The sequence below is a fragment of the Clinocottus analis genome, unplaced genomic scaffold (genome assembly GCF_023055335.1).
Source record: "Clinocottus analis isolate CAN_PGR_092001 unplaced genomic scaffold, fCliAna1.0.p SCAF_5, whole genome shotgun sequence".
Classification (NCBI taxonomy): Eukaryota; Metazoa; Chordata; class Actinopteri; order Perciformes; family Cottidae; genus Clinocottus; species Clinocottus analis.
Genome location: NW_027176207.1, coordinates 17835766 through 17907069, shown reverse-complemented (window position 1 = coordinate 17907069; position 71304 = coordinate 17835766). Strand labels below are relative to the sequence as shown.

Sequence of the window (71304 nt, the reverse complement as noted above, 5' to 3'; positions counted from 1 at the left end):
TCTCAATAAACTAAATATTTTGTTTTGAATCAAATTAAATTAAAAGTCTGCCTCAAAATGGCTTAAAAAACCTTTGTTATTGCATTTCTAAGTGGATTTCCTGCAGTTGCTAAACAGTGAAAGAGTGTTCGACAGCAGAGATTAGATGCAAAGCCTAAACATACAGAAACCAGTGTGATTGTGAAACCAGTAGACCAGTGTGATTGTGAGTCGAGTAGACCAGTCGAGCAGGAGTTTTCAGATGCAGTCGACCATATTCTGACACGGGGCTGTAATGTGTGATCTTTTATATTACTTTATTTCTAATATAATTTTTTTTTAAATCTGCCATCTTGTGGGATATTTTTTTGTGTTTCTAATTTAGATTGTCCGTGTGTAACTTTTGGCCTCTTGAAAAATTTTTTTTATCCCAACGGGTCAATTCTGGTCAAATGAAAAGGTGGAAAATAAATGTCTTATCCGACATGCGGATGAACTGAACCGGCCAACTTTACTTTTAATTTCTCCAAAGTCAAGAGCACCTTTTTCAAGAGACAAAGAACCGAATACAGAAGGAAAGGACAGGAATGAAAAATAAGCTGAACAAAAAGAGAAAAAGTACAGAAAAGAAAAAGAAAGAACAGAAGTAAAAAAGAGAGAAATAAACAAAGGAAATAAATGAGAAACAGAAAGACAATATGAAAGAAAAGAAATACAAAAATAAAGGGCAGAAAAAGAGAGAAAGAAAGACTGAAAAGATAGAAGGAAACAGAAAAGACTTGAGACTCACTCTTCTTGAAGCCGAGGTTGGGGACTTTGTGGATGGGTGAGCCGAGGCGCTCCATGAAGGCTAAGAGCTGATCCAGGAACAGCTGCTCTTCAGGGTCGGGGAGCCAGCTGCCCTCACAGCCGACCTCCACACTGCCCATCACGTTCTCCTGAGAGGAGAGAGGAGCGTTACAACCAAGACAACCACTAAACTAGTTAACAGAACACACGTAAAAAAAAAAGAAGGCATTTTCTGTTTCCTGTTCGGGAGCAGCCTGTGGCAGGTCGGTCCTCTTTGTATTTGGTAATGGTCATTATCAGTTTCCTTTATCATGTTAAATACGCCTTTACTTTTCATATCCAAATGAACGAGACTAACAATCTACATAGTGGCTGTACTTTGACACGGCAGTGCTTTGGGCTAAATGCAAACATGAGCACAATGACAAAAATGTAGCATTTGCTAATAGCACTAAACAAAGTACAGCTGCGGCTGACTTTATTGTGAATTATTTATTTATTTCTCCTAACTGAAAGGTGCTTTCTTCATGTTGCAACTTGTTTTACTTCATAACACTGGCTCGAGGGCATGTAATTAGCAGTTTTAGGGCTGCGGTTATGTCTGTTTTTTTTTCTTTCTTTTTTTTTGTTTGATTAGTTGACGAACCCTGTTGGGCCTCCAAGAAGAGATTCTACAGAGAAGCTGGTAAAAACTTGGTAGTTGTCGCATTTAAACGTCTCCTTTATATAAAAAAAAATGTTTCTTAAATAAATGAAGAAGATACAGCTATGAAAAAAAAAATTTAAGCCACACAGATGTGGAAAATTACAAAAATAAGAACAAACCTTCATCCTCTCAATCCAGGACTCCGACTGGCTGGGGTTTGGGGAGTCACCCTCGTCTCGGGCTTTCCTCTTGCGAGGTCGCCCTCGAAGACTGAAAGACGGACATCCTGGACCAATAAAGAAAACGGCTCTTAATTCAAAGTGCTTTCCAATTAGTTCAGAGAGCTACATTGAAGATCGACAAATGATTAAATATACTTTCCAGAAAATACTTACACACGACAGACACAACATGAATAAGGTAATATAACAACTTGCATTTAATATGAATGCAGTCAAACGTTCCTGATGTTCACACTAACCACATGTGCATTGTATGTGAAATTTAATTTCCTAAATTAATACTCTCTGCTGTCTATCTATCTATCTATCCATCTATCTATCATAGCGTATGTGTTATGCGTTACATAATCTGGAAAAACTGTAATAATTATATTTGTGAGGTCCTAATCACTCAATGACATTTTATGATGTCTGCTAAAGAAGTCTGAAACTTTCCAGGCCTTGGAAACAAAAGTCTTGATGCCTTTTCATCTCCGAATTATCAACTCAATGCTCTTTTTGGTCAGTTGTTGAAAATTTTCGGGGGAATAAAAGATTTTTATGATCATTAAGTATCTGCCTCAATGACCCAGTATGGTTCATACTCTGGTCTCATCCCTCAGTGGAGTGGTTTCACTGAAAACACTCACTGAACTGCCAGGCGAAGCTAGCGCTCTCCAGCGTCGGGTGGTTGAAAGTGTCCCTGCAGTACAACAGCCGGGTGTTGGGCAGCGCCTTGACGCCTCCCATGGCCAGCAGGTGGAGGTCCTGCAGCACCGGCCCTCTGGCGCCGGCCTGGATGCGTCTCTGCAGGGAGCGAAAGCGGCAGTACTGCGGGTAGCTGAGCACTTTGATGCCGTGCCGCTCCACCGGGTCGCCTGAGAGGAGAAGACATGAGACCAGCTTGAACCAGACGTACTTCTGTTGCTGCGTTTGGCATGACGTCCATCAGTACGGCACTCACCACTGCTCAGAGTTTCACTTTTTGACTATTTATTTTTCATCTTTGTACTTGTGTTTTTCACAATAAAAGCCAACCAAAGCCTCAAAGGACATAATCCTTCCCGTATCTGGTGGACTTTTTTTGTAAAACATCTACAAGAAGTGTAGAAAGGGGTTTCTGTGCTGGTAGTATAAGAAATGATTAGAAAAATAAAAGCTGTGCACTGAGCACAATATTTCTGTACTTCATTCACCAACTTTAAGTTATTGACAAGCTGCTCCCACACATATTAGCCAATCACTGTGGGGTCTCTCGGGGTGTGTTTCAGTAATTTTCTTACTCTGAGTTTTGTCTTTGGGCGGCTCGCTGCGCTTGTTGTTGTTTTTGCTGCCGTCAGCGTCGCCGCTGCCGTTATTGTTGCTGTTGCTGCTGCTGCTGCTGTTATAGTCGTTGCTGCTGCCGTTAGTGTCACCACCACTGTTGTTGCTGTTGTTGTTGTTGTTGATGCTGCTGCTGCTGCTGCTGCTGCTGCTGTTATTGCCACCGCTGCTGTTACCACTGTCGCTGCAGTTACCGTCACTGCTGCCGATACCGCTGTCACTGCTGCCGTCACCACCGCTGCTGCCGCCGTTACCATCATTGCTGTCGTCACCACCGCTGCTGCTCTGTAGAGGCTTGTGGCGGCCGTTGGTCCCGCAGGGCGGCGGCTTCAGGCTGCTGCTCCAACCTCCCGACTCCGCACACGCCCACTGCACCAGGTCCTCCACCCGCACCACCATCTTCCTGGACACCGCCAGAACCTCATCCTAAAAAACAAAGAAGAGGTTCATTCCATAGTTAAACTTGTGATTTAGTTTTTTTGAGACGTGAAAAAAAACCCACAAAATTTCAAAAATATTATGCATCAAATTCTAAGGCTATAAAAACAAAATCACATGACCAACTAAATTAAACACATGCATTAATAATTAAAGTCTTCACCATCTACTTGAAATCTGATCAATCACTTGTCGGCTGTGTGGAAAGCAGTCATCTTCTGGTAAATAGTATGATTTTAGCCAACCTCACCAGATTGATACTGCTTAACGTGTGAAAAAACAATGCCTGTTCACATATTTACTGAAGTTTCAGGTGTTGCCCGAATGTTTTTCATTTTTTTCTAAAGCTATTGTTTATACCAACACAAAGACTCCTGAGATTGTTTCAGAGGTCGATACAGCAGGTAAAGACAAAGCCTCTCTTTTCCACTTCCAGGTTGATTTTTTAAAATAAAATTATGGGTATGGATTTACAGAAAAGTTTGGCTGACTGACAGCAGAGATTTACTGAACTAAAATAGTTTCCATGTCTGCTCCATGGGAAGAAATCAACAGTGTTTATATGTATTTATTCATTGATTTTATTTCCTCGTCTACTCTTGCGAGTGAGTGGAATCTACCTCTAGCGGAAGGAGAGCTCAAAGTCAGACTGGGAGCCTCAATCAATCAATAGATGCAGTTAATAGGTTTCCAAATTCATTTATTCCTGTGATTTAAACAGATTTGCATGCAGATTCCAATTTGAATTTCCTCTCGGAGAAACTAAACATGATTTAAGTAGTAAGAGCAATCGCAATACACCTAGTTTTCCCCCATTTATATTTAGCCATACATTTCACTCGTCACTTGGCAAAGTTGATCTTGAATTAAGATTTGCACATCCCCCAGCACGCCTTGCAGAGAACACGGTTTGAAACACTGCGAGGATTGTTATCACAACTCTCGACAAAGCATGAGGAAGGAGAACAGGCCAAAAAACAAACAATGAGGACTGACAACAATTGACTAACTTTTAACTTGAGCAGGAATGAGTAAATCAGGTTTTGGCTTGTTGGCAAATAGAAGGAGAAGACCATCCATATGCATGTGAAGGGGTGAGATGTTGGGCAGAAGAAATTCAATACATGATTCTTAGACTCTTGTCTGAGGAAGCAGCACTTCGTCCCTCTGCTCCTCCTGCTCAACTTTCACCTGCTCGTTAATATTCAGTCATGTGAAAGAGAAGCATCAGAGCTGAACATGTGCCAACTCTCTAGAAAAGAAAGTCTTGATTGGTTTGCTGGCGAAGTCTCAACATTTATGGGAGGTGTGCAGAGAGAGAGAGAGAGAGAGAGAGAGAGAGAGAGAGAGAGAGAGAGAGAGAGAGAGAGAGAGAGAGAGAGAGAGAGAGAGAGAAAAAGAGAGAGAGAGAGAGAGAGAGAGAAAAAGAGAGAAAAAGAGAGAAAAAGAGAGAAAGAGAGAGAGAGAGAGAGAGAGAGAGAGAGAGAGATAAGGTGGAACCTGCCCAAATAAGGATTTAATATAAAAAAGTAAACAGCTGTGTGGCTGAAAAGAGAGAATGAGCTTGAACTAATCCTTCCACTTTCACCACCAGAGAAAAAGGAAAAGAAAAAAGAACAGTTATTTAACATCTAGACTTTTAAACAACTGACGATAATATTTAAACATTAGAGCCCTTTGGAAAAGGAGAAATTGTGACCATGATTACATTCTATTTTAATATGCAAAATAGCTTTTGGGGGATAAAAGCCACCTGACAAAGTAGCACTCTGCCTCACTACGTAACATGAATGTCTTTTTTTAATTCATTTTCTTTTTGATTGTCATATACATTATGTTCATTATGTATTATGTATTATTATATACTCCTGCAGTATGATGTAAAATGAGCTCCAATAAATATTGATTGTGGATTGAACACACCAATATTATGAATAATGAAGAGTACTTTTACTTTTACTACTTAAAGTCCATTTTGATTCCAATCCTCTATACATCAGATTTTGAACACAAGACTTGTATTTGTAATGGAGTATTTTTATAGTGTCGTTTTGCTACTTAAACATCAATAAATGATAGGAGTACTTGTTCCACGACTGCATGTGATGCATCCTTTAAAAATAAAAGAGGAAGTTTACGAGACAGAAATGCATATTGGACTCATCGCTATTTACTCATCGGTCAATAATTGGCCAAGAAACACAGGTTTCCTCTCTTCTTACCTCCTTTCTGTCTTTGTTTTTGTTTGTGTCAAATGAAATCTGAGCTCAAGTACAAACCAAACAAGTCAGCGAGGGATATTTACCAAGGATTTAAACACTAATATGAAAGAAAAACAACTTTGCAAAAACAAGTATAACTGGATTATACTCACTGATGCCATAATGTTGCAGCCGGAAACCGTGACGCTCATTTTAATTACTTTATATAGTGATTCATCTATATTGTTTACTTGATTATGTATTATATTCATGATCTAGTGAAGGTATAATGTTTCTCTATGAGAAGTGCTGGTGTAGTAGTAGTAGTAGTACATAGTAGCATGATATGGAAATACTCACGTAAAGGACAAGTACATCAAACTTGTACTGAAGCACAGTGCACATCCAAGTAAACTTGGATTTTTACTTTCAACAGTATTTCTACACTGTGGTATTGCTCTTCATTTTATTTTTACTTTTTAAAGCTATGACTACTTCTCCCACCACTGCAGGTCTGTTTAGTTATTTTATCTAGTTCAAGGAGGTAAAATGTGTTACACGTGGTTTTACATAACTGATTCCATCTTCTTTTTTGTTCAGCTCACAATGCGCGCCTGTTTAGATCAAATTGGCACAAACCAAATATATTGCAGCTCATTCACGTCTGCGGTCTAAAGTGGAGTTGGAGCAGCTGACGTCTCCTCCCAGAGCCCTCCCCCACAAAAAAAACAAAGGCCTCAACCTTCTTTGTGCCAGATGTGAGCTCATTAACATGTTAACAAAGTTTTTACATGACTCGGCTCTGCAGGAGTCATGAATAAACATTTTCTAAAGCTCAAACATTCTAACTAAGGCTACATCCACATGGCTATGTTTTCGTTTCGAAAAGCATATCTTTTGCTATATTTACACTCACCGTCCACACTGCTCAGTAGTTTTAGAAGCTTGAACACGGAGCGGTTTGAAAAACATACTGACGCCGTGTTAGTTTGAGAAGTCCGGGGTTCGTAGTTTGGAAGTTAATGTAGAAGTGCCAGAAGGTTTTTTTCAGCAGTCAGTTAGCTTAGCATAAAGGCTGGAAAGAGAGGGAAACAGCTAGCCGGGTTCTCTGTGTTCCTCTTCTTTGTTATAAGTAAGTAAACAATAAATCGAGAGGAAAAAAAAGATGTATTTTATATAATAGACAAAAAAAGACAAGTAAATAAGTCTTAATATAAAAGAAACTACTCAAGGCTAAATTGTTCACTAGGAAAATATATTTAAAAAAATACATAAAGAGATGTCAAGCGTGGAAATATCTGAGTTTGAAATGTGGAAAATTGCTTTCAAACTGGTCATTATCAAAGCTTTACATTTGGGTAATACATTAGTCTCATTCCCAAAGGGGTTCATGTGAAAGCTGAGCCTGTGAACCTTGTTAATCAAAAACTGTCAGCAGCAGAAGCATTCACATCTGATACTTCTTACTCTGTTCATGTTTTGTTTAAAGTCATTTTACTGTTTTTATCTATAATTTATAGAAATATCATTGAATAATATCAGACCACAGAGAGCTGAGATGACAACTAATGTTTGTTCTTTACTGATCATTAATGATTTTTGCATGAGGATAAAAGGAAAAGACCAGATTTTGATGAACAAGAAATCTTTGACTTAACCTGTTTCGAGACGTTTAGACAAAATTAAAAAAAAAAAGACGAGGCAGAGCTCCCGTGACAAGATTATTAATAGATGTTCTTAAAGCATTCCACAGATTATATTAGGGAGACGTTCACTCCCATTAGGAAACCGCAGGAATTGCAGAATGACATCACTCTTAAATGGCATGCTTCATCTGTATAAATGCTCATAATGTAGGTAGTACTCTAAATTTTGAGGTTAATATGAATATTAATCCTCTGATTTTACTGGTGGGCAGTACATTTACTCAAGATGTATTATTAAAAGTGAAGATGATACTTTGACCCTCAAGGGGAAATTCACAAGCTAACAAGAGATGTGTTTTTATATGTTAGTTTATTCACCCTCATTGATATATATGGCACGGACAAAAGGAACTTTTATTTTGTCTCTAGTTAGTCATATCCTGTGAGGGATATTGCCTTATATAGAAGTTTTTCTATGTGGGTGGTTTATTTTTGGTGTAGTTGAAGGAAAATGAAATCCAGACTGTGTAATACAAACATAAACAGTGCACTATAGAATTATTTATCTAAATAAATGGAAGAATAAACATGTGCCTGAAATATCATTGCATCGAGAGAGACTTGGAGCAAAAAGCCCCGTGACCTTTGACCCACCTCTCCGTGCTCTCTGGTCCGCCCCTTCGGCGTGTCCTCAGGCAGGAAGTAGAGTCTGGCGCTGGCCAGCAGGTGGTGACTTGTCTGGTCCTCCCACAGTAAGGTCACCTGCACATTAGTAGTAGTAGTAGTAGTAGTATTAGTAGTAGTAGTAGTAGTAGTAGTAGTAGTAGTAGTAGTAGTAGTAGAAGAAGAAGAAGAAGAAGAAGAAGAAGAAGAAGAAGAAGAAGAAGAAGAAGAAGAAGAAGAAGAAGAAGAAGAAGAAGGTCATTTAAACATAGTTGTCTGATAATCTTTGATTACTGGAGTCTTCCAAAAAAAATGCATTAAACTAAAAACAAATTGCATAATAAGTACTTTTAAAATGTTATTGTAATTACTGAAAACACCCTGAAACCGTCGGGCTAATAAAACACAACTAAGCTGGACAGAAAACTTTTGTCAAAAGATAAGAGTTTCACAGGAACATAATTATAGCTGCTAAAACTCTAGTTAAGCTGCATCACTGTTAAAGCGAGGTGAAACTGGGAAAGACTCGTGTACTCATGTACAATTTGTGACACCCAGAGATATCCTCAAGCAATATTATGGGTCTAATATATTATTCTATTATAATATCTTGTAACCTTGAACAAGATGTCAAAGGGCGCTGCTGGCGAGGTCAGGGAGGCAGATATGCACCGTTGACATACACTGCTTCAAGAATCAAAGATAAAAACCAGACTGAGAGTCTGAAAGACTACATAGATGCATATATTGTTGTGGTTTTAGTGCAGACCTGGATACAGAGATGAGGACACGGGGGGAAAACAGGAGAATATTCAGCCTACAAAACTACTTCTGATGGTACAGAAGCTGGACTTGGGCTCATGGGGTCGGGAGTTAAAGAGGTCATTGTGTCAACTGACCTGGTCCAGATTGCGCAGGCCTGTAGGTCAAATGTGGTTTTGGGCCGAATCACAAGAAGATGTTTTGGGAGAGTTTGTTTGGATTCATTCATTCAATTCAGATAAATTGACACACAAAATACATAATGATTAAAATAGCTGCAGTTTAATTGTGCCGTAATTGTGCAATTCTGCATTTAATATTAATTTAACATTAATATTCGGCCAATTTGAATTTGCCACGTCAGGTGTTTCTAGGTGGCACGTCCAGCAAACAACCGACGTTAACAGCTGGTGCCATCGATTTACATTACGATGCGTTGAGGCTCTATTCAGTAAAAACGAGTATTGGGTGAGGGTGAATTACAACATTATTAAATGTTAAAATATAATTAAAGTTCAATAAAATACAGCCGTATAAAATAGGAAGAACATTTAGAACTTATAAACTTATTTTGGACTTGTTTTATTTTACCACGGTTTCAAATTGGTATTGAGAATCCCCATCGCGGATCTACCACCACAAATATGCACTTCCTGAGTGGGAACCACTGTGCCTTGTGTTGATGCTGCGGTCTGTATGTTAATCAGACGGCATTCAGTGTTGAAAGTGTTTCAGGTCTTTTATATCAAAGTGACCACGGTGTTTGTTCACACACCAGACCGCTGGTCGGGGCACCATTTGTTGCCGTCTGTTCCCATATGTCAATTTATTCTTGACTGATTTTTTATTGATTTTGTAAAGAAGAAAAATTTTGTTTTAAACCTTTTGTTTCTCTTCTTTCCACGTTTGTCATTAAACCTAAAGACTCACCCTCCGTCAATACAATTGTTTACTGTCAATACAAAACTGTCAAACTAAGAGCAGTCTCATTAACGCTTCTTTAACGCTTCATTAACAGGAGCAACCCCTTTTAACATTATATAGGCGTGTGAGCCGCTGTTGTTGTGAGAAAACAGATTCTAGCGACTTTAATATGAGCAGGTAATCTCACCTCTGCGATGCATACAGGATCCTGTGGTCCACAGCGGATGAAGTAAAACTCGCCAAGCTTCCACACCTGGACGGGCCCGCCGGGGTGAGCTCTGCTGCCCACCGACTTATAGAAGGCGTAGCTGCCCCGCTGGCAGGAGGGGGCACCCAACCACTGGAAGAGAGACAAGACAGCACTGGTGAGGAAGAGTTAATGGCCCCGTGAGGCTCAACAGGCGACGGTGGCACCCATGGCATTTTCACAATTTGAGTTTGGCGTTAAACGATCACCAGAGTGTTACTCGCATGAACACCAGAGACAGAAAAACAATCTACAGTTAAGTGAGATCTTGATGGAGTGACATTAGACTGAAAAATAGAAATAAGTTGAAGATGAGGTTTAAATATTATACACATTTTAAACCTAGGACTACGGGTCGGATTCTAAAACCTCAGCTTTAATACATTCTCAATTTGTATTCTCGATGTTGTAAAATTATGCTGATTTTCTTGTGACAAGTGGAAAATGCCAGAGATAAATTGTTTGAAATTAAAGTTGAAATGCCTGTGTGTTACATGAGCCTACAGTGTCCTTTTCTAGGGTGTGTTCGAGCCATAGTCATGCAGAAACCAACTCCGGCATCAACCCCACTGACAATAAAGTTGCATCATCCTGCAGCGAGGCAGTATATTAAGATGTATGAACAGCAAGTCAGAGCAGGATATTGTAATACAGTCTATCAAAACACTGGGAGAGGAAATGTTAAAAATTAACTCTTCCGACTGTTGAGCGTGGCAGAGACGTATCGGCAACCCCTGATAGTGACCCAAATTATGTTCTGACATCACTGGAGCTGAAGAAAGTGATGCAGCTTTTTATTCAAAATGAAGTGACACCATGATGTGAAGTTACAACCAATAATCCAATACATGATGGTGGAAAAAAGAAACGCCTGAAGATTAGGACACATATAAACTTGTTGGATCTGTATGTTGCAATTCCTTCCAAGATATCATCTGTTTAACTTCTTCACATGAGAATAAAATAAAATATAAACACATCCAACTTCCTGTAATCGGTAGTTACACAACAACATAGTGGTCACACTTCCTGTTAAATTGATCTGAAATGCCTGTGTACAATTGTGTGTTAGATAAACAAACAATTATAATGTTACATTTAATTAATTCAACCTTTTAGCTTTTACTTCCACCCGGATGCACAGTATGAAGGCCACATGCGTCCCAGAAAGCAGTCAATCATCAGCTATAGTTAATCATTCAGTATGTGTAAAGTATTATAGAGGATCTAACCACAGTACAATTGTGGTTTTCCTGCCGCTTTTAGTCAAGACCTAAATCTCACAGGCCTGAGACCTTTTCGCAGGTCTGAATTTGGAGGGATTATGCAGCTCTGCACTCTTTTTTTAATGATTAAATATGCTTTAAACAAAAAGGTCAAATATGAAATTGCTGAGCTAAGCTGGGTAATGTGCACACTATGGGAGGAAGTTATGTGAACTTTCCTCTCAGGTCAGATCTCATTGGAGCTCCGTTTTCCCCTCGTGACAAATTTAAGTGACCATTCTTATCCCTGCTTTCCTTTCACACATCAATGTCATTCTTCATTACTGGAAGAAGCTACACTCCTCATCACTGTAGCCTTTATATAAATCTAAAGAAGAATATAAACTGGGTATGAAACTACACGCTTCCCGTTTTTTAATCTATGAAACGTTGAAAGTAAGTGTCGTCCTATTTTAGAATTTGCAGAGAATTACAAAATATTACCACAAAGCAGTATATGGATGTTTCAACTGCCATCTTTGTTGTCATTTATTTATCATATTTAAATTATGTACGGCAAAAAAGTTTGCGTATCCCAGGGTACTCCTCCAAATGAGAGTTAACCCTGTATACATTGCAGCTGGATGTCAGCTAATATGAACCCAGTGACACAGCTAACCACTTCCCGCAGGTGGTTCAAAGTAAAAGCCATAATCCTCTGATCTTTAAAAGAAGGCTTTTGTTTTGAAACAGCTACAGGAAGCGTTGAGTTTGCATCAACAGCACCAACTTTACAACAACTGTTGTCTGCTTCTCAGTGTCATGATGATGTTTTGGGCTCAGATTGAGGCAGCTAAACATGCTTTAGGTATTTTCTGTACATTGATGATATGCATGCATCATTTATGAGGTTCAAATGTTATTTTTATTAACCTATTGATTATTTTCAGAATTAGTTTCTTTTCCTTTTAATCTTTTTGTCAATAAAACACCAGAAAATACTGAGAAATGCTGCCACAAGATGACAATGAAGTTTTTTTGTTTTGCTTGATCAACAGTCCGAAACCGAAGGATATTTAATGTACAAAAATACACACACATGTTTGTGTTCTTGCTTAACAAATGATTGCAGCTTGATTTTCTCTCAATTTATTGTTTCAGCATTGGGCCAGAAGGTGGCTTACTTTCCTGACTTCTTCCTAAAAACCTCCTTTTATTTACATTACTAATTAATTACATTATATTTTGTAAAATATATTGTAAAAAATGATTCTTCCACTTCTACAAAACTTTTTTCCCCTGCTATAGCTGACACGTGCAGTTGTTGTAATGTAGAGAATGCATTCAATGTTTTAGATTCTGTAAGCGCCGCGTGACAGGGAGTGTTCAGCTGCTGTGACTAAACCTCCATTCTTATGATACCTTCATTTCATGTGGCTCAGGAAAAGGTGGATGTTTTGACGCTGTGTGTTATTTTCTCCGGCAACGAGGGAAAAAGGTCGAGAGCAGAAAATTGTAAATATTGAGCTGCATGCAGCTTAATAATGTGTTCACAAGCACACCTTCATCACGTGTCACTTCAGCAGAGGCTCAGTGTTGAATCTTAAATTGGGCATGGCACTGTGCACGTTATTCATCTCACAGCTCCCCTCGGGGAAACTGAGGGAAATTTCACATTACGTATTCAGAGAGATTAAAATACAAGAGCTGAAAACAATTGGTTGATTGACAGAAAGTGAGACGTCAATAATTCCTGGACCCAAAGTCGACCTTGTCCAACACCAAAACAGTTTCCAGAAAAATATAGCATAAAAATGTTTTTATTTAAAAAAAATTAAATCACATAATGATTGATATTCTGGTTCAAGCTTCTTTCTAAGGTTGTATATCTTTGTAAACTGAATATGTGAAAACTATTAAAATAAACGCCCTGACATTCCTTCACAGATTGATCACATGACTGAACGGGATCATTAGAAGTAGCCCTGACAAAATCCACATTGTTTATTTTATGTTTAGAAAGTAGATTAAACTATGTTAGAGCTGAAACAACAAGTCATGTTCCCGATTAGTCCAACAGAACATTTATTTTTAGAATCAATTGATACATTTCAGCCATTTTGTAAAAGCAAAAATACAAAATGTTCCAGCTTCTCAACTTTGAATATTTTCTCTGTTTTGGTCTTGTAAACCTGTCGGTGGTGACACATCCACCATTTTGTCTTACAGGTTCAACAAGTCTCACAGAAGCAGAAACCTGTTATTAATTAAACCTGTTAATACATCTGCTCTATGTCACATGATAAATAGACAATACATTCAATTTTTAGCTGAAAAATTAATCCATTAAGAAAATAACTCATATAAATGGATGATAAAAATAAATGTTGGTTGCAGCACCAAAATATAAGACCTATATTAGGAACAGGTCTACTGAGTATCGATAAACTGTTAGTAACCTAAATTAGGTTTTCTTGCAGTCACTCTGTGGGAGCAAGTTTCCCTTTGTGTCCCCAAAATGATGTGCTATTTGGCTCAAATTAATCTCATGTGTAGTTTGTCTTTGTTTAATCTACAGCTCCGTTTACGTGGCGCTCCCTGTGTGTTTACACTCTGTCAGGGATGAGGAGCACTCGATGCGTCTTACCTCACAAGCAGATAATGCCCCACCGTTTGTGGGCGTTTACGCGGCTTGAACAATAAATCGAGCGCACCTCGAGTGGGTTCATGCATCTGAAAGCCAATACTGCCTCTGGTGCTGCTGGCTGAATAAACCTGCAGTTTTGATTTCACTGTTTTGTAAGAGGAAGGTGAGGAGCCCCCGGGCCTGTGACGACCAGAGCGGTTTGTGGAAAAGAGCTAAAACATAAAACCAAAACACACCTTAAAGAAATGGAGGCAGTTTGTCTTGATGCCAAAGCTGTTTTGGCGCTTCGTGGTGTGATGGCGTGTCATTAAACTGGTTGCCTTTGTTTCGCTCATCACCAACAGACCTTTAAAACAGAAAATACTCTCTCCTCAATGATAATCTCTGTGTCTGTCAGGGAGGACAGAGAGCTGCCATTTTGGATTCTGGCGAAGCGTCAGTGAGCAGTGTTTTTATTTTTATTTATTTAAGGTTAGGATTCATTCAAAAGCTTTTTACTCTGCAAATAATAGGTCACATCTGATGAATTTATGACTGTTTTATTGGGAACGTTAGTGTGAGATTTAGCAAAAACATGCCATTTGTTTTTGTATAAACATATACAAATAAAGGTTGGAAAGTACCAAACTATATTTCAGAATACAATATCGGCCTTCATGATTAATCCAGTGGTCGGTTTGATCATCTTTAGGAATACTCATTACTCAATGATTAAATCATTAAGGACTGGAGGGTGTTTGATGGAGTCAAAGTTTAGTAAACCTAAGTGAACAGATTAACATACAAGATTAGATTTAAGTCTGTTATGCATAAATATTTAAAATGATTGACAAATATACTTTCATTTTTCTAAAAGGTTCAATAATTCAAGAAATAGTAAGTATGTATTTTGTTGGGGACTATTTTCACAAACAGTTGGTGCTCTTGAGTATTTAGGGGAGCAGGACGCTGTATGTGTAAATAATAAATAAACTGTTAATGTGGGTATGTGTGTGTTTGTAATGGATTCTACCCAGCACAACAATGTGGCTCATTGATGTGTTTTTAAGAGTTTCTAGACAACAACGGCGCTGTATGGCACAGAGGGAGATGATATATTACGCTTTGATACACGCACAATAATGCACATTTTAGTCTATTGATGGATTTGTGGAGCGAGAGTGAGAAAGATTGACGATGTCACCAGACTTCTCCTTGAATGCAACGTGCAGAATATCACATTTTAAAGATTTATCAGGCCTCCTTTCTTCACGAAAATATCAAAATGGATTTGAGATGATCAAATCAAACGAGAGCAAACAAGCTGTTTCATGTACAAGGTAGCAGACAGGATGCTCCTGTTTTTACAGCCCTAAAAGATGACATCGATGAGATGAAAACACTGCTGTTTTTCTTCAAATGAACCCAACCTCTGCGCCTCTGTAATCCCCTGTTTGGAGTTAGAGGCGAGAAAAGACTGAATTACCGCAGCTTTTACGTGAAACATAATATCCAACCCCACAGCTGCAACATTCAAACTGCAAGTGACCTGAAAAAATCAAACAAATATTTCATAGTGACTTGCTGAAACACTTTGGGCTGCAATCAACGATTATTTTCACTATTGAATTATCCGCTGATTAATCATTTGACTTTTCACTTCCTAGAGTCTAAGGTGGCATCTTCAAATGTCTCGTTTGTTTAACGAGAAGTCCAAAATACAAAACTATAATATTGGATTAATCAACTAATCCTCATAGGGAATATTTGGCATTTGGAATTTTTTTAAATAATAAAACGGATTATCTGAATACGTATATTAGTCGACGAATTGCTTAAGCTATAGTCTTATCTAAATGTTAAGTAAGCAAAAATCTAATGTTTGCTTAACTAACAAAAGGAATATCACAGAAGTTTGCTGTAACTGTTTAGGTCGGCAACTCACTGAGTCGTGATACATTTCTCCATAATGTTCATCTGAAGTCATAAAGTGACATCTTTAAATATGTTTTTTTTTGTCTGTTTCCAACACAACAATATTCAGCTCAGAAAAATGCAGCAAATTCTCACTATTGAGAAGCCTTTAGCTACGAATATTTTGAATTTTGGCTACAAAAATGACGGAATAAATTATGAATTGATAATTCAAATGAAGGCTTTCTTTCACTTTTCACTCCCACAAATGTCTTAGCAGTTTTACATGTTATTTTCATATTAAGTAAATTAAAGCAGGCAGAGATCACATTCATCTCATCTACATGATATAGAAGCCAGAGCACACAGTATATGGCAGTATGCGGCTGTGCAGCTGCTATTCATTTACTTCAATAGACGGGACATAAAGATTCACAACATTAAAAAAAATAATTAAAAAACGACTGTATTTCCTCTTTGATTGGTTTTAAAAACCAGCCAGTCATCCAGCTCCCCTGCCTGCTGCCTAAATGCAGAATCTCCTCAAATTCTCACTCCTGTGTTGATCATCCACAATCCCCACCCCACCCAGCACACCCTCCCCCACCCAACACTCATAGCCCACCACAGGCAGAACCTCCTCCTCCTCCCCCACCCCGCTGGAGCTCTGCAGACCAGCTGCAGCAGGCCCAGGATCAATTTTTAGAAAAGATACTGAATAAATGTCACAGCAGAAATATACATAAGCCACACAACAAGGATATTAATACCCCTGCAATATATTTAAAACGTCACCATATGCAGTCATGATGTTTGATTACATCACTGCAGAGTATAACAGACAATGTTTCCCTGTGGGAAAACTGCAGGATACCTAATAAACAAACAGCAAACAACGTCGAGCGAGACAAGCTCACCATCACATGGATGGTCTTTGTACGAACTAGATATTTTTTATTTAAATGAATAATGCGGCGATAAACCTGAAGAGAGATTACGACTGCAACAGACAAGGTCATTGTTGAATGTCAAACTTACTCTATATCCTGCTACATGAAGTGAAACTAAAAGAATAACAGCAGGATGAAATAAAACAGAGGTCTTGTGGACTATTGTAATGATACAACAAGAGCACATTTGAGCTCACTGCAGGACACCTTAGATACAATACAAAGCCCATGTAGCAAGATTATAACCAGGCATTATGAGATAAAGTCAATGACGTGGCTATAGGAAGATCATTAGGGCACGACAGGATTAAATAATTGTTAAATATTCACTGTACACCCAACACCAAGTCCCACAGGTACATTTTATGTCCGTATAAAGATATTAACGATGTGCACTTTGATGACACATGAGTGATTAAATAAAATTAACTACAGAGCAACACAGACACAATATCAGGCTCTAAAAAGTCTATATTGAGTCATGAAGTCAAAATAGCTGTTCAAATTATGAACATTAGGTTTGTTAAAGTACCCCAGAGGCAGTTTTAGATGCTATAAAAACTATTTAGGGAATATCATTCGTAATGGTTCTAGGTGTGCGGCTGCAGTAAACTCACTTTTGACTTTATTGACTATTTATTTGTATAGCGTTTCGTAAACACATTTACATGAACATAATTCAACATCAAATACCAGGAATTGGTCAAAACACAAATTTGATTGGGGACCTATTTAAAATGACCACCTGTGGGTCCACTGTGAATACATTAAGAGAGAAGAATCTGCTGTGAGCACATAATATTATATAAATATAATGTTTTTAAGGATTTCTATACCGAGACGACGCATTAGCTAGTATAATCAAGTAAGATTGGACAGTGTTATTTTTTTTATCAAGAACAGTATTATTTGACAAGAAATGTTAAAATAAAAGTTAGATAAAATGTGAACTGAGCTCTATAGATTCAATATTATCTGCTATGTGAATATTTTAGCCATGTGTTCAAGGAATATTATCGTAATACAGGTATTTTATTATGATACAAGGGAGAATACAAGACACAACAGAGTACGATCGACAGTATTAGCCTTTTCACGAGTACTGCAGGATTATTTACCAGGAATTTAATGGACCAAAAGGAGACTGCTGAATAACATTGAGAAAGGTAAAAAAGATCACTATTTAGCTCCACAGGTAGAATATTAGCAACCATTATTCAGACACCATCAAGTCTGATAAGGTGTCCAGTGTCACCTATGAGACTCTAGAGATAAGTATAGGTTTATTTCTGAGCCATCCCACTTGATACAATATGAGGAGGAATATAATTGAGTAATAATTAGATAGACAGGGTATTAGACATTAGAGGAACAATAAAAATAAACGATAAACTATATTCTTGGACAAAGAAGGATAGTTATTGGAGAATTATAGATCAACATATTAATATCCTTTAGTTAGCACTATGAATACTATAAAGACAGATAAAGCCTCCAAACACAATAATACTCCATAAATGAGTATTATATGAATTTCAAACCACTCAACAGACTACTTTAAAACCTCAAATTTCTTCGAAGGATTATTTTTCGCTCAATATGATAAGTAAAAAAGTATAATCATGTGTGATCAGGACAATATGAAGTACTATTAGAGAAATAGTAATCAGTTACTTATCAGAATTTGTGTAGCAACAAGAAAAGGAAAGAATAAGATACGATAAAATCATGAGTGTGCTAGTTTTTTGAGATTTTCAAAGTTTTTAATATATATATACTTTGAAAATTGGAGATAAAGACAGAAAAAGTCTCTACGGATAAGTAGGAACCCGTCCAAGTAAGTATTATTATACTAGCAGAAGAAATTAAGATTATAAAAAAATACAATTTATATATATATATATATATATATATATATATATATATATATATATATATATATATATATATATATATATATATATATAAGAGGACAAACGAGGAAAGAGACAACAATCAGTTCATATAAATACAATACACAAATTAGCTCATATTTGATATTTGAGGTGCTGCTAGTAGGGATTTTTGCTTAAAAAATGATTTTTTTTTATAGGTTAATGCTTTGGACAACACACACCCACACACCCACACAAGCAGGAAGAGCCAGGAAGCATACAACAAAGTGAGATCAAAGACTAGCTATCAAAGATTAGCTTTTAGCCTCAGAATGAATATTGAACGTGCATTTAACTTAAATTATAGTGAGACCATATGATAAGTACTACCATCAAGTGAGTATACAGTAGCATAAACATAGTATTACATAGTATAGGAGTGTTATATGAATCTTTTTTTTCTTTTTTTCTGTGGCCCTGGGGGAGGGCCAGCTGACACAGTGCTCCAGCCTAGCGGTGGAAACGAGGCAGGGCTGAGCAGGCAGGAAAATAAAAGCCACATAATATAATCTGAGCACTGAGAGGCAGCCCTCTGTTTAAAATGTGAATACACACACACTCACACACACACTCACTCACTCACACAGAAGAATTTAAGATGGAAACCCTTAATCTGCACCCTGCATACGTCAGTTCTCGTGATATTTGTGTAATAATGCAGTGAGGATTTTTTTTTTTTTTACACAGTTTTCAGTTCGGGAAGGAAGAGAGAAGGAGGGGGGGGGGGGGCGAATATTAATAATAAAATGTCTCCTGCTTTAGTCTGTAAATAAAGAAATACAATCTAAACACACACACACACAGCACTGACCTTGGGTGTATCCTGTTATTCAAAAAGCTCACAAGTTCACCACAGAGAAAAACTAAACTCTCAATACTGCAATAAATTAATATTTAAAGCAGAGATATTCTTATATTAATAATAATACTAATAATAAAAAATACACACAACCACCGCTGGAATATCAAATACAACCCCCACGCCACACATGAAGGATTCCTGTCAAAATAAATGACTTTAGTTCGTTGTTATTTCGAGTGAAAACACCACATTGCTCAAGCTGTGTCCTCTGAATGTTTCCTGGGTTTTTTTAGGCAGCACTAATCTTCGCTATTTCAAGTACAACAACTCCGCATTTCCCCTTCTTCACTGACACACAATATTAACATTCCTCCTTAAACTGTGGTAATTACACTGGAGACAAAATGTCGGGGGGCGGGTGGGGGGGGGGATTTGATAATAATATCAATATGCTTCCTATTATAACCAACATTGCTGCTGCTCCACCTAGTCCCTGTCGACCAAAAAAAATAAAAAAATAAAAATAAAATCTTTAATATCAACGTCGGTGTGGGAGTTATATTTTAGGACTCAACGTTCAGATATGTAAAAAAAAAAAAAAAAAAAATGTCGATGCAACGACTCGCTGTTAGCTGGGTTTTTTGTTGAGGAAAAAAAAAAAAAAAAAAAAAAAAAAGGTGGACTAGCTTAAAAGTTTCCTAATATTTTCAGCCAGGCAACCGGCCAGAAAATTTAAATGTTATTTCGCTAATGTGTCGTTATTGTGAGTGGGGGTTGGTAAGCAGAGGAGAAGCGGAGACTGTCGACACGACACACAAAGAAATTAATCATTAACGCGGAGAAAATATCAGAAATATTACACCGGAATTTAACGGCTGGCTCTCCGATATGAAAACGAGGCGACAGCTCGGTGTCACAGACGGTTGTTTCCCCGTAAAAAAACACACATATCGGCGGTTCTCTTTCTACATCTGGAGGCAACAAAAAAAAAGTTGAGCCCTGGTTGAATAAAGTTGTAATTGCAGTCAGACCAACTCTCGGTGCTTTCGGGGTTTGGTTGATATGGGAAAACAATCAATACGACATGGTCAAACTAAATGAAATAAAAAACACCACATTGGACCTGAATTCAAAGCGACACTCGGTGGAAATATTCCCCGTGTCGTCGGGTCGGAAAACCCGCCGGTTAGATGTGACAAAAAAATCGACATTTATTCGGAAATGATATCGGCTTTACCTGTATTGCATTGTGCTCCATTGCAGTCCTGCATTCCCTCTCTGAGGCCCCTCTCCGGTTACACCGCCGGGACTCGCCGTCACACAAACAAACGCACCAGAAAGAAGAAGAAGAAGAAGAAAAAAAAAAGAGCCTGTTTTTTTGTGTTATTTTTTTTTTTTTTTTTTTGTGGAAATGGGACAGGATCTAGGTGTGGCCAAAGTTTGCCACAGAGTACATTACAACTTAATGTTAAAGTCACAGTGAAACGGCAGTTGAAGCATCTTTAGCAGTGTGACGTATTTCCGCGTGACGCGGCACGTGTGGGCTGGGTTTAGATGCGAGAAGGGGTTTAAATCAAATCCGACAAAATATCAATACATTGAGGGGAAAAAAACAACCGTCATTTGGCGCGTGGTGTTGAGAATAAACCATGCAGAGACATTAAGCTGTTCGTCCATGATTGACAATTATTTTTGGGTCACATGAAATTAAAATAAAATTGTTATTCCTGACTGAGCAGTGGAGTAGAGGTAGTATGTTGCCCGCAAAGACAAAACTCTAAGACTTTACATTTGTACTAAGTTCATAATGTTGCCTGATCAAATGTAGGCTGTACCACTTGGCTAAATTTATTATTCATAACTGCACATTTAACTAAGTTCTAAGTTCAAACGATAGACACTTTCTGCTCTACTCAGTATTACATATTGGATATGTAATACTGAGTTAACTAGCAAATTATTATGATTGAGAAGCTGGAGAAGCTATTTTTGCTCTATGGAATTATTAATTAATAGTCAAAGTCTGCTGTCAATTTACTAATCAATCTACTAATAAATCATTACATCTTGAATAAAAGGCAGCTGCCAGCTAGAAGAAGCAGCGCTTACAAAACACTTCCTTGTTGCACTTGTTGCTGAAATCAACTGAAGTTTAACCCCAAAATGAAACGTTTTCTGATTTATGCTGCAGATTTTAAAATAACTTTTCTCTACAGGCTTATCTTTTGCCAGCTGTTGGCTCCGCCCATCACAGGTTTTAAGATCATTGATTGGATGTTTCTTGCCTAAATGGACCTTGGGAGTTGTAGTTAACTTCTTCCCCTTAATTTGTATGTACATGAGTTTCTACTTTTAAAAAAAGATGAAACTTTAGTGCTGATCCGAGCCGGAGAAGAGCTCCAACTGTGGGTCAGGAAAAATGAATCAAACTTTTACTTCTGTACAGAAAATGATTTCTTTAATTTTACAACTCTATTGTAACTTCAAACACACTTATATTCGCACATACACAAACACACACTGATCTATTGCTCTGCTGGTTCCCCAAGTACCTAATGGTAAAGTGCAAGCAAAACCACATTTCATTGGATACATTTTATAAATGTTATACTATTATTATTATTGGTGTAGAACACTGTAGAGACAGACATCCGGCTGTAATGACAGCATCCGAACACTGGGTCTTAAAATATGCAGTCTTTTTTAAAGCCATGAAACAACATATCTCCATAAGTGTATGACCGGGATTAAGTAAACGTCCCTGTGGTAATATAAAGCTTGGTTATTCATTAACGTTAATAATCAGACCTATAACCAGGACAACAAAGGGCTTACATGCATTAAAAGATCAGGCTGTAATGTATGCTAGTTGCAGGAGCGAGAGAAGTATTTAGATCCATGTGAGACATTTATGGTGAAGTGTTTCCTTAGTGGAGCAACTGAGTCATCTGAAATCAGTAAATCTAAAAAGTATTATTAAAGCACTTTAAGTTCAGTATTAAAGTTAAGTCACTTTTCACCACTGAACATGTAAAAAAAAAATTCTAATGTTGCAGTAACTATAGTTCAAGCATATCAGGCCTCTTCTAAAGTGAGTTAACTGCTCATATGTTTATAATTCATAGAAATACGGCAGATATCTCATAGACTTATGATCAAATCCCCAAAAAAGTAATGGAACAAATAAGAAATCCAAACCTTTGATGGGTTTAGCACAAAAGCTGGAAGCAGAAGGGAAACAACCCCACCCAAAAATACATCTTTTATTCACATGTTGCACCCGCTTAACCAGCTATACAATCCATCACAAGAGCAGGCTGGGTTTGTGTTCAGAGTTCCGAGGGTTTGTAAAGTCTCTGGACTTTGGAGACGTTTTCTGTTCAATTAAACCAGTAGTTATTTTAACGCCATGTTAAACATCCAACACATACATGTACATATATAGCTAACAACTTTGTTGGAAGGCCACTTGACACAGCGAGGCTAACAGTTCTCCCATGCTTCTAGTGTTTGTGCTAAGCTAAGCTAAGCTAACAACAACCTGGAGGCAATGACACCAGGTAAGAAAAAAGCAGAGCTATCATATCGTTTGAATATTATGCTTTAAAGGTGCAATACGCGACATTAACGAAGCAGCAAACAGCGACTTGCTCTGTAAAGGTGGAGCAATGTCAACCTGCGCAGAGACTTAAGTCGCTCTCTTTCTGTGTGTGTCGAGCTTCACTGTTTGTTTGTACAACCGGACCGGCTTGCACAGTTACTGTTCCAACCAGCAGCGCTGTCAAAGAAGCATATAGTGCCCATCCACGTGGTTCACCTTCAGGTAAAGACTGTGAACTTAGTCAATAGTTTAATCTGGCTATGTTAGCTTCGAGCTGCAGGCCCAGCCACGGCCATGTTGAGAGCCGCCAGGAAGCAATAGAAATGCGCCGAAATCTCCGGTTTAATACCTACAATGCAGACGTATTTAAATGTCACAGATGGTGTAGGTGGAGTTTTTTTTTATTTACATGTTTTGTTTGCACAGGTTTCTTCCTGAAAGGTTTGAGACTTGAGCTTCTTTCAAGGGTTAAGATATCAGGATTCTGCTCCCTGCGCCACAGGAGGAAATTATATAAATATAAATATATATATATCTATGCTCAGTATACACACATAAAAAAGCACAACCAAGCCTTAATGATACAAATGTTTGACCTGCAGGTAAATGTGAGGGCGGCCCCTTAAGCCGACGTGATTAACAGCTCTGTGATTTTGTAGAGAAACGTGATCACACTCTCAGGACTCATGCAGGCCTATCGTGGTGAGCATTTTTAACCTGCTGTTGCTGGTTGTCTCCAGTAGGGGGAGGAAGCACGTGTCTGATTTAAACTCCCCCCTCCTCCTTCCTCCATGAGGCTGCAGCATGACATTCATGTAGAGGCAGGCCTACAATAAAAAACGCTCACATCAGGCTTTGTGCTCAAGAAAATGAGCTATAATTATTCCAATCTCATGTTCATTCGGCTCTACTGTGGTCTACGGATTGAATTTGTTTATGATTGCGTTTAATCTGAAGGTCAAAATCAACAGAGGCTCCTGGGAAACAAAAAAAAGGAGTGAGCTGTTGTTAAAGTAGATTTTCAGGCTTGGAAATGCATGACTCTGCTCACATTCTTCAAGGGTTATATAGCTTTTTATAATTTTAGGTTGTTTTTCAGGGCAGGAAGAAGTATTTAGGACATTTACTGTAAAGTAACATAATATGTAAATACTATAGGCTATATGGTAAATACTCAAGTAAAATAAAAGTAGTTAGTTACTTTCAATCCCAGCCATTGCTATGGTACATACTCAATTAAAATAAAAGTACTTAAGTACAGTACCTGCATAACTGCATTTAGTTATACCTTCCCTCGTTCACTACTTTCACACCATTAAATATTCCACCACAATTAAAACAATCCTGCATTCATTTTACTACACATGCTGTGCAGTAAAATGTGTCTCTGTCAGCGCTTTACCATTATATTTAATGTTTCTGGATTAATACATGCTGCATTAATGTGCATGTTGCATTTTCATTCATATCCAGCTGCTCGGTTTAATCTTTGTAACGTTGCAGTCTTGTGAGAACTGAAGGAGGAGGAGTTGCTCAACACTTAAAGGAACACTTCCTCCTTCAATTCATCACCAACATTCAACATCAACACATCTGGAGACACGTGGTTTTCACTGCACAGGAAGGGGATTTACAAATGTATCTGAAAAGTAACTAAAGCTGCAGACAAATAGAGTAAAAAGTAAGATTTTTTAGTATAAAATGAATAACCGCTTGTAAAGCACATGGAATGCACAACTGTAAATGGCACAGTATAGTTACTGGAATTACATTGATATACTAATTTGCAGAAGACACACTTTTACACACGGCATGAGGCGGTTTGTGAGCATAAATAAATACTATGCCGCAGCTTTGACTCCAGTGCTGCAGTACTGAGACGAGCAGATGGAGTGACCCTTTGCTTTCATCTCCGTTTCACCACCCGTGTGGCAGGAACAGGCTGCAGCAGCAACACATCGGGCTGCAACACTTTGTCCTCTGCATGTCAGCAAGAACTGCAGCAACACAGTTGTGGAGGCTTCACTGCTGATTAAATGAGTTATTGTGCAGAGCAGCATACTGATGACATTTTCACCCAGAAATAAAAATATAGTGTATTATTGTGAGGCCAGAGAGCACCGTGAAACACCTGAGACGTTAGTCTTCTTTAGTTTAATATTAGATAAATGTTGTTGGACTTGTTTCTCATCAGTTTACATATTTTACCGTAGGGATGCAAATGGATTCCTATTATTTAATCATGCTTCTTGGGATTTAATAATGTAGCTGCTGGTGGGACAGACCATAACAATGTTAACTTACAAATGTGAGGACTGAGAAATCTTGCCGGATTAATTGGAATTCATAATTACATTACATGCGTAACATTTTTTTCACAGAAAAATTACAGTTGCTTTGATTTCTCAAAATGTACTGCAATGTGCACACTTCTACGTTTGTGTTAGTACGAGTGTTGAACACTAGTTTTTGCAGTTTTACATTGATGGTTTGTTGATAGTATGATGAAAAAACTCATGAAAAGTCTTGCAAAATTAATCAAATGGTATTTAGAAGTATATTTGTATTTTGGACATACTATCCATCTATTTAACCAACCGTCATGAGAAAGATTCTGTACACATTCATCTACCACACTTCTTTGAATTTTGTTCTGTGTCATCTTTATTTACTCTTAACCAGTAACTTATAGGCTGATATGTACACATCTGAACAAAATCTCACATGTGTAGCCTTTTATTATAACCACAATTATTCAAATAGCCCTAGTGGTTGCAGAGATACACCCTTTATAGTTCAGGCATGCAATTTTCAAGGAAAGGGCCTAAAAATAGAGATCATGCATCAGTATCACTCGAGAAAAACAAGTCATACAGCTTTAAGTTAGAAAAATGTCCCTTTATTTCACCTTTGAAACAAAAACAGCAGTGAGATTTTTAGCAGCTGAAGAAAACCTACTATATATACACACATACATATGAATATGTATATATATATAAACTGTGGTAAGCAGGTTTCAAGTAATACAATTCATCATCACCTCGTCCTCTATTTCTGCTCTTGTCCATCTCTTTTCAAGGTTCCAGTTGCAACAAGCAACAAACTATAATTCAAGCTGCAGCGTTGCTGCAACACCTGCTGTAAATGTAACTACACAAAGAAGTTGCCCTGTGAATCCCTGCAGCAGGAAGCTGAACGGAGCTCCAGCAACATCCTAAAGCAAAAGAAACGAGTGGAAAGTAATGGAAAGTAACAGACTTAAAGTCCACGGCCACATTACAGCCACCAGGAGACTTGTTTTGTTCAGTGCAGAAAACAAAAACAACTGAATGGACCTAAAAACACTAAAAAGCTTTGGATTGTGCCGACAGTAAAAAGCTGCTTCCTCTTTTCCCACAGTACAAGAGCATTGGTCGACTGCTGCTCTTATATCGCAATATATCCAAGCTCCGATTGACCCGTTCTTTCTCTTTTTCCTTTTAAAAAGTGCTAATTTATCAAAGAGTGCAAACCCAAGAAAAACAGTAACATATTTCCTCTCACCCTCAAATCCATAATTATCTGTTAAACGCATACTTTCTATATTTAATGTCTCTGTTATCTCGGCTGCTTAAAAAGTTGAACAGTGATTGTGAAAAGGGTAGTTTTGGTTGTCAGAACCGAAATCTGCCTTCCAGAAGTAAGTAAAGGGATATTTTTCTGTTTTAGTGAACTTCTTTTTTTTAATTTTGTATTGTTTATTATCAAGAGAAATAAAAATTGGAGTCAAGTCAAGTAAACAGGGGAAAACATTTCAACTAAAAAATTGCATTACCTCTATTTCAGTTCATCTAATTATCAGCCAATTGATAACTTCTATTTTTTTTTCAATTCAATTATTTTAGAGATTTTGGCTCCTCATGAGCTCAGCATGCAGAGTTAACATGCAAATATGTATTATTTTACATTTTGAATCGATTTATTGATGAGGTGACTCTTTCTTTCTCTCTTTGTACTTCTTCTTTGCCTTCAAAAGGTGCACTGTGGAGTTTTCTTGTAAACAAACAAAAGTTCATGTGTGAACGCTTCAGTTCTAACAAACACATTAAATGCATTTCCTTCCTCTTAAAAACATTTGCAATGTATTTTACATCCAAGTTTTCTTTTTCTCCATCTTTGCTGGCACCATAAGAGGATCAATAATTTCAGAAAAGAAAAGTTTGACTCACTATTGTGCAGAAACAAAACTTACTTATGTATGACGTTAACAAATTTAGCTGGGTGAGAATACTGACTGTGAAAAAAGCCCCCAAACACTGTCTATTCGTCGTCTTCCTCCTCCTCTTCATCGTCAACCTCACCATCACTCTCCTCCAACAGGCGGGACTGGAGAGCCAGCCGCTGCGCCACGGCCGTCACCATGGCAGCGCCCTTCCCGCTGCCATCCTCCGAGACGAGGAAGGTGATGTCACACTTGGGGGCGAGGAGGCGAACCGTCTCCTGGAGCTCCTTGCTGAAACTACAAGAGGGGTGGGTGGGAGAGGAGAGGAGGAAAGGAGAAAAGGGAAAAAGTGAGAGTTAGGAAAGAGAAAATATTCCGTGCAGAAGGAAAGCTAAATATATTTAAGAAGTAGAATATATTGCAGTCATGAGAAAGTATCTTCTGCAGGAAAAAAAAAGTGAAAATAGGACTTTTAAGCAGTGAGATGCTTTGATTTGTGTCATTTTCTCAAAATGCAATTCTTCTCCCGAAGACAGGAAGTTTTCTTCTGTGGAAACACAGAGCGCCGCCTCCCGTCTGTTCACAGGCACATAAACATGATTTTCTATCTCCATAAAACTGATCGTCTTCCTGGTTCATTGGCTTGGTGGGTGTTTCCCTCTCATCACCAACTCAATGACTTTTTGTTTTAGAAACCCCCCCAAAAATAAAACAAATTCATGGAAAACTAAATTTGCGATGAATTTATTCCATGTCTTTCTCATCGTGCTTCTTACTTGGGGTGTTTCTTGTAGACCGTCCCGTCCACCCCGACGGTGGTCTTCAGGTGGTCCAGCCGGCGGTTGACCCGGATACGGTTGGCGAGGGTCGCCAGGGCGGCGCCGCACAGACGAGCGGAGCGCGAGGAGACGGCGTCGCAAACCAGACGCACGATGCGGAAGTCGACCGAGTCCCAGTTCAATCCCAACTCGTTCAGAATATTCTGCGTGTTTTCCAGACCGTCGTCCCGCCTGAATCAGAGACGCAGACAGGAAGTGAAGACGCACAGATTAGAGTTCAAGTTGTTGTGTAAAAATGTTTCAAAAGGTTTCGTAAAAATGTTGATCATATTTTGCCTCAAATAAACTTGAAGAACCTGGTTGGTTCTTCAAGTGAGGGAAATAAATCTCAAGAATAAAAAAAAGAAGTGAATATTTTTTTCCCAGCGCCAGATCAGAAGGTTTCTGACTCTAGATGGCGGTAAATATGAAAAACAAAAGACGAGGTGGATGGTCGATGTAGGAGGATATACTCACTCCTCAATCTTAGATATGAACTTTGTCTCAAATGCGTTCGGGGTCAGAAGCGCCTCCGATGTCTGTCCCTTAAACAGAAGCTTGTTCTCCGTCAGCTTCACCAGCAGAAGACGAACAATTTCTCCCAAATACATGCCGCTGATCATTTTCTCAAAGCTTCAAAGGAAAACAAGCACAGAAAGAGGCACAAAGATATCTGTTAGTCATCAGAAAATGGGTTAGAACAACTTCAAAGTCAAAATGTGTCAGTTTCAGAGGGCCATATAAACACTTTTCTTCATGTTTCTCTTTTGAATATATATCATGTTCGCATACAGATGTTAGCATTTAGCTCAATGCTATGCCGTGTCCATAGCCTGACAAAAACTATAAAAACTAAAATAGATACGCAATTGTCAAACCATCTTTAAAGTCAGTGATTAAAGTAATTATTGATCAATGTGTTCCTTACTTTGTTCATCAATGGTTTAGTTTATGAGATGTTTTGTGTTGTAAAACCAGCAGTTCAAAACTCAAAGATTTTCAGTTTAGAGACAAAAGCAGCGAGTCATCACTCGCGTGAGGAGCTGCAAGCAGACAATCTGTTCCCTGACAACTTTTTCTGTGTTTCGACTAATTGTTTGAGGACGGAGAACGGCTTCCATATGATCCTTCAAGCTCACGTGTGGACGCCGGGGTTGATGGACGACTCGTCCACCATGACATCAAACTCCGTCTGGATGTCCTTCAGGGAGCCGTCGTCTCCGAAGCCGCCCCACTCCGTGTTGATGCACATCCGCCCGTCCTCGCCCTCCACGCGCCTCACGTTCTTTATCTCCTCCATGTAGCAGGCGTTGGTTCCCGTACCTAAAGAGGACGAGACGCACGACAGGGACCGTGAAAACCCGCACAGCCAGCGTGCGTTACGAAATAAATAATCTGAGCATGTGGCAACTCCTGATATTTCTGCTGGTGGTTTAGGATAGTAACACTGGAATGCTGCAATATGTTAAGTGATTTGCTTTGGTCTCATTATTTTCTGAACAGATCAAACAATTTTCCACCATGAATCAGGATCTGCAGCACTGATTTAACGGAACAACGTGAAGGATTTAGGAGGATTTCGGTGGCATGAAATTGCAATTATACAATTGCCTGAACCTTCGTGAGAACCGGTGTGTTTCTGTCACCCTGGAATGAGCCGTTTGTATCCACAAAGAGAGGGTTCCCAACAAAAGAAAGCAAACATTAGCTTTAGCGATAGCATTTTGTGTTTTCCCCTCACTAGCGGAGGAGCATTCAGCTGGATGCAATCTGCAAGCTGACCACTAGATGTCTCACCGGTTCTTTAAGGGACTTGGAGTAGCTCGTATATTAACTCACAACTCATTCGTTAAACACACAACAGCCAAACCATGCTGCTCTGCTGTGTGTCTCCAACACACACACACACACACACACACACACACACACACACACACACACACACACACACACACACACACACACAGGCACACACACGCAGGGTTGGTGCATTCATTTCCCGAGGGAAACCCGTTTGCTTCATATTGCATCGCTCAAACTAATTAGAGCGATTAAAGGAGCTACAACACGAGCCTCATTATATCCAACGTGCTCATGTGCTGTCGAGGAGCCTCTCCTGCTCACCAGATAAAACCCATTATGTCTCTCAGGTATAAAATAGTGTGTTCCGCAAGGCTCAGAGTGAAGAACATCCTCCTGGGTAATGTGCGTTTCCAACAATACCAGTTACTTCACCAGGGATGAAATGATGTTAACTTGAAACAAGGTTTTTTAAAAGCTTGCATCCTGATAAGAAACATTCGAAGCGAGCCACGTGACGCAGTGCTGCAAAAACATTCTGTTCCAAGGTTAATGGAGTTGATCATTATAATTGAATCAATTAAATATAATAATAATATAATTCTCACACTGACAGCCTTGCCTATTGAACACTTCCTGTGTTTTGTCAGTGATGTCTGTAACGATGAGCTTAGCTACCAAAAGGTGGACATATTGTATGTAAAAGATATGTAAGAGAGGGTGATGTGTGATGTTATAATAACTGGAGACGGTGCACGAGAGTCTGTTTTTTACTCTACTTTGGTGCTCTGGTTTGTAAAACAGAAAATGCACATTTAGAACATCTCTCCTGGTGCTCTCTCGGTGTCATCAATAACATATCTGTCAAATAATTGCCCATGGAGCAGTTTTTTGGGAGGGATTTGTTAATGCTTACCAATATTTTTGGACTGTCTCAGACTTGAGGAATTACATGTACGAATGTAAAACATTGGGGTCGTTCTCCTTTAAGTTGGGCTTCCTTTTTAAAAGCAGAAATAAGGAAGGAAACGACAACACGGCGCGATATCTATTGAAGGATCTTATGAAGAAAGACAAGGTTCCTAATTAAGCTCAGTAGATCTTTGATACTTTGATACACACACACACACACACACACACACACACACACACACACACACACACACACACTATACCAAGTGCGAATATTGTACTTTTTACTTCAGTATATTTTGATAACATTAGTTACTCAGGAAATATTAATACTAAATATATTCAATTAATCAATCATTATATTAAAAGGAGCTTACATATTAGCTTTAAAATGTTATATATTTTGAAGCTATTTATTTTGAAGTATTTTTCATTTTGACAAGTTTTCTAGTGCTTGTAACAGAGTATTTCTCCAATGTACTATTGATACTTTTACTAAATGTAAATGAATATTTGTGTAAAATGTGTGTAAAAAAATCATTTAAAAAAATCACAGATATTTTCTAGAAATCCAGTGAAACACTATTTTCCTGTGAGGTTCACCTGATGACATGCTGAAGTTGTTTACTTATTAAAAATAAATGTGTACCAATGATCATGCCGATCTCGCAGCTCTTGTCTCTGTAGCCGCAGCTCATCATCGTGCCCACTGTGTCGTTCACCATGGCAACTGAGCCTATATCATAGTCCTGCAGACAGAGAGAGAGAGAGACAGAGAGACAGACAGGTGTGTATGTGCTTCCTATTTATAATCTGGATACCAAATAACCTGCCTACACACATACTGTGCAAAGAGAAACTGCAGAATGTCACGTTGCTTCTAATCGGAGTCCGAGCAAAGGAAACGAGACAAAAACATCCCGAGAGATAAATGACCACATGGAGCGACTTCACAGCACTGATTAAAGATTTAGAGGTGCATTCTGGGAAACTAAAGCAGGTTGGGCAGCATGTTACTTCAGTTTGCCACAAACCAAAAGAGTGTAGAAATAGATTTGTTTTTGTTTTACCACGATACCAAAACGCAACGTTTATGGAAGTATTAAATCATATCTCACGTTAGACTGCAACTAATGATTATATTTATTATGAGTAGTATAACAAGTGCACACTGTTTAGCATTAGTAAAGCAATGAATTCATCATTTATAAAGTATTATTCCAACATGAATACTCATTAGTAACTCATTCATAAACCATTATAAATGTTTCATTCTTGATTTATAACTGTGTTTATGCGCTACCATATTATGTAATAAGCTTCTGATTATTTTCTCTATTAACTGATTGATTTTTAATTTTATTTTACTGTTTTATTCTTGCTTGTGGTAAGCACTTTGGGCTGCGTGACTATAAAAGGTACTTTATAAATAAAGTTGAGCTGCAAAAATAGCTAGAAGTGGTATCATAATTACCCAGAGCCTCAAAGTTACTACTCATATATTACAATTAACATGATTTAAAGAAGAAGCAGAAAAAATTCACATTTTTTAAACTGCAACCATTAACAGATTTTGCTTGAAAAGATAATTTAACAATATTTGATCAACTCCTGCTTAGTTTAAATATATTAGAACACAATATTCTCTAAATTCTTCATATGGTTTGAATACAAAAACTGTTAAATAACCTAGTTAAGCTATCAGATAGATGTAAAAAGTACACTATTTATATTAGATTCCACCACTGATGTAAATCAGAGAAAAGCATCAAATCCTCACATTTGAGACTCTTTAATTTGAAAAATGAGGATTATAGATCGTAAAAAAATAATCGCCAATTCATTTTCTGATGAAGCGACTTATTGTTGCAGCTCTGAACATGACCCTTCGTCATGTTGCTTCATATCATAGCAGCAGTGCTTTGGACTGACCCCTCTCCGGTGAATGGCCTCCTTCAGTAACTTCACCACGTCTTCGCCCTCCACTCCGGAGCAGTTGAAGCCTTTGGTCCAGCGGATCAGGATGCTCTGTGTCGAGAGAACATTTCATATGAAACACAGCTGGGAGGTTTGGGGAAACCAATCCCAGATTAAAATTGTATAGCGCGTGTGTGTGTGCGTGTGTGTGTGTGTCTGTTTGACCTTGTCAATTTCTTTCTGTTCGCAGGGGAAGGAGAAGGTGAAGCCCAGAGGAAGAGTTTGTCCCTTCAGATTCTGAGACACGAGGAAGTCATTGAGACAGGCGGCGAGGTGGTCGAACAGCTGGACGGAAAGAAAAACGGATATTTATCGTCTTAAAAAAGATGTATACAGTATGTATAGATAGTAGGTGTGTCTTTTTGGCTCCGATCATCATCCAAGTCACTCAATATTGCCTGATCCGATACTTATATTTACCGTAATGACGCAGCTTCTCATTGCACACTCGAGCTACAAGATGCATAACTGATCCTTGATTTATCCCCAAAGACATTTTAGTGTCAAATATGTTCAGTAAACATACATTTCCATTTTATGGAACGATATTCTTCTACTCTGGTTCATCTTAGAGGTAAATATTTGTGCTTTTTACTTCACCACATTCAGCTATAGTGATGGGTTTGGTCCTAATTATTTATTTTTTTTGTGCGGCGGAAATGGGTTTGCATACCATTGTGTGTGTGTGTGTGTGTGTGTGAGAGATGGAAAAAACTGCTCCCGTGAATCTATTTGTGGAATTAATTTGAAGTAAAACATGTTCTCATCTTAAAATGTTGTTTCTTTAAATGCAGCGTCACCTCTTCTCCGGTTCCCAGCATCATTTCTTTCGGGATGGTACAGATCCGACTGTCCATCTTCAGCACCTTCTGCTCCTCATCCATCAGGCGGACATGAAGCACCCGGAAGTTCGTTCCACCGAGATCCAGCGCCAGGAAGTCGCCTTTCTCTGCCAAGGAGGAAGGAAGAAAGGAAAGAAGGAAGGAAGGAAGGAAGCGCGTCGGTTGATCGTGGGGCAAGTGTTACGCAATTGAGCGTAAAGAATCAGGAATATGAAAATAGGATATTGAGAATAATCAAATAAAAAGGTACCGGTCCCATCCGGAGTGGCCCTGACGAAGGTGGGTAGCATCTTGACAGGCGCCTTGTGGTGAGTGTGTTTCCCCAAACCTCGAACCAGATCCTTCCTCAGCCGAGCAGAAACCTCCTGCAGCTTCTCCAGAGACAGGTCGAGCGGCTGCAGGTACTTCTGCACCTGCAGAGAGAGAGAGCGGCGCCAACATGTTACACAAAGTCCACTTTTCTGAATGAGGCTTCCCTCCCTTTCTGTCTTCTGTCCACAAAGTTTTTTATGCCAATAAATCAAAAATTTAAAAAAATCTAAATGAGAGAAAGCGTTTCAGTTTGGAACAGCCATATGTTTTATATACGAGCTTGCTTCATTTGTTTGTTTCTTTACATTTTTTTTTCCAACAACAAAACAACATATATGAGAAAAATGAATAATACACTTTACATAAAATAAAACATAAATAAGAAAGTGAAGGTAGAACATAGTTCACACAATGTATCCACAAGATGGCATCGTTTCCTCAAAATCGTCACTATCAAACTCGAGACACTGCAACTGTAAAATGGTATTTGAAATTAATTTTTAAATTGTCGTTTCCGTTGCTGCTGCTCTGCAGCTCTTTGGGTTGCTACGCATGAAAAGACATTTCAAATAAACCTGAACAACGTCGTCCTACCAGTTAGAAAGCGGTACATATTTTAGTAATATGTGTGGCTTGTATGAAAAAGCTGACAAGGATCTTATCTAACAACCAACAGTCCTCAAGACAAAGAGAACTCCTGAGCTCAGAGAAGAGGCGGGGTTTGACCCCGTTGCTGCGGATCGTGTTTCATGAATGAACTTCCTCACTTATGTCTACAGTGATATTTTGACAGGTGACATGAATATACATCAGTTATTTAATGTGCACTGAACTGTCAAAACATGCCAACGCCAACATTTCGGCCTTCATATGACGACAGAGAATATCAGCAAATCTCCCTTGAGCCCGGTTTTTTGGCATCATAAGTATGCCGAAGTAGTAATGAGACATTCCTCTTTACAGAGTAACCACGGACCTACGGACAACGGTCACCGGATCACTTTAACACGGAGGAAAACTTACAAACGTGAGGATTCTGGGGCAAGTTCTGAAGCCTCTTTTTATTGATTTGATGGTTTATGGACAATGATCTCCTCGGGAAGTGGAAGTCACAATGAATACTATTTCATGTTTGTGCGTTTTTAAGAGTAATAACATAAAGACCAGGAACCACCTGAGTTCATTTCAGAGGCAGAGAAGATCAAAGAGTGAGATAAAGGAAGGAGGTCATCGTGACCTGTGACTAATTCGCCTCGTTAGTGAAGACATTTCAGCGAGTCTGCGTATAACGAGGAGCCGGAAGACGAGCTCGCTAAAGTGAGGTACAGGTGGGGAAGAGCTTCAGTTATATAACGTTGTTTTGTGATTTAGCACCTCCACGTGAGTAAAAGTGTCACGACACATGATGCAGTTTCTAATTTATACCCAATCAGAGAAGTACAGTGGCTTCAGTGTTTAGATTATTGGCCAATCAGGAGAAGTGTTGCATGCAAGTAAAACAATACATTAAAAAAAGGAGACGCTGACGCAGGAGAAATGTTCTCTGTTAGAGTCCACACCCAAAGATTTTCCAGCTCTGCATTATGTGTCGGCAGATCTCAAGGATAAAACACTTTGTGGTGAATAAATAGAGTTTGTGTTCTTCTGTGTCTCAGTGTTCGGTTCCTGAGAATCGATTATTTGTTATTTAATTAAAGTTTAAGAAAAATAACATCAAACCCTCTTCTGACATTGGATGGCTGACCAACTTGACCTCAGTCTGGATTTAAGCCAACACAAAGAGCTTTAATCCCTGTAATTCAGTTTCACCTAGTTGTCTGTTGAAGGGGACGTATAACCTGCTGTTACATTTCAATGTGGTCCAAAAAGACGAACATGTGTCGTGTTAATATGCTCAAACATTTCTAGAAAAACAAAATGTTTCAGAGTTACATTTTGCAGGAAGAGGCCTGGCCGGCCTGACATGTTATGATCCTCTGGAGATGGCAGCAACAATTCACACTTCTCATCCTGTTTTCCCACTTCGGTTAAAGCTGCAGAAACATTGTTCAGATTTCAAAAGCTGCACCGAGAAGGGAACGAACAAACTGCAACTCCAACACGCTCTACACACAGTATGGCGTACAGGTGGGATCACACCTACAGAAGACCTTCTTTCACAACTTGTATGCCGCAACTTCCAACTTAGAGACTAAAAACCACAAAGTCAGATTAAATCAGAGGTGTATGACTTGGTAGTTTTGTAAGGGTTGTAGGGGAGACATATGGGAATGATGTGCAGTTTCCTGTTGTGTTTCTATGGAGTGCCTTTGTGTGTCTTTATTGGCTCCTCCCAAAAAAAAAAAGAACTTTCTTTTTGGATAATAAAAGTAACCTTCAACTTGAGCACAAGAGCGGCGCTGTTATTTAAAGGTGTTCACAGAAACAAGAGTTTCTATGAAGCAGTAAGGCCACAAAGGGGGGTTCTGGGTAAGAACAACGCCCACAGAGGCTTTCAGAGGAACAAACATTTCTGTGACAATGTTCAGGGTACAAAACCTATTTCAAGAGGTCCTCGATTACTGTAAAAAGGCTGTGACTTTTTTTATGTTCGTGATATATATATATAAATATATTATTGCTGCTATTACACATAGTTTGTATATGTCCAATGAGACATTGGGGGCTACATAAAGAAGTGACATTGGCTAACTTTAAAGGGGCGCTCTAGTTTAAAATAAATTGGGAAGTGGTCCCCAGCTATGTTAGTGTGCTTTTGGCACAGTAGAGGTTTGAGCTAAATGCTAACATCAAGCAACATGCTAACAAACTCCCATGTGCACATCTTCGTTTAGCATACTAATATTTGCAAGTGAAATGAATGGAAATGTTTTGCACACATTTAGTCATCAAACGATTCACCAAAACTACAGACACAGGACGCTGTTTGTGTTTTAAGCTTTGTTGACATATTGGTACATCCTACTTTATTTTTTACGTTGGGTTTTGTTTGTGTCCTCAACCAAACCCTCTTTAACCCAATATTGAAACCTCCTGAATCCAGACACACCTGAAGCAAACATGTCCTAACAACTGTGTGGGTGAACTTGTGAAATGCGTCTGGGCAGGATGTGTGTTTGTGTGTGTTTGTGTAGATTTAGGTTTCAACAAGGAGGCTTGGGTTGGTTCCCCTACCTACCACACCAGTTTGCGACATGATAGCATATGGCTAACATTTTGTTGGCAGCCATGTTGTTTTTTCTTTACTGTAAGTGTCTGAAATAGCTCAGGCAAGTTTCGACAGTCCAGTAATAAAATCACGGAGGAGCAGTGGATAATAAATGGTACTAAACCTAGCTGAGGCTACACTCGGATAGCAACCAGGACCGGCTCCCGCATGGACCCTCTTCAGTCCTGAATCGGGTATTTTCTCAGGTGAACTGTAAACCCACACAATGATGTCGTGAGTTACTTATGTGCTAACAACTAATGTGCTCATAACTAAAGTTAAACTAACATATTCATCCATTCCTGACACCTTTGCTCCTGCAAACAGCACTCTCCAAACTCTTTATATCAAAGATATTTTAAACTAGCTTCAACATAAACTGTTTTACAAAATGTGTGTCCGTGTGTGTGTGTGTGTGTGTGTGTGTGTGTGTGTGTGTGTGTGTGTATACATACAAATAAATTAAGCATTTTCTTTATTTCATCATTTTTGTTCCATTTGAAATTTTTTTTTTCATAATTTGTATTGTCTTGTTTTTTTTATTATGTTTCTACTTTTTGCAGACATCTTTTTCTGTGTATTCTCACTTACGAGAAAGCACATGATATTGCATTTGTTTATATGAAGTGGGCTGTATAAATAAAGTTGTATTATTGTTATTAAACCTGGTTCCAGCACCATGGTACCCGGATCAGGTCTGGACGCTGTCTCTGCAGACAGCAACACTGTAAACCATTATCTGTCATGACTTACAGTAGCTTTCCAGAGGTGTGTTTGCGATCCCCTCCTCCCTTCCACCACACATCCTCCTCCTCCTCCTCTCACGTAGTTATCTCTTCTCTTTCTTTCGTGTCTCTGCACGCTTGCTGCTGTTTTTTCCCGAAATGAATGAGTCACTCACTCCATTCCTTTATTATGACTGACGGTTTAGAGTATGTAAAGACATCCTTTGCATTGGCTTTCACCAGCCTGCGATTCATCACGGTGCCAACGTGCCCTGGAGCGATGACCCAGTGGTGAAAGAAGTAAAAGTAGCGATACCAAACTGCCTGAAATAATATAAAATAAAAGTCTTGAATACAAGTTGTATTGGAGTATAAAAGTATTAGCATCAAAATGTAGTCATTTGCAGAATAATATATATGAGTGTTTGAATTATTTTTTCATATTGCAGAAAAATGAAGGTAGGGTATATACTCTATCTAACTTATACTGCTGTACATTTCCACTTGGGGATTATTAAAGTATTATTAACATACTAATATTCAAATTTCATTTGTGAAATATATATTTTATCTCCGATAAATTCAAATCAATTACACCTAAAATGTAGGAAAATAGGTTACAGGAAATGGAATTAACCAAGTAAAGTACAAGTACATCAAAATAGTATATAGTCAGTGAGTAAATGTACTTCATGATTGACTAAAATTAATCAGCAGGGTGGAGTTTTCTAGTAACACAGAAGAGTTTTGGGTGTGAATTTGTCCTCTGAGGTTTTTCAAAATAAACCTTCTGAACTTTTAATCATGAAGCCGAAAACTGGAAGTCTTCTATTGTAATATTAAACTAATAAAGTTACGTAATTACTGTTCATCGTACACTGAATGATCCTGTGACTTGACGTCTGCATGAATCAGACTAATAAAGTCTTTGATTTCTTCATCTAAGAATCCTCCCAGCAACAACACTGACTTCCCAAAACAGGCTGTTTCTTGTACCTGTGAGTAACACGTCTGAAACGATGTCTTCATGTGTTGTTGTCCATTTGTATTAAATACCAATAGCGCCGTCTGCATTCTAATTATTATCTTTGTTTGTAATGTTTTTCAGTGTTGATATAATTAAGATATTTGAGTTATACCTCAGTGTAAAAGTACTCCACTACAAGTAAAAAAGTGTTAAACTATGTAGTTATTTGGCAGAATGAGGCCCATCAGTGTGACAATCTGGACAGTACCTTATCTACAATACATCATATTTTATAAAATGAGTACATATTATCAGATGTAAAACCTTCATATTCACAGTAACTAGCTACCAGATAAATGTATAGTAGAAATACAATATTTGTCTCATATAAAGTAGCTTCAAATGGAATACTCATGTAAAGTACAAGCAGCCAACATTATGAAGTACTTGAGTAAATGTACTTTGTTACTTTCCACTACTGCCTTTGGTTTTAACATAACTTCTCTTATTTTAATTTAATTTATGCATAACTCTTTTTTTTTTGTACAAAGCCTGAATGTGGTGTTGTTGTTTTCAAAAGGACTTTGCGTCTCTGCGTTTGGTAAATGTTGCAGAATTTAAAAAACTCACATATCAGAAGATCTTTCCTGACATAAACTCCTCCGGTGTCACGTACCTTACTGAGCGCGTCCGGAGGGATGCCGTCCGTGTGCAGAGTCGCGGTGGCGCCGCTCATTTTGGCCTCCTTGAAAATCGGTGCGCTGCGCTCGCTGCTCATCTGGACACAAGAGTTTAAAAGGGTCAAGTTCACCCGAAATACAAAACACACAGATATTGTCAAAACGCTGGTGGCATTAAAAACCATGCATGTGAGACTTCTGCCCACACATTCATGTATTTGATGGAAACTAATCTTTTTTTGGAGGGTGGGGAGGGGGGGGGGGGGTGAAACGAGACTAAGAGCCTCAATGAGTGAAGAGGAAAAGTCAGAGGATCACTAAAGTCAGTACGATGGATCATCTGAGGACAATAAATGGCTCGTACGACATTTCCGTCTTAAACAAAGCGGTGGATTGACAGACTTAACAGCCACATGCATACATTTGTCATGCTCTGCTGTTTGTAGGCTCACCTTAGGCCAACGTTGATGTTCAAGCCTGAAGCCAATCAGAGTCCTGACAGGATGAAATACACCTAAAAATCATATTTTTTAGGTGAGTAATCTGTAAATAAAAACTGCTACCGATATATCATTTTTTGTTTTTTTAGCCCCGAGTAGTGTCTGCATGTTTTATTCACTGCCTCTGAGTGATTTTGGCATTTGGAATAGTAAGAGGACACCGTTTAGTGACCTATTTGTGAAAGAATGAAACTGAAAGTATTCAAATTCAGTTTAATACATGGATTGTTTGAAGAAAAAAAATATCACCTAATCAGAGGTTATTGTCAACGTTTCAGAGATCTTACATTGTGACTCAAAATGACTAACTACTGTCCAGGAATGTAAATAAATCACCTAGAATCCTTTTTTTCTCTCAAGATCATGTGGTTTAGAGTATTTAGTTCCCACGCATGAAGGTCAAGTGACACACAGAAGAGGAACAAGTCCTTATTTCACTTCCACCTGTTGTCCATCACGCTGGTCCAAACACGCTGTAATGCATACATATAAATACCCAAACGAAAGTAAACTTTAAACGGGAATGCATCCAACCAATGTGCTGGGAGAGGCAGCGGTAACCAGAAACATCCCCATGTGAGTTTATCTGGTAAAGGAGGCGTCTATCTTGGGAACTGCATCATCAAAAGAACCTAAAAGTCCCGTAGCACCGAGGTCAGGAGTCACATATTGAGGATCCATTGAGCATTGAGATTGAGCACATGGAGTTGACCTCTTAAACACAGGGTCAGATCAGAGTTCATCCCATACATCAGAGAACATTATCTGAAACTGAATAATGAAAATAAAATAGTATGAACCAGCAAGCGCTCAGCAAGCACTTGCAACTAATAATTGCTGTTGTAAATGTTTAGTTGAGGATATTGATCGTCAAACAGGCGATGCTGATTTTTTTTGACTGAATCCATCATAATAATTTCTGTCCACAGAACTATAAAAAGGTGCTCGTGTTAGATAATGTATCTAAATTCTGGCCCAGTAGAAAAACATCATCTAAGCCCGGATTATAACTTGAAAGCTGCACTAATTCATATTTTCTTTTCAACATCAAATGTGTCATCAAATGTGGATCAAATGTGTCGCAAATCGCTGGTAAATATTAAAGGGCTCAGATCGGGACATCCACAGTGATTACTAATCTAGAGTATTTAGCTGCTGAGTGTTGACGTACTTCATTTCAGAAGGACACTGTACTTTTATTTATTAAGCTTAGGTTATTATATATGATGATGAATGAAGTGGTACATTGTTGTAGTTAGTTCCACCTCAACAACATTAAAGAAACACGAAACCAATTCATAATAATCCAATAGTTAAATATATTGGCTGCATAATTAATGTATTGAATTGTAATACTTTAAGTCCTCTGTGTTGCAAATACGTTCATTCTTCATTGAAGTAAAGGGTTAAGTGATACTTTTATACAACAAGTTTTTGGGTGCAGTGCCCCTTTAACCACGTTACAGGAAACACAGCGGTGCTGCTGAAGTTTAAATCAACCAAGAAGAGGATTTTGGTTTATATGATTGTAACTGTCCTCGTTAGAGTGAATGAAAACCTGCGAGACTCACTTTTCTTCCACTTGGATGCAGAGTGTCTTTGTGCAGGTTGTATTTTAGCCACGCCCCTTAGAGTCTCACCTGAGCAGGAACAGAGCAGATGACATGTTAAGCTCTGGCTCACGTCAGCTGCTGTCTTTTGTTTGTGTTCCCACATAGAACTGACAGTATGGGTTGTAATTTAAACTTTAAAATAACATCACACCGACTGGAACAGCAGAAACAGAGATTTACGCACTTTAAGAGGGTTTAAGAGAGTCAGGTTTCTGAAGGCAACAGACAAACAACACCAGACCAGTTGGTTCATGAACAGATGAATAAATAAAAAGGGCAACATTACTAGTAAAGTCACACAGGGTTAAATGAGGACAGCGGATCCACATGTGAAGAAACAAGGAGGATGAGAACACGTTTTCATTCAAAGAGAAAGGCATTTTCTCAAACGGGCATCCACAGTTTCATGCTTTTATGAGCTTTGGCTTCATTTTTCCAAATTACTGGAACCCACTTTCTCTCTCTGAACAGCTCCTCTCACAGGTGAAAACACGTGTATCTTTACACAAGAAAAGACGAAGCAAAGTAACTCACCTGTGTGTTCAGCGCCGCTCGGACAGAAGGCAACTTCCTCGAGGAATACGAAACGAGTGCGAGAGCTCAGTGCGAGTTTACACCCACTTCTTCTGCAGCGGCAATGTCGCAACAAGAAGAGGCGCGACGATGGATCCAAACAGCTGATTTCACAAAAGAAAACCGGCTTTTACGCGCGTCACGAGAGAAGAGTTGAAATGTCTCTCCGCGCGTAAAGACGCACGAGGAGCGCAGAGTCTCCGTAATGCATCCACTGTAAAGTAAGCGGCATCAACGATGCGTTGACATGCATTCACAGCTGCGAGTTACCGACTCAAACAACTGGAGTTTGGCATTAGTGGAGGTACAATTACTCAAGTGATGTACTTAAGTACACAAGTATATATATTTGATCTTTTTTTTACTTTAAAATATTAAATGCAAGACTTCTACAGCAGTTTTGCTCCTTTTACTGAAGTAACACGGCTGGTTGGACTACATACTTTGAGCACATTTATCATAATAAACGTGGTTTCAACCAATTAGTGAAACCCTTCATGTCAAGCAGTCCAGAACATAGTGTGTCTAATAGTTAAGAACTGTCTGTTTCAGACAGATTGGAATCCACTGAGTCCACCAGACAGGTTGTGCCAGTTTTTCCGGTCCAAGAGTTCGATCAATGTCTCATTAGGAGTCTTTACTTTAGTTTTTTTTCTGAGCAAAATGCAAAAAGGGAAGAAATGTGTTGTTCATTACAAACATCTTATTCTCAACTAACAGGAAATACTATTACTTGATGAATAAAAAAAGTTTTAAAGACGAAGCCTCATGTCAAATCTGAACATAAACATACGTTAAAAAAATAAAATGTATATATATTTGGTTGTATTTTTCCTACGTGTCTGACAAAGAATTCTTTCTACCTTTCAGGACTCAGGTGAAAGTTTGTCTTAAAGCTACAGTCAAGTTTCCATCCACATTTAGCACAAATGTGAAGAGAATATTTGAAAATTGGCAGACAAAGAAAAAGCAAAGTAAAGCACCACCACTGTTGATTGATGGAGATAAACAGTCGGTGAAGCCAACTGCGGTAAAAAAATAAATAAATCCAGAGTTAATATAAAATTATCTCTCGCTCCACCTCAACGAACTACAACAAAAAGATGCTGATTTTACATTCATGCACGAGTAATAATAATCTAATGTATCATCGTATATCAGTGACACGTTTCTACTTTTAGGTACATTTTCCTTATTTACTTTGACAGAGGTTACACCTTCAATGCAGGACTTCAACAGTATTCTAGTAGTACTTTTACTTGTAGTAAAGGATCTCAATGCTTCTCCACCACCGCTGTTACGGCAGCACATTAACGTCCAAGGTGTCAAGAGTCACATGTACAACCATCACAGGTGGAAAGTGTACGTGTGGGTGTGTTTGTGTACTTTTGGTCCTGAAGTGTACACAGATAGTTTCATTTTTTTTACTTCACACTCAAACAGCTAATTTGAACTCGACTTAGTAACGATTCTCCTAAACTTCGACCCTAATTGGTGCAACCGAACATTGAGACAGAGACTTGCGCAACTCAACAGCTCGTTGCTGCATTGCAACAAAGTCTCACAGGAAATTCAAGTAGAAATGTAACGACGGCCGCCTGTTGCACACAAAGGACGAGACAAGCTGTATCTGTGTGATTAGTTTTTTCTTCTCAAGGACAAAATAAGAAAAAAATAACATTGTTTCACCCATTAAAACATAAGGTGTGTATCTCTTCCTTCAATGAACCAACATGTGTGACCAGTGTGTTACAGTGAGTTTACTTCTATTAGCAAATTCCACTCTAAAGTGCTGATACAGTATTTAAGGTCGATACAAAGACAAAAAAACCCAACAACAAGCGAATTGTATCTCCATCAACTTAATATTTCGGGGTGATGAATGTGGTCCAAAAATAAACTACTTGAAGACGAGAGAAACTGGTTTTACAGGACAGTGTTTAAGCTGCTTAAGTGCACATTTGATCGTCACAAATGGAAATTGATTCCCCCAAAACATACGTTATGATGACTTTTGCCTCCACCAGGAAGTTTCTGATCTAAACAGAGTTTTCAGGCTTCAACTTAATTGCACTTCCAGTCCAGTTGACATAGTGGAAAACAGGTGACGAGGGATCTTACAGGAAATGGGTTTGAATCCCATTTCATGGGGTAACAAATGTGAACCGTTTACAAACAGATTGGATCAAATCTGGTAATTTCACAATTCAAGGACTTTACAATACAATTGCAGATTTGCAGTGAGCAGACTGATTTAATCTTCTCTCAGAAGGAATATTTGCAGGGCTTTATCCGGGTCTCGATCTTTCCACTGATGTTTTGAGTTTGAGTTTAAGTGCGTTCTCAGTAGCAGACTGGAAATTAAAAACCGGATGGTCTCTGATTTTCTTTATCATGAATTATTTATTAATTGAATATCTTTGGGTTTAGAAATTTTGGTTGGATTTGAAGATGTCAACTTTTTATATTTTCTGCTGTTTTCTTTAGGACAAACCAAATAATTGATTAAGAAAAAAAGATAAGAAATAATAATTCTTTTTTTAAGAAAAGATACTCTGCGGATGAATCGATAATGAAAATAATTCTTAGTTGTCGGCTATAATTCAACAAATGTTGTTTCCATTCTTCTGGCTCTGGTGGAGGAAGATGACGTCAGCCTCCACAGGTCTGACTGGCTGGTTGTTCGTTCAATCACATGTGATTCAGAGGTCTTGTGACACTTAGCTTGTATTATCGGCATTAGCTAAACAGATCAACACGCGGTAGCTAGCATGTGAACGTTAGTACAGTTAGCGCAGTACATTTCCAGTATTGTGTTTGTAAAGCGTTTTAGAGTAACATGCTGTTTTTACATTATACATTAGCATGACGATGATTTAGCATATTTACATGCTAACATTGGCATGCTTCATGTTAGCATTTACACATGCTAACACTTAGCAAGTCAGCGTGCCAATATTTGGCATGTTGCGTTTTCCTTTTATAAACTTAAAGGGTTTTGACCTGCAGGGTCCCGAGATGAAACATCAGAGGATTAATCTTTTAGAGAACATGAATACCTTTACTAAGTTTCATGGCAATCCATCCAATGTGCGTTGAGATATTTGAGAGGTGAGTGGTGGACCGATGGACAGTTTTGCCACCAATTAGCGGGACAAACAATAACTTTGCTTCTCATATTTCAAGTTGAAGGCCAGTAACATTTTGTTAGAAGGAATTTGAATCGACACAGAACTGAAGCAACATAAAGGAAATGTTTCAACACATAAAGAGGTAGTCTGAAACACCTTCAACACATACAAACGTTAAATTTAGTGGCACGAAAAGAGTCGAAATAAGGCTCCTTTGAACAAATTGTCAGATTTTGACAATTCAAGTGGGGTGGTGTTCAGTTTTTAAAAAAAAAAAACAGTCTTTTTTTTTTGTAATCGTAATGTCACGTCCAACCTGATGGGGTCTTGAGTTAAGGCTCTGGTTTCCAGTATTATCAGTCATCACCGCCGGCCTGCAGGAGGCCGTCCTCATCTCCGTCTTTGACGGAGCGTCTTGGTTCGCTGCTGTTTTTTGAAGTCAATAAGGCAGTCGGTGGCCTCTGAGATCGGAGTGAAGGCTCTGATGGGAGAGTTGCCGATCTTGAGTGCTGAAACACTGCCACCCTCGTCCTCGTCCTCCTCGTTATCATCATCATCCCGCAGATCAATGACGTCTCTAAAAGTGAACAAAGACGCAAGAAATCAAGGCTCGTCAAAGAAAACAGAAAACATTCGTTCAAACTGGAACGAGACCGTTTTACCTCTAAATAAGAATATAAGTCACCTGGACGTCCACTTTTAATTATTTACTAAACTTATATATGTTCCCCGCAGTTTGCATTGAAACAGATCGGGTATCATTTAGTTGTCAATAAATAAAGTTTTCTTTGGCTCTGTTCATATGCAGTTCTAAGATAACATCTAATATCTTCAAACTTTGACCTGATCATCACGCAAAAAAAAGGTCAAAATGATTGAATTATAACATTATTTAAAACTTCTTTTCACCACTTTCAAATGTTATTCCCTTTATACAGTTGTAAACTACATTTATAGATACTTAAAAGTCTTTGTAACCTGATTCACATGACAGAATGTCCTCACATTGCTGACTCTGACTGACTGTCTGAGGTCACTGTAAGAGACTCTGGTTCAAAATGTCCACAAAAAAAAAAAGAATATTGTAACTCAAATCATAATGTCACAGCGTTTCTGAGACGTCTTTACCCCAGCTGCAGTTTGGATCCAGATGGCCCGGCCTCTGCGAAGACAGAACAACAACAAGTCAGTCAAAATGTGAATGTTTATTGCTGATGATTTTTTTTTTTAGGCTGAAAAACTAATATAATTACATATTATTAATTAAGAAGATGATTACTCATTTATGAATCATTGTGTCAATGATTCATTCATCCTGAATTGTGTAAAATTACAGAAAAACAATAACAGTTACTTGTTTTCCTTTAATCAACCTTTACAAATGTAAACTTTGAATAACATATTAAAGAAAAGCAGGGAAGTCTTCATATTTTAGAGGATGTAAAAAAGAGAATTTTCTTTACATTTTCTGGAGCTCTGGCACAGAAAATGTTGCTTTCTGCTGTTAGCATTTAGCTCAGAGCACCACTGGGTCCAAGTCCAGCGTCACAGAGCCGCTAGCACGACTACAGTCTCTAAGTCTACGACTTTTAAGACTTTTAGACTCACCCGAATCTCTGCTCTCCGTTTGCTCCAGAGCCGACAGCAGATTTCCCTTCTGGAAGGAAATATAAATATATAAAAAGTTATTCTGTATCTGCGTCAATAGATCAAATCCAAAACATAACAAAACAAATGCGAAACGGGTATAATCGCATGTTTTTCAATTCTCAATTTTTTTTAACCTCGTGTGAGTAGATTCATATCTTGTGTACTTTTATCATCGCTGCATAAGTAAGTGAGGCTTACTGCTGTGTTCTTTGATGCCTGCTGCTGGATGCAGAACTCTGTGTGCCGGCTGTAGTCTCTCAAGGGAACGGATTTCTGACAGATGTAACATTTCTCTTGATTCCTGCAGAACATAAAACTGTATTTAAAATACAAATAACAAAACAGAACCTGTGTGAAAACCCTGAGCTGTTCCTGTAACAGGTCATACCTACTTACTTGCCAGTGTTGGAGGGTTCATACGTCTCTTCAGCAGTCGCCTCTGCTCTCCTCGTTCTTTTCCTACGAGGCTTTAATGACACTATAAAGTGAACAGGAAGTAGTCCTTTTTAAACAAGCAACCCAACAACGCTGACAATAATCAAATGGATATTAACAGTCACACAAAGACGAACATTCAAATAAAACATTTTCATCCAAAACTGCAGTTTACATCAACTCTATCTAAATGTTTTCCAAAAATAAAAAGACAGGCGTGGTTAAAAGAAAGCAGATAAGATAAAAAGGAGAAAAGAAAAAAAAAATGGCACTTGACAGCCGTGAAGTGTGATAAACAACGTAAAGTTTCCGTCACCTTGGAAGCGGACTTTCTCGGGCATCCTCTCCTCCAAGATGGCCACCTCTCCATCGCAGTACGCGGCGTGCCTCTCGATCTCCCTCGCCGGGAAAGACCCCTGACAGATGGGACAGTTCACTTTGGTCTCAGCGTTCTGAAGGAGGGCAGCTGGTTGCAGTCTGGGAGACGTGGACCTTCGAAGCCCAGGGTCCTTTATCTCCTCAACATCTGGATCCCGCTCGTCCTCCTTCATCCTCTCTTTTGTAACATGTTGTCCTCCAACATCCCGGCTGCTCGCAGGGATGTTCCCCTCTGTCTTTATGTCCACTGCGGATGAAAACATGATGCAAACGCATATTTCAGATTATTTCCTCACGATAACTTTGGCCACACCACAACCAGGTCGGTGAAATTAATTTCAAAACAGACATGAAACTACAAATATGGGTTTCAGCTCTATTTGTTAAAAGGTTCAATGTGTAAGATCTGGCCAGAATTTTTGTTTAAAAACATCAAAAATAATTAACAGATTTACAGAGATATCTACTCAAATGAGCACATTTCACCCAAAAGCTTTTACACACCAAATAAACCAATGACACAGAAATGAGTAATATTTAGTGAATATTTCCGATCAAAACAGTTGCAACACTTTCTCAATAAATTTATTATATCAATTTATTTTAATATATTTATTTGTTTAAGTTTCCTTTTCCAGACGCGCTCCGTTTACCAGGGGGAACTTAACTTTACACACTTACAAAGGCTTTTATTGTGAAAGGTGATCGCGGACGAAGTTGATCTGTTATCACTGTTGAAAGAGTTATCATTCTTGCCTCTGCGTCGTTGAACACTTAAGTGTACATTTTAAATACGTCCGTTTTTAAACACTGTGATTGGTTGATGCATTTATTCACGGTGCAAAAGCAGAGAAAAAAATGACGCTGCCTTCTCACACGCTGTTGTTTTTGTCCCAAGTACTTTCACACAGTTTGAAAAGACATTATGGCATTTAAATTAATCGCACGATGACAAGCGCGTAAAGGCCTAAAGCGTGCAGCCTTACCATCCACCTCCATCTCCTCCTCCTCCTCCTCCTCCAGCTCATCCCCGGCTGGAGAATCGACTTGCAGAATCATCTCGACCTCCGGCGGCTCAGGACTCTTTTTACTGGCGAACTGAAACCCGAGCTGGAGAAAACGTTGTCAATATAAAAGAGGAGGAAGTGGTAAACTAGTTGGTATTCTATGTGATCTTTTATGGCGCTGTGGTGACACGTGATCCTGTGTCCGATCTTTGAAAGACGTGCGATAGCAAAGCCATCTGCCGAGTGTGTTAGTAATGTGAAGCAGGAAAAAAAGTGTTGATTCCACTTTTTCAGAATGAAATTTCATTTATGTCGACCTAATGTACAATTAAATACACCATAAAGTACACACTAATTATTATAAAAGACAGAACTTTAGAGTTTATTCTTTACGACGTCTTTTACGGATATGATCAGTTTCTTCATGTTTAAATGCCACCGGTCTGCAGGTGTCCTGTTTTAGTGAGACTCCCCACACACTGTGAATCTATCCTCCTCATGAACTTGATAATCTACAGAATCGAAGCACAAGCAGAGTATTTAAACTCACCTCTGCCCCTGCGTCAGGATCCCTCAGCAGATCCTGCGTCCTGTCATCGTCGTTGTCGCTCAGTTGGGTTTCTGTTGTGACAAAGCAGAGAGACTGTCAGCTGTCAGATTGTTTTTTAATAAAAAAAAAGGTTAAGTAATCATAGAAGAGGCCAGTTACATCACCAGGTGAGAACTTAAAAAGATTATTCTGCTGTTAATTGCCAACTCTTTGCTTTATAATACTTTAAGCTAGACAACCATTATCAGAAAACTCTCGTTGCTGATGTAAAACACCTGTTGAGAAAACACAAATAAACTTCACCACATGATAACTTCCTCCAGTAGTTCAAGCACATCAGGAAAATGAGGAGCTTCAGTACCTGGGCAAACCTCACAGTCATCAGTATCCCCCTGTCCTTCCTCTCCCTTCTTCTCTTCTTCGCCCTCTCTTTCCTCCTCTTCATCCTTCTTGTCTTCTTCGTCCTCCTCTACCTCAACAGAAAGTGGATCAGCAGCCACATTTTTGCTTCTCAGTCTGAGGCCTCGCCTGGAAGAAGTGTTTAAAATAAATAAAACGTCAGTTCAGAAGCGCTCTCGTCAGGTTAGTAGTTCAGTCCTATTTACTAAATTCTAGTCTAATCATTATTAACTAGTGACATCTAGTGGAAGAAGTACATCACTGTGCTGTTACTGCAAACAAAGCCACTTCTGTACAGGAAGTATGTGTAAAAAAGCTGGAGATGCTCACAGCTGATAAAACATTTAAATAAATGCTTGTGGACAGAGCAAACTGTAAATCAGGTTTATGTTCCTACAAAACAGAAAGTACATTAATTTATTGTACACCCACGAGCAAAATAGCACATAAGGACACAGTATAAATGTAGCATTAGCTCAGGTGGTCAATAGTAAATGATTAAGACACAATCTGAGAATTTTGAGACTGAAGAGCAACCTCGCTGCCTACCTCTTTGCCTCTGTGTTTCATCCTGTGTGACCATGGAGGCTAACAGGATGCTAAAAAGACATATTTCCATTGTAGTAATAGAGACAGTAAAGTTCTCGCAGGTTTTTACCTTCGAGAAACAAGCTGCTGAGGGGATTCAGCCGACGACTCCGGTGATGGGGATTTCTAGAAAGAACACATACAGCTTGTTGAATGAATCTAGTATTTTTTTGAAAAAAAAGTGACACAAGAGGGGGAAGCTCAGTACAACCAAACTCTAAATAAGGAAGTTTAGGTGACCAAATGTTACATTAAACTTATATGTACAGAAAAAGGGTTTTAACACGGACAACGGCGTGGTCGCAACCTGTCAATCACTAGGTAGCCCCGCCCTAAAGCATACCTTACTTTATGGTCTATTTGACCTGAAATGGACCATAATTAACAAAATGAACATCATGCTTTATTGAAGAAGACTTGAAACAAGAGATTGAGAAACTAAACATGTTTACAATGTTTACCAAGAGAACAAGTCAAGTGAAGTAGAGTCATTTTCTCATAGACTTCCAAACAATCAGATTTCTTATTGCAACCTGAGTCTTCGCCTCCTGCTGGCTATAAAGAAATCAACTTTAAGGCACTTCAGCATTGGCTTCACTTTTAGAATCAGAGGCTGGCAATAACACCAACGGTCCGTGAATCATTTTATGAATGACGATTTTGCTATAGATTGAATTTCGTGCATATGGCTCCGCTCGGGGCTCTTCTTCCCACTACTTCTGCTTACAAATTGTAAATTGAAAAAAATCATTATTGTACCTCGCGCTGTGGCAGGACAGCCTCCCCCCACTCGGCCTTCCTGAGCAGACACCTCTGAGCCTGCTTCAGACTCTTCTCATACACCTCCATGTGACCCAGGATCACCTGACAAAGAAACAGAAGCAAAAGTGAAGGATTAGATAACAAATTTGTACAATTTTGATTGCATGTGTATTGTTTGTATTACTGAGTTAACAATATGATTAATAAAATAATTTTGCGCTATCCTAAATTTAATTTTACATAATACAAACTGAAAGATCTTTTAAATCTGTTTCAAATCATATTCACTGTTTAAATATGAAATTAAAGTACACATGCCGCTCCACTTTTTATTGGGCACCACTTTTTGAATGAACACACAAATCAATCACATGGATTTCTGTATATTCTTTCCAACCTGCCACATTGCCCTCAGTAAAGCTTGGATTTAAATGAAACATTTTGTGTTGCTCGATCATTGGAGCCAGTTCAAAGTCACCGGCACCACCATGACTGATGGGATGGAGGGGAATATTTGGAGCCTCATACCTCTCGTACCATCTGGTCAAATAACTCAAGCTGCATGTCTACAGGTGACCTCAGAGGACTTTTATTGGCCCATCATAGCACAAATTCTCACATTTGAGAAGACGCAACATGAGGTCATTCACCAAGAACCTTTACTCTATAAATAACCGCATCAAACGTCAAAACTGTTTAATCAATGTTCTAATCAATTCATTAGTGGAACTGCTCTGCAGAACACTTTGCACCTGATTAAGCATTAATTATTTATAACACCACCAGTCTTCTACCTGCGTGTATTCGTCCGGGTCCACCCCTCGAGGACAGAAGGGAACCCCCCAGTAGTAGTGCACGGTTGGCACGCCCGCAGGCTCCATAGGCGAGGCGGGCGCCCTGCTGACCGATCCCTGACTGCTGATTGGCCGCGGCCCTCGCTCTGCGGGGGAAGGCTGCTGTCCGCTGGTGGACGTGGAAGAGGTAGAAGGTCTCGTTGTGGAAACATACAGAGAGTCAGAGTGAGCAAAGAGATGTCCCCTCCACTCTTTGTTAAAACGAGTATGCAGCAGTCGAATGTAACTCGGTACATTTACTTAAATACAAACGGTTTTCTTTTGTTTCGACTTTTAAAAATAAAGTATTAACCCTGGAAAAACTTCACTGTTTGAGCCTCTTAAGATGATACAGAGCCTCTAATCTTATGATGTTGGTGTTTTCTCTACCTGCAGTACCCTGGAGAAGCTGCAGTCACGTGGTTCTGAGCTGCATCCTCACCGTCTGCCTGATGAACAGGCCTCTCCTCTGGGAAGACCGGGCTGGGTGAGCCCATCGGCTGCAACAGATGGGAGGGAGGACCGTGAAGACAAGCCAAACGCTTTCTGTTTTTCATGATAAAAACACCACTTTCATCATACTTCTAATAATGTTGTGTAACTGATGACTCATCACACACTGGCAATATAGGAAAATACTGGAAGATGTGGAACCAAAGACTTTTCTTTTTTACAATTTTACTCGTGTTTAGTCTTCTACAGTTTGGACTGTTGATTAAATGGACAAAATAATCAGATCCCTTTGTTTTTGGAGGAATGTTGTTTTCAACCAATGCTTCTTACGGAACAAGAGGAATATTAAGTAGTGTTTGTTACAAATTAAGCCTTTACAAAAGAGTTAACTTTCATTTTCTGGGTCAAATCCTCAACAAAAAAGAGACTCAAATAACAATGTGTTCGCCTGTCTTTCAACACTTTCCAATTGTAGCTCTCAGTTTCAAGCTCATTGGTTCCTACTAAAGACCTTTATAATTTTAAATGATCAAAAAAAACAAGTCACCAAAAAAAAGCAATAGTGTGGCTCGTCAATATATTTCCGAAAACAATAGAGCTCTATGGCAAAGAGCTTTGTGAACGAAAATACAGAATATCATAGTAGTACTTCTGAAAATAAATTGAAAAAAATGTATGTTTTGCAGTCCAAATGCAGGAGTAAAATTCGAGCATTGAGTGTATTCTGGTCGTCCACATTGAGGAAGCCTCCGTACCGTGACGTCGTCGTCGTTGTCAGACCAGAGTAGCGTCATGTCGCTCGTCAGCTCCGTCTCGGCTGAGGAGTCTTTGGATACGTTATTAAGCTCCTCGTCGTCGCCTAGAACCAGAAAACATCAGGAGACCCACAGGTTCTGGTCACATCATTCCTAATGTTGCTAGTGGAGTTTCAGAAGGAAAAGACACCTCCAGTGTGTGTGTGTGTGTGTGTGTGTGTGTGTGTGTGTGTGAGATTTCCCTGTACCTGACTTTGATGACTTAAATGCAGCATCTTGATTATGATCAGTCTTGCCGTCCTAATTTCAAAAGCGGGAAGAACAGAAAGAAATTATCAGGGAAACACACAAAAATGTCTGAATGCTATGACTGAAACACTGCAAGAGAAGATTCCCCTTTAATGTCAGAAAATCACATTAATTGTTTTAGAAAGATTGACTATAAAAAAAATATAAAAGACCAACAATGAAAAGACTCTATGAAAGATATTTTTAAAGAAAACAAAAACATAATAATTCTACAAAATGGCTTTAATGAACTATCCCAACAGCATCAGACTGCTTTCTAATGCCATCATGCTGAAAATGAGGTAAAGAGACTTTTTACTCGCGGGGGTTGAATTTTTTACAATATAATAAATTATGTTGCAGAACAGCGTGATGCTTCCCCAATAACATCAGAGCTCTACCAATAAATCAGGTAGGGTGCATCAGCCATTAGCTAGAGTAATATTGATATCTCCTGATATCAAACTGAGAAATTGCAGAGCATTCAAAATGTTCAGCTCAGTATGGATCTTGGGCAAAATCTCTTGAAAAATATATTTAAGTTTTAGATTAATAAAATAAAAATACACTCATCCAGTCATTTTAGACGCTCCCAACTCTCAGATGAGCATTTAGTTTGACACCTGAACTCACCTGCCTCAGACCCTGAGACGGAGACCCGTTAGTGGTTAAATTCCCATCGCTGTCTGAACCCTTGAGCTCAGCAGCCGAAGGATCCTTGGCGTGTTCCTGCTCATCCTGCTGAATATTTCCCCGTCTTCCGGTCCCGCCGAACACCGGGCTCGTACAACGTTCGCGACTCTGCTTCGTCTGTCCTCCGACAGTCTCTGAGAACACAGGACTCTTGCAGGTTGCCGACTTTTCTGGAGAAGGGAGGAGGTTCGGAAGGCCGGGGCTTTGTGGAAACACTGGACTCTCTGGGCGGCGGGACGTGGACCTCACAGAGGAGGTTAAACTCTCCTCGGAACCGGACGTGAACCCTGAGTTACAGACGCCGTCTTGGGGTTTGCAGGCACTTGGAGACGTCTCGTGCTGAGCATTCCTGCCAAATACTGGACTTTTAAAATACTCGGAACTCTGATCTGTCTCTCCATCATCTCCCTGATCAGACTCCAAGAAGCCGGGACTCTTGGACGAAGTGGGATTATTGGAGCGTTTGGGGCTTTTGGGAAATGTGGGACTCATGGCTTGAGCGGTCTGAGGCTTCTGAGTCAAAGTCAAACTGTCCTGAGAGCAGAACACATACCCTGAGGTTCTGCAGGCCTCCACGAGGTCCTGGCTCAGCCGGGGGACGTGCACCTTGGCTTTGCGGTCAGTGGAGGGGAAGACGGGGGATTTCTGAAGCCGACAGTCGTCGATCTGGGTCGAGTCACAGCTCTGATTTAGTGTTGAGAGAAGACAAGAACATACATTATCATTTTTTGGGGTTGTGTTTGAGCTCACCTGATAAATGTTTGTCTGATATTCGCTCTCTCTTTGCTTTGTTTGTGATCTTCATTAACTCTTGAGAAAAACACTGGTATATCTTTAGCTGCTAAACGCTCCGCGATGTTTCTCTGAAACTGACACTATGAAAGTCGTGAAAGTGAAGCAGAAAGGTTTATTTCGGGGCCGGACAGATGAATATGCAGCTCCTGTTTATTCCGTCAGTTCATCACGGCCAGAGAGACCTTTAACGATGTCATTTAAGACATATACTATTTAAAACAATGAATAAATATCACATTGGGCTTTGGGAAACTGTGACAGACAACTTGACACCATTTTCAACATCGAGTCAACATTAAGTTGATAATAACAATACTAATTGTTAGTTCATTTTTGGGTTCAGGTTTTGAAAACATCCGCTTGGGCTTTAAGAAACCAGCAGCGGTTTCCCACATTTTATAGACTAAATATTGAATTGAATAAGGAGACGAACCTGCGGTGAGTCGAGAGACACTGAGAGACACTCGGAGCTGCAGGGTGAAGCCTGAGAGGAGATTTTCTGAGCCTCCGACGAGTCTGGCATCTCCAGCGGAGGACTTGCTTCTTTCCTTTTCCGCTTTTTCAGCCTGTTAATACTTTCATTACCTGTTCCTTTTGCACCTGGGAATACAATACAGCAGGTCTTCAAATTCATGCGCAGCTGCTGGTCTGATTGAACACGGCCATTATATATATTTATATATAAGAAAAAATTGAATGTACTGTATTTGTTCCATCTTTATTGTTGGATATTAAACAACAACACTGACTGACCTCTGTCCGGGTCAGTCTCTGATGTGCGGCCGTCCTCCACTGTTATCTGATTGATGGGAGACGCCGTCTTCATATTTGCATACAGGAGTTTCCGGCGAGAGAAGATGCTGAGTGAAGCTTCAGAATTGGTGAGCGGCTTCCGACTTCGGGACGGTTGTGTCGGAGAGTTGACCATCTATGAGAAAAAACCCACAAAGGGCTTCTATGTTCACTAATCACCATTGCAACAATATACTTCTTGCTCGCATACACAAAAGCATTATGAGTACCCACTCCTCTGTACTCACGCTCTCTTGGATGGCCTTCATCATGGCCTCTTCCTCTTGCTGGACTCTGAGTGCATGGACGCTGGCTTCCTGTTCACTCAGACGCAGAGCCAGGTCCATCATCTCCTCCTCGGTCATCTCTGAGAACAACAGTGACATGGTTACGCAGTCAAAGAGTCAAAAAGTCAGAGTTGTGTATATTACAGACATTTGATTTAAATGTGACTAATATAGTGACTTCATGTGTATAGATTAAGCTTTGGATAGCTTTCATTTTGATCAAGTTTTAGAATCAATGAATCAGCTTCTCAAAACGAGGTACAAGTAGCTTCAACCAACAATGTCATCACACAATAACTTTAAAATTGGATCTTGATCATAGAACTGGTTCTGGTATTTTATTTTCTACTGGTTTTAATCTGAATGATTTATAGTTTAATTGAATCTATTTCTGACATTATTGTTATTTCCCATAATGAACAGTGTTAACATTGCACAAACTAAATAAAGAACATTTTAAATTTATTGATTTACTAGCATGATGTGGTATTTTACTCCATATTGATAGTACCTTTGGATTTGGATTGGTTTTCCATCTCTCTTTTACGTTTTTCTCTTGTAGCTTGTGACATAAGTGACGACGAGAGCTCGACCTGGAAGAACAAAAGGTTGTAGTGCTCTCATTTTCTAGAGTTCATGGGAGTCTTGTATTTCAAAAATCTCTGTTAACTGGCAACTGACTTGTCCTTTTTAAAAATAGTTCAACAACTATGTTTAAATTATCACACGATTATCTCTTGTAATTTACTATCAAGACACAGTTGACTTGTCGAGTCTACTCTGAATTCCATGAAACCTGCAGAGAAACATTTCAAGCTTCATCCCAAGTGGCCATTTAATCATGCAACAGTTTGGGGAAAATAAATGAAAAATGCCGAAAGGCTTTAGAACAAGGCCCTGCTTCAGGGACCCTGGACTTCTGGAGTCAAAGATATACACCTGTGTTTATCTTGGACTATTCTAGTTAATGTACACAGTTATTTACATTGTCGTCTCGATCGTCGAGAGCTTCGTCCTCCTGTGTGTTTTCGTCAACCAGCTGGCTTCCAGAGGGAATGTCGCTGGCGTCATTGAGCCTCAAAGCCATCCTGGTCTGCTCCTGAGAAACTGTGACCAATAGTGACAAACAATAAAGCTTAGAGAGTTACAACATAATCCAGTACTCAACACTCAAATGTCCTGCTGGTATCCCTTCTTGCCAGAATGTAGGCGGCTGAAGAATTCACACGTAGCTCACCCGGTCTACTTTCGCCGCTGGATTTGAGGCGCATCGGCCAATTTCATGGCTGTTGTACAACCAGCCTCTTCGGTTTGAAAAAGAAAAAAAACAAATCTCTCATAACCCGTTTTCACACGGTTCACACATGCACAGATTCAACCAGTATATCTTGTTTCTTACAAACTTGAACCAACCACTCATGCATTCAGTCCACTAAGTTATAGTATGAAACATGAGCGGCAGTTAAGCTATATGGCCTTCATTAAACTAATAGGGGAATGAGAAAAATGTGTGAAAATATGCAGCATTTATATTCTAAAAAGCTCTTTCTAACATTGTGTCTTGAAGATTTTGTAAAGAGCATTATCGTATGTTAGTTGGTGGAATTGTTTTTGCTATTGCTATTGTTTGTTGCACAACTCTGTATGAAGTTTATTTTTTAAATACACATGTGTAGTCTCCAAGCCCACGTTAAGATAAACCTGATGGCATCACTGTGACTAATGAATAGATTTTAAAGTGTAAAATCAGTATTCAGAAGATTAAATCCGGGCTTTAATCACAAGATTTTAGACTAACCAATAACAACAGGGCCCCATCATCGCCCCATCTCAGCAGCGGTTATTACCAGATGATAAAGAGTGTCCTCCTCTTCCTCTCATCTGTCAGCCTGGTCGGTGTGACGTGACGGCACGAACGTTGACCCCAAACTTACTCGAGCCTGTGCGTTGAAGTGGAAACAGAAAAGCTGAGCGGGAAGCCGGAAATGACTTAAAACAGAAGAATTTATACGCTGACCAGGACAACGCAAATTTATGGGGCAACCTTGTCAGTTAAAGTTAGCGTAAATAGCGCGAGGTCATCGGTTGACAGGGAAACCAACTAACAACACCGGACCCTAAAAACAGCAAAGCAAATACATATTTTCTATATTCTGTTTAATCAACCGTATAGTTAAATTAAGGTCGCTGTTTGTTTGTGTTTTTTGGCTCCAGGGCTACTTAAAATACCGATAAACCAAACAATATTCAGTGTAGAAAGACTCACATCAGAGTTTTCCCCACTTTCGCGGCGCCATGTTTGTTTCTTTTCACGGAATCACGTGACCACTACGCAAGGCGCGACCTTCACGTTTCCTGTAGCCAGAGCCGTATATAGTCGCGTCAACGGAAGTTAAAAAAATGCTTGATTTTCACGTGGTGGGCAGAAAGCACTACCGACAGTGAGACAGAATTACTGTTTTACAATTTACAATATTTATAATGATAAACAACATACACATTTATGTATGCCAAAATATTGTGTGTGTTGCTAATATTTGAGGATTAGTATGTAACATCCAGAGTTACCTGCCTTATTGGCTAAAGTTCTCTTGATTAAAGGAACAGAGTGAGATCTAGTGAAACATATTGGTAAGATTGTGGATTCCAAACAACAACATCTATTCAATATTGACTACTAATTAGCAAAAGAAAATCGCAATTCTGTCTCTGTTCGTACCGATTTGTACCAGTACATACACATGCAAACTGCCACCAAGTACTTCCTTGAAGTTTCTGACGTCGACGTGACGTCACATGACGTTCGAGCTTTTTGAACCTCCATTGACGCGACTCTTATCTTTACACGGCTCTGTGTCGTCCCATTTGGGTGCCTGAAAGCGCCGCATGCGCACTAGGACGCCGCTTGCTTTGAGTAGAAATTATGGCCGTCGCGATGCAGACAGACGATTTTCCTTATTTACCTTCGGGCCCCTTGGAAGGTATGAACCGTTTCCTCACTATTTCAACGCGTGTTTAAAAAAAGAAAAAAAAGAAAATGTCCGCGTCGGTTCACGCGGTCACAGTCGCGGGGGGGATCGACCGTAAAAAAGCCAGTGTTGCCGGTGGCTTCCCGCGAGCTAACCCGTTAACCGTGCGGCAATGCACGCTGAGCTACACTAAGCTAAGCTAACTGTGTTTCGGCTCCAAGGTCGATTAGAGCATGTCCTGCATGCGATGTTGCTTCAGACCGCTCGCGAAGTAATTCCTCTGGCACGCGCACCAGTAGCGACCGAGGGATGCATCCTTAAATTTGTGTCAATAGCAGGTCAGTGGCAGAAGTAGATTTTTTTTTTTTTGTTAATAGGCCATATGCGGTTCGCTGTAATCCTTAGTCTTGTTGTGTGTACTTTGAGTTAGACACACAAAGAGTAAACGTATCTTATGACAGTCTTAACAAATTGGTGTTGGATGATCGATCTAATTGATAAATGACGTCAAGGGAGATGGAAACGGATCGCTGTGGTGAAAAACCTGCCTCTATGCAGAAGTTTGTCACGTGTTTTTTTTTTGTTGTATTTCTCTCAGTAAGGATATTTTATTCATAGAGCGCATTTAAAAAGATGCTTTGCAGAAACACTCTAAATGCAATAATTTAAAGAGGCGATATGATGGAGAAAGAAGTGCGTCACTGATGTGATGTCTTGATACCAAAACCTCCCGCTTCTCTCCCTCTGATGAAACATGAGCTTTGTTGTACTTGTACATCTCCATAAACTGCCTACTGTGTTCATATTGATTCTTTACATACTGCCCATACTGTATTTTGGCTCACATTCCCTTTCACTGTTTATTCTACGTTGTTCTGCACTTTTGCAGTTTTTTGCACTTCTGGTTGGACGCTAAACTGCTTTTCGTGGCCTCTGTACTCTGCACATTGACAATTAAATAATATGTAATCTAATAAATGGACACCTTTTCATCTGAAGGACAAAAAAAAGCTGTGAAACTTTAACAGGCGGATGAAGCCAGTGATGTATTCAGCATTTGAAATTAAATAGCTCCAAACCAACTCTGGAAATGCAATTTGTATCCCCTGATGCAATACTTGGAATAATCATATATGTCTAGTATATCGGCAGTTATTTGCGTCACGTCGTTGCCATGTTTTTGATCTAAAGGCACCAGCTCAAACTCAGGATTGCGCCCAAAACGCAGTCTGTCCGTCTTCTGATTACAGATTTATCCACAGGCGTTTGCCGGCGTACTTGCATCTACAAGACGAGCATCTTGCGTTTATCAGGCACGAACGACCGCGAGAAAGATAGCCGTTTTTAAAAAGAGGCTCGTTCATAAACAAGTAAAAATATCTCAGAGTACAGAGGACGTCAATGCCACTGGAGGTGGACGCCACCCAGCTGTTTTGATAAAAGGGAAGCATGAGCTAATTTGTTGTTTGAACTTTTGCCTCAGATGTTTATTTTATTTTTTTACATTGTGTTTATAATTACATTTATATCCCAGGAGATGTGACCTGATTTTAAAAATCTCCTGTTTCTCTCTTTTTTTCTCTCTCTTTCTCTCTCTCTCTCTCTCTCGCCCCCCCTGCAGTAAATAAGATGATAAAGGAGCACGGCGACCTGTTTTCTGACTCCCAGTGTAAAGTCTGCAGCGCTGTCCTCATTTCAGAGTCTCAGAAGTTGACTCATTATCAGGTCAGTGAGCCCACACTCTGCTGCCGCGGTTCCAGGGGAATTCACCTCTTTTTGATGGGGCCTCCTGATATTGGGGGAACGCTGGATAATTATCTGCGAGGAGGTTATGACCATCTGATGCCATTTACACCCAACCAATGGTTCCGATTATAATCTAAGATGTGTATGAGACGTGATCAGATGTCTGCTCTCAAGACGATCCGAAATTTAAAAAAAGAAATTGGCATAATCATGATTTTTGAGACTAAGCCAGGGGGCAGAACGGACGTGGGTCGACCAAGAAAGTTTGTTTGTTTGTTGTTTTGTCCGTTGAAGACAAAGAAGAGATGCAATTCAATGTGGACACAGGTCTTTACAAATATGACATGGTAACTCTTAAGTGCTAAAAGTGGTATTTAGTTTAAATCCTGGGAATTAATGTTTTATATTTGGGCTGATAGGACGCCTGCATTTCAGAAATCTTAAACCATATGTTTTTGATATTTAATCTTTTCGCTTTGTAAAATGTTTTACTCTGCCTCTAAACCCCATGTCTGACTGCTGCTATAACGCATACTTATAGTCTATTATAGTTTTTCCTAATTTATGTTGTTTATATGTTTGATTAACCTTTTACTGTTTATGCACTTTATTACATTTACATTCACTTTGTCAGACAGAAGAGAGGCACAATTTAAAATCTTCTGTACGTTTGCACAAATGGAAGAATTGACAAATAAAACTGACTTTGAGAAGAATTAAATACATGTTTATTCACTAATCCATCCCATATGTTGCCACACATGCAGCCATAATGGAATTATGTATTGTTCACTTGCCATGGGCTTTCTAAAATAGATTTATAGATTATTCATCCAATATGTCTTTTAAATGTCTTCCTTTTTTAGTCCAAAACCCAAAGATATATTATAACCGAAAAGAAAACATTTTTTGGCATTTTTCTTTGAACGTTTTCCTTTTTAAAGATGAATCGATTGTTAAAGTATTCAGCGACTACTCCAGCTGGTAACGTTGCAGCTCAAAAGCAACGCACCGGTTATCAGACAAATGAACTCTGAAATATCCGTTTAACAGTGTCCCGATGTTCGCTGCCCGTTGTGTGCTGAAACCTTTTGTTCTCGGGTCTTTTCAGAGCAAGAAACATGCCAACAAAGTGCGGCGTTACCTCTCCATTCAGAACGAGAAGGAGCCGGCGGTGAAGAAGTTCAAGTTGTCATCGCCCGACAGCGTGAGTTTGAAAAGTGCTCAGTTTGACGGCTCAAACCAACACGTTACTTTTTGTTATCCTGAAACTGTACCACTCATAAATGTTGATCCAGATTGTATCATTAAAAATGAATAGACGTAACTGAAACCTACCCGAGGCTGTCCACTGTGTATTAAATGTGGTTTTGTATTAATTATACATTAGTGTGAAGTTAAACGGGTGCATCTGTTACCTGCGTCTCACAATCGATGTGCTTTGAACGCTTCGAGGGAAAAATAACAACCTTTTATCCCACAGATAAGGCGTGCGTGCGTGCGTGCGTCTGTCCGTCCGTCCCCAGCAGGACAAACGATGCCTCTCGTACGCGTAAATTATTCACATTGCCGTGTGTGTTTTTGAAAGGTGGACTGTAACAACGGAGACACCGACCGGTCGAAGGTGTGTCATGTGTGTAACATGACCTTCTCCTCTCCCGTGGTGGCCGAGTCGCACTACCAGGGCAAAGTTCACGCCAAGAACCTGAGGCTGAAAACCGTCGGCCCCCAGCCCCCAGGTATGTACGTGCATTTGTATGATTTTATTCATAACTTGTTGCCCTTTTACCTTCCACTCCTACTCTCCTTCCCTCTTTTGTTTTCTTCTTTGCAATATTTACATTGCAACTGTTTCTGAAAGCTGCTCATCGTTTTTCCACTGCTCCTCCCCTGCGGCAGTAGCCTCCCCAACACCACCCGCTGTCCCGGCGAAGAAGAAGCCTGCGGACGAATTGAGCGGCATGCCGGTGCTGAGCGGCGGCGGCGGCGGCAGCGACAACAACAGCAACCCGGACCGCTTCTGCTCCATCTGCCAGGCCTCCTTCAACAACCCGCTCATGGCCCAGCAGCACTACGTGGGCAAGAAGCATAGGAAACAGATGACCAAGCAGAAACTGATGGAGACGTACGGCCCGTCCACCGCACCAGGTCAGACCTCACAGCCGTCTAGGGATAAATAATCCGTGAAAGTCGCTCTTTTTACTATGTTGACGAGAAAATACCGCTGCTCTCCCGTGTGCCCACAGCTTCCACACTAAAGGGCTACCCGTGCACCGTCTGTAGCATCGAACTGAACTCAGTGGAGCAGTACCAGTCTCATATTAGTGGCGCCAAACATAAGAATCAGTAAGTACACACTTATTTTTTTCCACTGGTACTCTCTCAGTACTCCATATGGACACAGGCTTTTTTTTTTTATCCACCCAATTCTATGCGTTTTGGCCTTCCGTCTACATGTAAATGGTGTTTTCCATCCCTGGAAAAAAATACCTTTTTGTGAAGGCGCCAACCTTTTTAACAGGACTTTTCACATGTTTCACATAAAGTTTTGGTTTAGGATTTTTTCAAATGTTTTTAGGCCAACATGGCGTTGAAGTCAAATTCGCTTGCTTGTTGTTTCATTCGCTTGGAAGCATTTCAATTTGCACTCTCACATTTTTATCCGGACAGATTTATTTATAATCCGTCTGCATGTGGACAAAGCTTCAGGGTCTGATTTCAGTTTTTTTTTTGTTTTTTTTTTGTTTTGACCAAACCAGTCAGTATTGTGGAAAAAGAGAAAAACGGCCCACAGACAAACAGAAGAGTCACGAAAAAAAACCCCAATCCTAAACTATGTTTTTCGACAGAGTGAAGAAATCCGGCATGAGCGCCACGGAGAACCAAGACGCGGCAGAAGAATCCTACGAGGGCGACGTCCAGTACGCTGCCGAGGACACCCAGTACGCTGCCGAGGACACCCAGTACGCTGCCGAGGACACCCAGTACGCTGCCGAGGACACCCAGTACGCTGCCGAGGACACCCAGTACGCTGCCGAGGACACCCAGTACGCTGCCGAGAACGAGTATGCTCCAGAGGACACGCAGTACTCGGAGGAGAACCAGTTCACTTGAGGCTGAGCCGGTAGAGACTGCAGAGGATTCAGTCCGGACTTGGAATGACACAAAACAACCAGCCCCCTTTAACACATTAACATCAACCTCCTGCTCTTCTCAGTAGGTCCCCTCTCCACTTCCCCTCCCCTGCAAAAGAGTCACCTGGACCCTGCAATACCCAGCGTGGTATTTTATAATGTTTAGCTCCCAGCTGAAACGCTTAAAATTTCCTCTAAAAGGCCCAAACGCACTGAACGCGTCTCATCTGACACAGAACCAGTGGTATTTTATAGGAAAAGGTTTCTGTTTCGGCAGCATTTCTTGTTTTTGCTCATAACGGATAACTCCTCGTGGTTTTTAAATATTGATGTATGAATGAAAGTTTAAAGTGGATGATAGGAAATCGGCATCACGCCATCTGCTCGACGGAAGATATATCGCTCGGTTGGAGTGTACGGGACCACAAAAACGTACCGCGGGGGAAGAGTGACGCCTCTCTCGCCTCTTAAAGTGCAAACGTCGTCCTGCGGAGAGCACGCGAACCCCCCCGCCGCGTTTCGTTTTGGTCTGCCATCGAGTTACAAAAGAAATTTATGTTTGTGACGGCATCTACTGCAGATGACGCGTGTCATTTTATCCAGCGAAAGTAACCGTGTTATTATTATTATTAATGTGTTTTTTTAAATTTATTTTTCATAAAACGTCTTTTAGGGGGAGGAGGGGAAGGAACAGGTGTTGTCACATGCTCCTCAATGGAAACTATTTCACACGTCAAACTGCTTTTGGTGCTTGTTTGGCCTCTTTTTCTTTCGTTTTTTTAAAAAACAATAGGTGTGTCAGATGCTTTCTGTGCGTTTGGGCCTCAATGAAATGAGCTTCCGATGTGGTAAAAGGCGGTCGAGCGTCTTCTGTCAGAGACCTGCGTACGGACTGGAAACTATTCTCTCCCAGTCGGTGTACATTAGGGCTGGGTGTCATCATCAAGTCTGTCCACACTTCAAAACATGTCGTTTTTTTGCTAAAAAAATGTTGCCTATACGAGACCTTTCCCAAAATTAAACGGTAAAAAAAAAAGAACGACTCTTCGACATATTGTAAGTAAAGAAAACTACAAATCCCCACGTTGTTTGTCGGCTCTCTGTGCTACTGGCAGATGATCAAACCCAGCCTCTAGTGTACATCCGAGGAGTCCCGATCAACCTCTTTAACCCATGAGTTAATTTAATATCTCCAGTACTTGTATTTACCTAAATGTTGATTTGATAAGTATAATCTGACACATTTTAAAAATACCAGCTGTAGACTTATACATGTTATTGTTAACGAGCCAACTCTATCCAAGTATTTACGGCAATTCTGTTCATAAACCCTAAATTAGCGATTTTTAATTTGGATGAGAATGTGACGGCTTGAAAATTGATTAGGTGCGACGCGATCAGCTGAAACGTTTAACGAGAAGATGTCTCACTCTGTTGGAGGTGCGTGTGTGCGCGCGGGCTGAGGCGAGCAGAACCTCAGAGTACTGAAGAAAAGGTTGGATCGTTAACGGTCGTTATTTAGCCAATACCGATCTCTAGGAATATAGATTCATATGATCCGCTCGGGGCTTCTGTATCGTATACATCGAGGAAATAGCAGCAGCAGGAGGAGAGTCGGCAGTTTGGAGACAGCAGGGTATTGTAATCGTTTAGCCCCCTCACTAATATCTAACCAATACTAACATCTAGCACCAGATGGACGCAGAGCCGCTTCTCGCTTCTCGCTTCTCGCTTCTCGGCCTCCTCCTCGCCTGAATACCGTTGGTTTGCATCTCCAGTGAATGTATTTATTGAAACGTCTGCTCTTCCTCTGCTTTCCGCAAGTTTGAGTATCTCTGAACCCGGTGTTGAAGGCGATGGCAAAGCGGAGACATCAAACCTTTTTTTTTTTTTTTTTTGCTGCGGCCAGACGACGAGTCGCCGCAGCCAGTTTTTTACATTTTTTTTAACCTCGCTGTCCAGAGAGATGGAAGGATACCGTTCTGTCCAAATACTGGGTATGATTTGTAAAAAAAACAAACAGATGACAACTTTGTTTGACAGTTGTTTCTTTGTATCAATTTAAAAAAAAGGTATTTCTTTTGTTAAATTCAAAAGGCAGCATATCCCCAGAACCTTTCCATGGAAATGTTACTTTGTTCTGTGTAAAAACACTCCTCACCAGATTTAGTTTTTAATGTTCAGTCTGGACGGAGCTGATAATTCAGTTTCAGTGGCCCAGAGTTCTTTACTCACTTATTCTTGTCTGAAGATTTACTGTAAAAACGAACCAATTTGATTCAGATTCGCGTCATCGTGCGTTCCCGTGAGACATTACATTCACACGACGTCTGTCGGCTGCATAAGAGGAACAAACGGTTTTTATCGGAGACTCGTCATGAAAGCTGCTAAAAGGGTTATCGTGATCTCACAGACAAAATTAGATCCTCCTCCGCTCGAAAAAAAACAAAAACCTACCAGAATTTGTCAACAACGAGCATTTTGTAAAGGTTGATGTCATTTTATAAAAGTTTTAGGAGTCTGGACAGTGTCGATTAGCAAAAAACGGAGCGAGATGAAAGGGATTATGATGAAAAAACATATTGTCCTCAAGTGCAGTGGATCTGTGACAGCTGTGAGCTTAAAGCATAAGCTTTTTTTGTACCGTTGAGTTTTGGTTAACTGAAAGACTTTTAAATCCTTTCCTTCTGAGTTCTGAGCTTTGTAAACTCTAGAAGAGACCGATAGATGCTTTCTGAGCTCTGTAATAATTACTGTCAATAGCAGAGATTTTCAAACAGTGATGTCAAATTTAGAAAAGTGATGTCAATATTAGAATGTCTTTTTGTTTTGGTCTGTTTGTTCTAATAGGAGGTTGAATATTTCAGTATTGAACGTCTTCAACCATGTTTTGTTTGTTCTTTTCGACGAGGGCTCATACATACTGTATAGTTCATGGTGTATAGAAGACAAATGGCCTTGTTTTTTTGTTTTCACCCTCAGCCTTTTGTGTGTTTGCCGTTTTTGTGATTTAAGATTTATTTTCAATATATGTTGTGTATAACTGAGGGAGGAAAAAAAAAATGCAGCAAAGATGTGCATAAAGTGCAGAAATGTTTTAAGAGAGTTGGTTTGTTTGTTTGCCTTAAAAAAATGCACACGGTTCTTCAGTTTTTCTCAGTTTGTACATCCTCAATTCCTTTCCTCGCCTCCTCTCCTTGCATCTTAGTCCCACCTACCTAAGAAGAGGAGCGCGAGTGAGAAACGCGAGGACAGGTATTTAACAAAATGAGACATCCTTTCTGTGGAGCAGTCGTTTTTTAAAGCAACGTTAATTAAATGTGACGTGTAGCGCGGCTGCATCGCCTGTCTTTAATGACCTGTCGGATTAGCATGACAACTCGTGTATTCAATTTGACTTCCACTCCCAACGTGGCAGAATGTGTCACGTCTCTTTTATAATCTGCCACCGGTGCCAAAGAGGCGTCCTTAAAGGATACACCTGTGCTTCCTGAGATTGAGAAGAGGAAGCTTATGCAGAGGAGGAAGAGGAGGATGATGTGCCTCCACGGGTTCCTCCGCTCACCACACTGCTACCGCAGACATGGACTCCTTTTCGGGGATTTCTTTTTGCTTTTTTGATCGCCTCCCAGGAGTTTGTCAAATAGTTAAAGTAAGAGCTATTTGGCTATTTTTATTTATATTAATGAACTTATTCCACTTATTGGTTGTTGGCAGCGTATTTGCAGTCCATTTCCTGCAGCAAAAGCTTGATTGGGTCCAGTTACACGTCAGAGGGGACTTTTTATTTCAGGATAATCTCATGCTTTTAGGATTAAGAAAGTCCTCTCTACTAATACATGTAGAGTAACGCTGTACAATCAGACTATCAGAGATAACTGAAATGATGGAAAGGGCAACCGTTCAATAGAAATAAAATGAATCACCAGTCGGTCATTGATAAAAGAAGCTGAGCATCAACGTGTGTGCAGATTTAAACAGGAACAGGTTTCAGTTTCAAGTGCAAGCTGTAATTAACAGGACATGTGTTGCTTCAGCAAAGCTCTGTTTCCAACGTTTCAATGGATGTGGAATATTAGTTTAGTGTTAGCCCTTCTGTAATATCAGCTGGACATGGAGAGACAAATCACAGTGTGAACCTCTTCAATCTAACCAGCGAGTAGACTGAGCCCAACATTGTGAGTTATTCCCAGGCAGGACGACAGAATCCAAGTTCATACGACACTGAGGCGACATCGACTCGTGTGGAAGTGTCTCAAGAGTCTTTGCTCATGGAGACACAAACAAGAGGAAGAAACTGACCAGAAAGGTGAAAGCGAACAACGCTTGAGCTTCACCACACGGTGGTGCACTTACTCTGTGCTGCTGCTGGATCAGCACCAGGACAGAGGACCTGTCAACAGAGAGCTGGTGAAGTCCTGGGTTTGAAATGTTACATGGTAAAAGAACGTAAATATTATCAGCATGATGTACTTATACTTCATTATGCAGAATGGCTCCTTTCACGGTGTTACTTTAGGCTAGAATATTACATGTTTTAGTTTTATCATTAACACACAAATGAGATCAATTAATGTGGAGACAATTTGAGATGTGTTGTATACTACTAGGAAGATTAGTAGTACCTAGGCTATGTAAGATTAAAGTATTATTATATACAGTATGTGCTATGGATCAAATGACATAACCATAACAAATAACATTAAAAGTAAAATATATGTAGCGCAGTCAAAGTACAAAAAGTATAATCAAGTTCAACTAAATTAAGATTGTAGTACTGTACCTAGTACATGTTTTTTAGTTACTTTCCTTTACTGCAGTCAGCTATTACTACTTTCACTTATAGGCGCTTTACACGAGACTGGGTCATTATAATTGACTCTCAACGGCTCTCAATATGGCGAGCGGCGGCTTGCAGCTAACGGCGCTAACAGGGCCCACCGTTCATGTCCGAGCCTCCTGCTCAGAGCCAGAAGCTCATCGAGGAAGAAGAAGAAACGGCCTCAGTATGAGGAGGTGGAGACTATAGAACAAGCACTTCTTTTGAAACACACTGAGGCCTTTTAACTGCGCTTCTCTCCCTGCAGTCGCTAGTTTACAGTGTCAGTGAGCTAATACAAAGATGAATGCTCACGAAGACACACGCAGACTGTTCTGAACTCAGCACAGAGTCGAGGCGGTCGCCGGGAATTTCCTGGCTGAGGTTTCACTGGCGATGACCCTCCCCCCCACCGACAACCCTAAATCTTCCAGGTTAACCCCCAGAATTCATGCTCTGGGGTACATTTTCATTACACACACACACACTTTTGCTTGTTTAATATGCAGAAAGTAATTTGTCAGACACAAAGACTGTTTGTGTTTCCCTCTTTATCTACATCGTGAAGTGAGCCCCAGTCTGACATAAATAGAATAGTGTGTGTGTGTGTGTGTGTGTGTGTGTGTACAGGTATGTCTGAAAGAAACGTGTGTTATGAAAGAAGCACAGCAGCTTCAACACTGATCATACACGTTTGTTTCACTCATGAAGCGAGGGCAGTGAAATTGGAGGGGTTTTGGGGCTTAACTATAAACATTTCAGAGTATTCATTTAAAAATGTACTAATTGAAAAATGATGCTATAACACAGCGTGTCGTAGCAAAGTGCCTGAATAATTTAAAAAGCTGAAATAAATAACACATGTGATCTTTAGCTGTTTTATGAGGGAAATGGGGATTTAAGAGTAGCATGAAGCAAAGAATGCACCGTAAATATTAAAAGAAAAGATGAATAACTCCCATTAACAGAGTTGCAGGAGATGCTGTTATTAGACGTGTTGTCTGCAGTAGTGGAAGAATGATTCAGATATTTTACTTACATAAAAGCAGAAGTAAAAAGGTCAGAAGTAAAAGTCCTCTATTCAAGATTTTACGCAATACAACTATGAGTATTAGCAAAATACACAAAATAAAGCATACTTAAAGTACCAAAAGCCTGGGTGTACCATGGTTCTGCACTCTGCGGCTCAGTACTCAAGTACAAATATATCTTAATTGTATTTAAATACAACACTTATGCACTTAAGCACTTAGTTGCTTTCCATCACCGATTAAAATGGCCTTTTCTAAAAGGAACCGGACGTTTCCTCGCTGGGACCCAAAGGCTGAAAGAACTCTGGTGTTGATTAAAGCAACAGTGCGAATACAGTTTAGCGGTGCTGCAGCTGTGTGTGTGTGTGTGTGTGTGTGTGTGTGTGTGTGTGTGTGTGTCCAGTGTTACTGTATACAGTGTTTGGAGCACGCACGGTGACATCAGGATACTCTGTGAGCGCAGCCAGACAACAGCATTAGTCGTGGTCCCCTGCAGGCTGAATGGGCTCCCACCGTCATTGTGATTCAATTAAAAGAGAAATGTCAGTATCGAAATGCAGCAACTGCGTCGGTGTACAGTTTCCACTGACGGACGAGCCCGAATAAATTGTCGTTCCCTTGTCAGTTTCAATTTTGCCAGGAAAAATGGGTCGCGGATCTCTTTGTTTCTCATCGTCTGTATGCTGATTTGTGGCGATATGCGTTATAAATGCAGATGTTGTATCCAGGTGTTCTTTTCTTGGGAAAGGAAAAAGGGACGCGCTGGATGAACAGCTGGTAAAGGCGTCAGTACGCTATAAAAGAAGTGTCGAACTTAACTGTGTCCTGCCTGTAATTGACGGCGTCACCTACTTGTTGCTTCAATCACAAACGGTTTCAGCGTTCAGCGGTACAGGATATAATTAAACTGACACCAGTGAATACTTACGCACACATTTGAGGCACTTCATTAAAGTCTTTGTGTTTAATTTTCACCTAAACAACATTTGTCAGACAGATTTAGTTACTTTACAATATGTGTGCACGTTTACATTCTTAATTGATATAAATTAAACCAGACCTTTCTCAATTTTTGGGGATTTTTCTTCGAAATCAACATCCTGCTGTATTGAAGAAGAGTTAAAACTAGCGATCGAGACCATAAACTCATATGTACAATGTTTCCTGAGGTAATAAATCAAATAAAAGGTAGGGTTTTTTATTCATAGGCTTCTATACGAGCTGGTCGCCCCCTGCTGGCCATTAGAAATAATGCAAGTTTATGGCACTCTGAGCTGTATATCGCTTTGTCATCGTACGTATTGTGTAAAATGCAGCCACAACGAAAAACCATTCAAAGTGAAGATTGCGGCAACTAAACTAAACAACATGTTGTTCCGTTTTGGAAAAACAGCACTGCTTGGCCTTGAAATAAGTATAAAGACGAGGAAAAATACGTAAGTGTAACACAAACACTGGTCTCCTGGTTGAAAGTCGTGTGTTTATTTGACCGAACCTCCTGTTTCCTGGTGCCGTGGTGTCATTTTGAGCGCGGATCGTTTCCTCGATCGTACAGCTCGAGTCAGCTTCCGTGACCTTTCGTGGCTGCGGGTCACCGAGAGGAAACATGGTACAGTACACGGCTTTTCTTTCCTCTGGTGTCTTGTTCCACATCCCCCCGGACCGTGTAGCTCATGCGCTCAAAGGATCTAAAGGAAAATCAAATCCTACGAAGTCGCTGACGGTTTTATGGCGTCTGATCTTCGTTCGTCTGTCTGCAGGAAAAGGGTTCACATCTCCAATCTAAAAGAAAACATCACAGCGTCCGACC

General features: G+C 39.6%; 4 protein-coding genes across 8 annotated transcripts in view; 1 reads left to right on the top strand and 3 right to left on the bottom strand.

Moving 5' to 3' along the window:
* Nucleotides 1-20736, bottom strand: part of zgc:77151 (uncharacterized protein LOC337153 homolog) — a 27919-nt gene extending 7183 nt beyond the window's left edge. The window contains exons 1-7 of the mRNA XM_068599670.1: nt 20508-20736; nt 9780-9932; nt 7898-8005; nt 2919-3384; nt 2286-2513; nt 1594-1700; nt 770-917 (exon numbers count right to left, since the gene is read on the bottom strand). Of these exons, the coding sequence (XP_068455771.1) occupies nt 770-917; nt 1594-1700; nt 2286-2513; nt 2919-3384; nt 7898-8005; nt 9780-9932; nt 20508-20528 (1231 nt within the window). The 5' untranslated portion in view covers nt 20529-20736. The remainder of the gene's footprint in view (nt 1-769; nt 918-1593; nt 1701-2285; nt 2514-2918; nt 3385-7897; nt 8006-9779; nt 9933-20507) is intronic.
* Nucleotides 20737-25773: 5037 nt separating this feature from the next.
* Nucleotides 25774-45523, bottom strand: LOC137802220 (hexokinase-2-like). 2 transcript variants are annotated; one of them, XM_068599918.1, is made up of 14 exons: nt 41961-41995; nt 41385-41453; nt 39766-39827; nt 39310-39411; nt 33672-33834; nt 33380-33528; nt 32745-32864; nt 32535-32630; nt 31252-31351; nt 29030-29213; nt 28368-28523; nt 27849-28082; nt 27212-27369; nt 25774-26903 (listed from the first exon to the last, which is right to left on the bottom strand). In XM_068599918.1, exons 4-14 carry the CDS (start codon nt 39409-39411, stop codon nt 26830-26832), a joined length of 1536 nt encoding a protein of 511 aa, XP_068456019.1. In that variant the 5' UTR covers nt 39766-39827; nt 41385-41453; nt 41961-41995; the 3' UTR covers nt 25774-26829. The 2 variants fall into 2 exon arrangements, with proteins under 2 accessions (XP_068456019.1, XP_068456020.1); XM_068599919.1 differs by lacking the exons at nt 39766-39827; nt 41961-41995 and adding an exon at nt 45447-45523.
* Nucleotides 43738-58106, bottom strand: uimc1 (ubiquitin interaction motif containing 1). 3 transcript variants are annotated; one of them, XM_068599915.1, is made up of 24 exons: nt 58062-58106; nt 57643-57735; nt 57033-57099; nt 56781-56902; nt 56307-56388; nt 55757-55875; nt 55470-55644; nt 55150-55316; nt 53862-54605; nt 53189-53240; nt 52941-53044; nt 52123-52232; nt 51694-51889; nt 50897-51001; nt 50208-50263; nt 49512-49678; nt 49151-49221; nt 48580-48703; nt 47532-47840; nt 47177-47258; nt 46979-47096; nt 46739-46787; nt 46259-46292; nt 43738-45707 (listed from the first exon to the last, which is right to left on the bottom strand). In XM_068599915.1, the coding sequence occupies exons 3-24, from the start codon at nt 57064-57066 to the stop codon at nt 45521-45523; spliced, it is 3207 nt and encodes a 1068-aa protein (XP_068456016.1). In that variant the 5' UTR covers nt 57067-57099; nt 57643-57735; nt 58062-58106; the 3' UTR covers nt 43738-45520. The 3 variants fall into 3 exon arrangements, with proteins under 3 accessions (XP_068456016.1, XP_068456018.1, XP_068456017.1); XM_068599917.1 differs by having other exon boundaries at nt 46979-47081; XM_068599916.1 differs by having other exon boundaries at nt 57594-57735; nt 58062-58099.
* A 582-nt stretch (nt 58107-58688) lies between these two features.
* Nucleotides 58689-64338, top strand: znf346 (zinc finger protein 346). Of its 2 annotated transcripts, none has more exons than XM_068601045.1 (7): nt 58689-58776; nt 60386-60489; nt 61622-61717; nt 62099-62249; nt 62413-62658; nt 62757-62856; nt 63360-64338. In XM_068601045.1, exons 1-7 carry the CDS (start codon nt 58719-58721, stop codon nt 63622-63624), a joined length of 1020 nt encoding a protein of 339 aa, XP_068457146.1. In that variant the 5' UTR covers nt 58689-58718; the 3' UTR covers nt 63625-64338. The 2 variants fall into 2 exon arrangements, with proteins under 2 accessions (XP_068457146.1, XP_068457145.1); XM_068601044.1 differs by having other exon boundaries at nt 62410-62658.
* Nucleotides 64339-71304: the final 6966 nt, after the last annotated feature.

Coding starts and splice junctions, on each gene's coding strand:
- LOC137802220 (XM_068599919.1), bottom strand. CDS start 39,411: ATGAGCAGCGAGCGCAGCGCACCGATTTTCAAGGAGGCCAAAATGAGC. Junction 33,835..39,309: donor CTCCGGACGCGCTCAGTAAG/GTACGTGACACC, acceptor CTCTCTCTGCAG/GTGCAGAAGTACCTGCAGCC. Junction 33,529..33,671: donor GGCCACTCCGGATGGGACCG/GTACCTTTTTAT, acceptor CCTCCTTGGCAG/AGAAAGGCGACTTCCTGGCG.
- uimc1 (XM_068599915.1), bottom strand. CDS start 57,066: ATGCGCCTCAAATCCAGCGGCGAAAGTAGACCGG. Junction 55,645..55,756: donor TGAAGGCCATCCAAGAGAGC/GTGAGTACAGAG, acceptor TTTTTCTCATAG/ATGGTCAACTCTCCGACACA. Junction 47,097..47,176: donor GAACCCTCCAACACTGGCAA/GTAAGTAGGTAT, acceptor TTTTAAATACAG/TTTTATGTTCTGCAGGAATC.
- znf346 (XM_068601044.1), top strand. CDS start 58,719: ATGGCCGTCGCGATGCAGACAGACGATTTTCCTTATTTACCTTCGGGC. Junction 58,777..60,385: donor ACCTTCGGGCCCCTTGGAAG/GTATGAACCGTT, acceptor CCCCCCCTGCAG/TAAATAAGATGATAAAGGAG. Junction 62,659..62,756: donor CGGCCCGTCCACCGCACCAG/GTCAGACCTCAC, acceptor GTGTGCCCACAG/CTTCCACACTAAAGGGCTAC.